The sequence below is a fragment of the Triticum urartu genome, chromosome 7A (genome assembly GCF_056163025.1).
Source record: "Triticum urartu cultivar PI428250 chromosome 7A, HENAU_Tu73, whole genome shotgun sequence".
NCBI lineage: Eukaryota > Viridiplantae > Streptophyta > Magnoliopsida > Poales > Poaceae > Triticum > Triticum urartu.
This window is the reverse complement of record NC_141879.1, coordinates 628415129-628470634: the sequence shown is the minus strand read 5'-3', so window position 1 is coordinate 628470634 and position 55506 is coordinate 628415129. Positions and strand designations below refer to the sequence as shown.

Here is a 55506-nt window from a genome sequence, read left to right as displayed (position 1 = left end):
CTGCCAGTTGCCGATAACTGTTACAAAACATGATCATCTCTTACAAATATTTATATATCATCACATCTTAACCATATCACATCACAACAAGCCCTGCAAAAACAAGTTAGACGTCCTCTACTTTGATGTTGCAAGTTTTAGTGGCTGCTACGGGCTTCTAGCAAGAACCGTTCTTACCTACGCATCAAAACCACAACGATTTTTCATCAAGTGTGTTGTTTTAACCTTCAACAAGGACCGGGCGTAGTCAAACTCGATTCAACTAAAGCTGGAGAAATAGACACCCGCTAGCCACCTGTGTGCGAAGCACGTCGGTAGAACCAGTCTCATGAACGTGGTCATGTAATGTTGGTCCGTGCCGTTTCATCCAACAATACCGCCGAATCAAAGTAAGATGTTGCTGGTAACCGGTATGACTATTATCTCACACAACTCATTGTGTTCTACTCGTGCATATAACATCTACACGTAAACCTGGCTCGGATGCCACTGTTGGGGAACACAGTATTTCAAAAAAATTGCCTACGATCACGCAAGATCTATCTAGGAGATTCATAGCAATGAGCTGGGAGAGTGTGTCCATGTACCCTCGTAGACCGAAAGCGGAAGCGTTTAGTAATGTGGTTGATGTAGTCAAACGTCTTCGCGATCCAACCGATCCAAGTATCGAACGTATGGCACCTTCGCGATCAGCACACGTTCAGCTCGGTGACGTCCCTTGAACTTTTGATCCAGTTGAGGCCGAGGGAGAGTTTCTCCAGGACGACGACGTGGCGACGATGTTGATGAAGTTACCGGCGCAGGGCTTCGCCTAAGCACTACGACGATATGACCGAGGTGTGTAACTGTGGAGGGGGGCACCGCACACGGCTAAGAGAATACTTGGTGTCCATTTGGGGTGCCCCCCTCCCACGTATATAAATGGGGGAGGAGGAGGAGGCCGGCCCTAGATGAGGCGCGCCAAGGGGGGAGCCGTACTTGGACTCCTAGTCCAAGTAGGATTCGCCCCCCTCCTTGCTTCCACCGGAGAAGGAAAAGGGGAAGGGAGAGAGAGGGAGAAGGAAAGGGGCGCGCCCTCCTCTCTAGTCCAATTAGGACTCCCTATAGGGAGGGGGTGTGGCTGCCCCTTGTGGGCTGCCTCCCCTCTTCCCTATGGCCCATGTAGGCCCAATCTTCCCCCGGGGGGTTCCGATAACCTCCCGGTACTCCAAATAAATGCCCGAATCACCCGGAACCATTCCGATGTCCGAATGCAACCTTCCAATATATGAATCTTTACCTCTCGAACATTTCGAGACTCCTCATAATGTCCGTGATCTCATCCGGGACTACGAACAAACTTCGGTTCATCAAAACATGAAACTCATAATACAAATCGTCATCGAACGTTAAGCGTGCGGACCCTACGGGTTCGAGAACTATGTAGACATGACCGAGACACATCCCCGGTCAATAACCAATAGCGGAACCTGGATGCTCATATTGGTTCCTACATATTCTATGAGATCTTTATCGGTCAAACCACACAACAACATACGTAGTTCCCTTTGTCATCGGTATGTTACTTTCCCAAGATTCGATCGTCAGTATCCTCATACCTAGTTCAATCTTGTTACCGGAAAGTCTCTTTACTCGTTCTGTAATGCATCATTCCGTGACTAACTCAATAGTCACATTGCTTGCAAAGCTCATAGTGATGCGCATTACCGAGAGGTCCCAAAGATACCTCTCCGATACACGGAGTGACAAATCCTAATCTCGCTCTATGCCAACTCAATGAACACCATTGGAGACACCTGTAGAGCATCTTTATAATCACCCAGTTACGTTGTGACGTTTGATAGCACACAAGGTGTTCCTCCGGTATTCGGGAGTTGCATTATCTCATAGTCTGAGGAACATGTATAAGTTATGAAGAAAGCAATAGCAGAAAAACTAAACGATCATTATGCTAAGCTAACAGATGGGTCTTGTCCATCACATCATTCTCTAATGATGTGATCCCATTCATCAAATGAAAATAGATGTCTATGGCTAGGAAACTTAACCATCTTTGATTAACATGCTAGTAAAGTAGAGGCATACTAGGGACACTCTGTTTGTCTATGTATCCACACATGTACTAATTTTCTGGTTAATATAATTCTAGCATAAATAATAAACATTTATTTTGATATAAGGAAATATAAATAACAACTTTATTATTGCCTCTAGGGAATACTTCGTTCACTCCCTCCATAGGCATGCAAAGGAGGTGAAGCGTTAGATCCGGTGCGAAAGCTTTGATTTGGTGGGGCTCATTAGTGGTGGTGAGGGCGCTCATCGGTATTCGGCCCCTCCTTGGATACATTAGCGAAGAGTACACCGCTATCATTGGTTGTGTTCAATCAGAGTTAGAGCTGCGGTGGTGGATGTTGGCAGGGCAACATTTATCTCGAGGTTCGGTGGGCTGGTCCTGTGAGTGTCTCGGCGAAAGCTTTGTGCTTGACGGTGGTTGATGTCAGTTCTTGGGAATTGCTTCCCTTATATTGAAGGCACTTTTTAAAATCTCGCTCTTAGTTGATTCGGGTAGAGGTCATGCTAGGTTATTTGCTCAGATCCTCGTCGTTATTGTGTTGTCTTGTATCTTTTCCATTTTCTGTGTATTTTAGTTTGGCTTATAGAGGTTGTTTGGATTGCAGCTGTTAAATTGTGATCCAAATTCTACCGTATTGGACTAGATGTAGTACATACGGTGTGGGCCTTTGCGGTCGTACCGACGCGTACGAGTACAACTCGTTTACTTGTCCTCCAAGGACTCTCATGTATTGCCCTCTTATATACCCCATGTAGTCGCACCTAAAGACGGCATGTCGTCTCGTGCTTGTAATACTCCTCCTCATAGTAATTGCGCCTTCGTGCGTCCGTGGTTTTCTCTCGCAAGGGTTTCCACGTAAAAATCCACGTCTCTCTGTCTCATTTATTTCTCGCTATTATCTAATAAGTGGTATATAGAGCCAACTTTACAGATACGAGTTTTGAGTCGAGAGGTTTAGGGTTGCGGTGTGTCTGCCACTACCGTCCTGCGATCTGTTGAGACCAGCGGGAATTCAGTTTGCGCATCACCCTGCAATCAAATCGATGCGATTTACTTTACTCGAAGGCTGTTGTGCGCTGTATCTAGCTATACATCAGTTCCACTGAGACCGACAGAACCATTCGTACGGAGAACATCACGCGAGCCGCCGAGTTCCGCTGCTGCTCTACATACAACATCAAGTCCCGAGGCAGCCCCAGTACTACTCGTGTCAAGCAACAGATCGGAGTTCTAGTACTGCTACAGTACCGTGGAGATATCCATCCACTCACGTGAAGGCTAGTACTATTGAGTACTATCAGATCAGATTTATTTTCTCATTTCATTGCTACATCCACATGAAGAGCTGCCAGATGCGGGCGTTGTTGTCACAGTCCGACTATGATGAAGCACTGGATAGTTTTGGGAAGAACTGAATTGAGGACTGGACTGATGAGGAGAAAAGAATTGATTGTAAGGCTTTGTCACAAATTCAACTCCATTTGCATAATAATATTTTGCAGGAAGTTTTGAGTGAGAAAACTGCCGCCGCTCTATGGTTAAAGCTGGAAGGGATTTGCATGACTAAAGATGTCACCAGCAAGATGCATCTGAAGCAAAAATTATTCCTACACAGGTTACCCGAGGGAGGTAATGTTTTGAATCATATTTCAGAATTTAAGGATATTATATCCGATCTAGCTGCAATGGAGGTTAAGTATGAAGAGGAAAATACTTTTTTAATGTTGCTTTGTTCACTGCCAAGTTCTTATACAAATTTTAGAGACACAGTATTATACAGTCGTGATACTCTCACACTTAATGAAGTTTATGAAGCTTTGAACTCTAAGGAGAAGATGAAATTAATGGTGCCTCATGATGGTTCAAGTTCATCCCAAGCCGAGGGATTATCTGTTCGTAGCAGGACAAAGAAGAAGAACTCACATAATGGAAACAAAGGCAAAAGTAAGGACGGCTACAGGGGCCGGTCGCAATCCAGAGAGAAGTATTGCAGGTATTGCAAGAGAGACGGGCATGACATCTCAGAGTGTTTCAAGTTGCAGAATAAAGAAAAGAGGAAAGGTAACAAACAAGGTGAAATTTCTGCTAACGTTGTTCGTGATGATAGTTCCGATGATGCTCTTATCATTATTGCTGGATGTGCTGAGACCAATGATGAGTGGGTACTTGACAGTGCATGCACTTTGCATATGTGTCCACATAGAGATTGGTTTAATACATTTGATTTCACTACTGCTGCTGGTTCCGTTTTGGGTTTTGATAATTCACCATGCAAGATTGAAGGCATAGGTTCTATTCGAATCAAGATGTTTGATGGCATAATCAGAACTTCGACAGATGTTCAGTATATTCCAAAGATGAAGAGAAATCTTATTTCTATGAGTGCCCTTGATGCAAAGGGGTACAAGTATTTAGGTGGAGATAGTGTTTTGAAAGGCACCAAAGGTTCCCTTATTGTGATGAAAGGTGATTTGAGTTCGACCAATGGTCTTTATTACCTTCGAGGTTCTACCGTTTCAAGTAACGCTACTCCAGTTATTTCAAAGAATTCTGATTGTGATGCTGCTAACCTTTGGCATATGCGTCTTGGACATATGAGTGAACTTGGTTTGGCAGAGTTAAATAAGAGAGGTCTTCTTGATGGATATGAACCTAGTAAATTGAAATTTTGTGAGCATTGTATCTTCGTCAAACACAATAGGGTGAAGTTCAACACTTCGACTCATACAACTGAAGGTATTCTTGATTATGTGCATTCTGATTTATGGGGACCATCTCGCAAGAAGTCACTAGGTGGTGCTAGTTACATGCTAACTATTATTGATGATTATTCGAGAAAAGTTTGGCCTTATATCTTGAAGCATAAATATGAAGCATTATCAGCATTTAAGGAGTGGAAGATTATGATTGAGAGACAAACTGAAAAGAAGGTAAAAATACTTCTCACTGATAATGCTATGTAATTTTGTTCTAAGAAATTTAAGAATTATTGCAAGTCTGAAGGCATTGTCAGACACTACACCGTTCCTTGTGCTCCTCAACAAAACGATGTTGCTGAGCGTATGAACAGGACCATTATTTCCAGAGCCCGTTGCATGTTGTCCAATGCAGGTTTGCATAGGCGTTTTTGGGCTAAGGCCGCTTCCACTGCTTGTTATCTCATTAACCGTTCACCATCTATTGCTCCTAATAAGAAAACTCCAATTGAGGTATGGTCTGGTTCACCTACTGATTATTCAAAGTTGAGAGTTTTTGGTTGCACTGCTTATGCTCATGTTGATAATGGAAAATTGGAGCCTAGGGCTGTTAAGTGCATCTTTCTTGGTTATAAGTCTGGTGTTAAAGGTTTTAAATTGTGGAATCCTGAAACCCAGAAGGTTGTTATTAGCAGAAATGTTATCTTTAATGAATATGCTATGTTACATGATGTTTCATCTACTAATGTTCCCGTTGAGAGTGAACAACAGCCTATTGTTCAGGAGCCTACTGTTTAGGTGGAACATGTTATTGATTCAGGTGATACATCTGCTAATGAAATTGGTGATGCACATGATGAACCCGTCGTTAATGATGATAATGTCACTCCCACTCCAAATCAGCCTATTGTTCCGCCCAGTTGGAATCTTGCACGTGACAGATTTATATGGGGTATTAATAAACCTGACATGTTAATTGAAGAGTGCAATATTATTTGTTTTGCTTTATCTTTTGCAGAAGAAATTGAAGGTAATGCTGAGCCTTCTTCATATTCCAAGGCTATTATTTCTGGTGATAGTAATAAGTGGATGACTGCTATGCATGGTGAGATGGAATCAGTTGAAAAGAATGGCACTTGGGATTTCTTAAGATTACCTAGAGAGAAGAAACCTATTCGTTGCAAGTGGGTTTTCAAGAGGAAAGAAGTTGTTTCTCCTAATGATGAGACAAGATATAAAGCAAGGTTGGTTGCGAAAGGTTATAGTCAGATTCCAGGTATTGTTAACGAAGTTGTTGGATATATGACTACCAGGTATGACCCGCCCAGGAGGGGCCGGGTCAATCCCAATGGCGGGTTACTTAAAAGGAAGCCCGAAGAGTATACAAGGTGACGGTTTATGATAAAGCTTGTAGTAGGCCCAAGCCTAGAGGCGGCTTAAGGCCCGTAAGTGTAAACCACCATGTATGAATAAGACTTGTAAGATAAGGCATGTAAGAGTTGTCACCGAGCCGAACACATTGTATGAGCCGGCCGGGGCTCTGTAGGCCGCAGGGCGTCAACCCGTGTATATAAGGGGAAGACCCGGCGGCGGCTTAGGGCAAGAAACAAGAGATCGAGAGCCAAGCTAGCGTATTTCACTCCTTGGTCATCGAAACCGAGCAATACCACATCAACTGGACTAGGCTTTACCTTCACCCCAAGGGGCCGAACCAGTATAAACCTCTCGTGTCCTTTGTCCCGATTAACCCCTTTAAGCTTCCTAGTTGCGATGGCTCCACGACTAAGTCCTTTCACTAGGACATCTTCCGTGACAATTCCACGGCAGTTGGCGCCCACCGTGGGGCCAGCGCACGGTGGATTTGAGTTCTTGAAGGGTAGCTTAGAAGGGCTCAAAGGATACGCTGTGGGCCGGATGACCAAGAGTCGTCGCGGCATGATCTACATCGATGATGAAGGTTAGGGCCCCGATGCCGGCTCAATTTAGTACAGGTACCGGGTCCCCTTCGGCAGAATCCACGTCTTCATCGGCCGGTTTGGCGAGCCGGGTCCTGAGCCGGACATCTGCACCGACCTCATCGAGACAGCTCAGTGTGTGAGACCTTCCCGGACTCAGCCCGTCGTAAGGCGTGCCTTCATGGGTTGCATCCATGGAGGGGAGTTTTTTGAAGGATCTGTGTATGGCGGTGAGATGGCCATCAATTCAGACGGTGAATCGTCCACAGGCCAGACGGATTCATTGTATCAACTACAAGATGGCGGGCTTGGGGGCTGTTCCGATAGCAGCAGTATTCCGGACCCCTTTGAGCCGCCGAATAGAGCGGGGGTCTTCATGGCTGGTACACAGCCCGCTCAAAACTCTATGGCTGCGGCAGCAATAGCTACCGGGACGGTAGTAGTCGGGTCAGGAGACCCTGCGCACCAGCCGGCTCAGGTGTTGATGGATCTCATGGATAGGATGATGGCCCTGTTCACCGTCGTGGTTGAACCGGCGGATAAGGCTCAGCATGATGCGGAGGTGGCACGTCTACGTGAGGAGGTAGCACAAGCCAAGGGAAACTTGGCGGCGGAGGACGTCAGGATGGCAGCGGAGCGGACGACTTTGGATACCCGGGCTCAGCAACTTCAATCAGAGGCTTGTCGGCTCACAATGGATCTGAACGCGTCAAACGAGGTCATGAGGAGAAGGCACCAGAAGGCTCAATCACGTCTACCTCTGACTTACGATCCTAGGAACCTCTTACACACACACCTGGAGCTGGTCCCAGTAACCCACCGGAAGCAAACCGGATTGCAACACCCGGGACTGGGGCGCCGGGTCAGCCGTGGACTATGGAACCCCCTCGTGTGAATACTGCTCCGCCTCGTTATACACCGACACCATCGGGTCATTTTCCTAGCCCTCTGGAGAATCTGATCGCTGCATCGGCACGTTTGGCGGCTCTCCCCATGGAAGGTGACTCTCCAATGGCGATCGAAACATGAAGGGTGAGAGAACTTCTTCAGACAGCTCTGGCACAGCAGGAGTCATATTCTTATAGTCGGGACAGGATTCATTCAACCCCTCGCCCGAGCCGGAGCCCGAGCTACAGCAGGAATATGGATTCAGCAGCCATGTCAAGCAACGCCCAGCGCCGTGACCAGCCACACAGGTATGACCCGGCGCGTGATACGTCTCCAACGTATCTATAATTTTTGATTGCTCCATGCTATATTATCTACTGTTTTGGACATTACTGGGCTTTATTATCCACTTTTATATTATTTTTGGGACTAACCTATTAACCGGAGGCCCAGCCCAGAATTTGCTATTTTTTGCCTGTTTTAGGGTTTCAAAGAAAAGGAATATCAAACGGAGTACAAACGGAATGAAACCTTTGGGAACGTGATTTTCTCACTGAATAGAACTCAGGAGACTTGGACCCTATGTCAAGCCAGCTAAAAGGAGGCCACGAGGTAGGGGGCGCGCCCTCCACCCTCGTGGGCCCCCTGTTGCTCCACCGACGTACTTCTTCCTTCTATATATACCCACGTACTCCCAAACGATCAGATACGGAGCCAAAACCCTAATTCCACCGCCGTAACTTTCTGTATCCACGAGATCCCATCTTGGGGCCTGTTCCGGAGCTCCGCCGGAGGGGGCATCGATCACGGAGTGCTTCTACATCAACACCATAGCCTCTCCGATGAAGTGTGAGTAGTTTACTTCAGACCTACGGGTCCATAGTTAGTAGCTAGATGGCTTCTTCTCTCTTTTTGGATCTCAATACAATATTCTCCCCCTCTCTTGTGGAGATCTATTCGATTTAATCTTCTTTTTGCGGTGTGTTTGTTGAGACCGATGAATTGTGGGTTTATGATCAAGTCTATCTATGAATAATATTTGAATCTTCTCTGAATTCTTTTATGCATGATTGGTTATCTTTGCAAGTCTCTTCGAATTATCCGTTTGGTTTGACCAACTAGATTGGTAGTTCTTGCCATGGGAGAAGTGTTTAGCTTTGGGTTCAATCTTGCGGTGTCCTTACCCAGTGACAGAAGGGGCAGCAAGGCACGTATTGTATTGTTGCCATCGAGGATAACAAGATGGGGTTTATTTCATATTGCATGAATTTATCTCTCTACATCATGTCATCTTGCTTAAAGCGTTACTCTGTTTTTAACTTAATACTCTAGATGCATGCTGGATAGCGGTCGATGAGTGGAGTAATAGTAGTAGATGCAGAATCGTTTCGATCTACTTTTCACGGACATGATGCCTATATACATGATCATGCCTAGATATTCTCATAATTATGCACAATTCTATCAATTGATTAACAGTAATTTGTTCACCCACCGTAGAATACTTATACTCTTGAGAGAAGCCACTAGTGAAACCTATGGCCCCCGGGTCTATTCTCATCATATCAATCTCCATCACTTTTATATTGTTTTGCTATTTACTTTGCTTTTACTTTTTACTTTGCATCTTTATATCAAAAATACCAAAAATATTCTATCTATCAGATCTCACTCTCGTAAGTGACCGTGAAGGGCTTGACAACCCCTAATCGCATTGGTTGCGATTGTGAGTAGCTATTGCTTTGTGCAGGTATGAGGGACTTGAGTGTGGGCTCCTACTGGATTGATACCTTGGTTCTCAAAAAACTGAGGGAAATACTTATGCTACTCTGCTGCATCATCCCTTCCTCTTCGGGGAAAACCAAAGCAAGCTCAAGACGTAGCAAGAAGGATTTCTGGCTCCGTTGCTGGGGAGTCTACACAAAAATTCAATATACCAAGTACCCATCACAATCCCTATCTCTCGCATTACATTATTTGCCATTTGCCTCTCGTTTTCCTCTCCCCCCAATTCACCCTTGCCGTTTTATTCGCCCTCTCTCTCTATCCTCCCTCTCTATTTACCTCTTTTTTCCCGCTTGCTTTTTGTTTGCTCGTGTGCTAGTTTGCTTGCTTTTCGTCATGGCTAGTCTCATATCTTCTCCGTTGTCTCCCGAGAGTGAAGTTCTAAATTTTAAACAAAGGGAGGGAGAAAATCTAAAAGATGCTTGGTATAGGATTTGCAATGCTCAAAATAGATCTACCAGGAAGCAATCTACCTTAGTTATTCTCCGCAATTTTTATGTAGGTATTAATCCTTGGAATAGATATATCCTCGATACCATTACTGAAGGGAACTTCTTGGGTAGCCATACTTTTGATTCTTATAATGCTGTGTTAGATTTATTTGGCTCACCACCTCTTTTGATTAATGGAACTATGTTAACTTTGGAGCATGTTATGCAAAGACTTGAAATTATTGAAAATAAAGTTGCTACTATTGAATCAATTGAAAATCTAGATAAAAAGATCCACAATCAAATCACTCAATATGAATCTAAGGTAGGAATGACTTTGAAAAATATTAAGGAAAAGGAACCCATCGTTAATGAGAAGATGAACTTAGATTCTACTAGAATTGATAAACTTGAGGGTATCATTACAAATTTTGGAACTGACTTTTCTTCCGTAAAGAATACTCCTAGTCCTCCTACTAAAATTTCCAAGCTCATGTATGTTCCTAAAAATAAGGGTGAATCATCTAGTAAGGAAACTGCTGATCTTAAATCTATAAGTATTCATCCCAATCTTTTTGCTATCATTAAAGAACCATTTATTACAAATGAATTTTTTGATCTTGTGCCTAAAAGTTTGGTTATTAATAAAAATAAAGAAATTCCTAAAGATGGGAGATGCCTTAATGAAGAATTGCCTACCAAAGATGGCAATACCTAGATCTATCATTGCTTGTTATGCCTAGCTAGGGGCGTTAAACGATAGCGCTTGTTGGGAGGCAACCCAATTTTATTTTTATTACTTTCTATTTGCTCCCGTTTAGTAATAAATAAATTATCTAGCCTCTGTTTTGGTTGTGTTTTTTGTGTTTAATTAGTGTTTGTGCCAAGTAGAACTGTTGGGAAGACTTGGGGAAAGTCTTGTTGAACTTGCTGTAAAAAACAGAAACTTTAGCGCTCACGAGAACTGCTGCCATTTTTATTTGAAGAGTGCTATTTAGTTAATTATTTTTTCATATGATTAATAGATAAATTACTCACGTCCAGAAATTTATTTTAGAATTTTTGGGGTTCCAGATATTGCGCTAGCTACAGATTACTACAGACTGTTCTGTTTTTGACAGATTCTGTTTTTCGTGTGTTGTTTGCTTATTTTGATGAATCTATGGCTAGTAAAATAGTTTATAATCCATAGAGAAGTTGGAATACAGTAGGTTTAACACCAATATAAATAAATAATGAGTTTATTACAGTACCTTGAAGTGGTCTTTTGTTTTCTTTCGCTAACGGAGCTCACGAGTTTTCTAGTTTGAGTTTTGTGTTGTGAAGTTTTCAAGTTTTGGGTGAATTCTTTTGATGGATCATGGAACAAGGAGTGGCAAGAGCCTAAGCTTGGGGATGCCCATGGCACCCCCAAGATAATCCAAGGACACCAAAAAGTTAAAGTTTGGGGATGCCCCGGAAGGCATCCCCTCTTTTCGTCCACTTCCATCGGTAATTTACTTGGAGCTATATTTTTATTCACCAACATGATATGTGTTTTGCTTGGAGCGTCTTGTATTATTTGTGTCTTTGTTTGCTAGTATACCACAATCATCCTTGCTGTACACACCTTTTGAGAGAGCCATACATGAATTAAAATTTGATAGTATACTCTATGTGCTTCACTTATATCTTTTGAGCTAGATAATTTTGCTCTATGTTCTTCACTTATATCTTTTGAGCTAGATAATTTTGCTCTATGTGCTTCACTTATATCTTTTGAGATAGATAATTTTTCTCTATGTGCTTCACTTAGATCTTTTAGAGCACGGTGGTGGATTCGTTTTAAAGAAACTATTGATCTCTCATCCTTCACTTAAATTAATTTGAGAGTCTCTTAATAGCATGGTAATTTGCCTAATAATAATATGCTTGGTATTCTAGATTTGTGAAACTTTATTTTGAGTGTGTTGAATACTAAGAAAAGATTGAAACATGATAATTGTTTTGAGATATGGAGGTGATAATATTAAAGTCATGCTAGTTGAGTAGTTGTGAATTTAAAGAATACTTGTGTTGAAGTTTGTGATTCCCGTAGCATGCACGTATGGTGAACCGTTATGTGATGAAGTCGGAGCATGATTTATTTATTTATTGTCTTCCTTATGAGTGGCGGTCGGGGACGAGCGATGGTCTTTTCCTACCTATCTATCCCCCTAGGAGCATGCGCGTAATACTTTTCTTTGATAACTTCTTGATTTTTGCAATAAGTATATGAGTTCTTTATGACTAATGTTGAGTCCATGGATTATACGCACTCTCACCCTTCCACCCTTGCTAGCCTCTCTAATACCGCGCACCTTTCGCCGGTATCATACACCTACCATATACCTTCCTCAAAACAGCCACCATACCTACCTATTATAGCATTTCCATAGCCATTCCGAGATATATTGCCATGCAACTTTCCACCACCTAGTTCGTCATGACACATCCATCATTGTCATATTGCTTAGCATGATCATGTAGTTGACATAGTATTTGTGGCAAAGCCACCGTTCATAATTATTTCATACTTGTCACTCTTGATTCATTGCATATCCCGGTACACCACCGGAGGCATTCATATAGAGTCATACTTTGTTTTAGTATCGAGTTGTAATCATTGAGTTGTAAATAAATAGAAGTGTGATGATCATCATTCAATGGAGCATTGTCCCAAATAAAAAAAGAGAGAAAGGCCAAAGAAAAAAAAGAAGGCCCCCAAAAAAGGGGGCAATGCTACTATCCTTTTTCCACACTTGTGCTTCAAAGTAGCACTATGATATAGCGAGTCTCATATTTTGTGCTTCAAAGTAGCGCCATGTTCTTCATATAGAGAGTCTCATATGTTGTCACTTTCATATACTAGTGGGAATTTCACGTTATAGAACTTGGTTTGTATATTCCAATGATGGGCTTCCTCAAATTACCCTAGGTCTTCGTGAGCAAGCAAGTTGGATGCACACCCACTAGTTTCTTTTGTTGAGCTTTCATACATTTATAGCTCTAGTACATCCGTTGCATGGCAATCCCTACTCACTCACATTGATATCTATCGATGGGCATCTCCATAGCCCGTTGATACGCCTAGTTGATGTGAGACTATCTTCTCCTTTTTGTCTTCTCCAAAACTACCATTCTATTCCACCTATAGTGCTATATCCATGGCTCACGCTCATGTATTGCGTGAAGATTGAAAAAGTTTTGAAAAAGTTAGAGTATGAAACAATTGCTTGGCTTGTCATCGGGGTTGTGCATGATTTAAATACTTTGTGTGGGGAAGATTGTCACATCCCAAGTTCTGGTAATGCCTAGTGCTAACATATGGTGTTGCATCATGTCTACTTTACTTAGAAAATTGTAATGGGGATGACAGAACCCCTAGCACCCCATTAATCCAACTAGGATTTACTAAAATCTTTTTCAATGAACCTGAAATGCCCTTCTAAAATGTTCATCATCTTTGCCTTGGTCTTAAACCTCTGACAGAAATGGTGCACATATTTCTAGGACATCATAGGGTCACTGAATTAAATCATACTCTATTTGCATTTGGGCATTTAAATGCTATAGAATATTTTAGATGTCCAAATAATCCTAAACTGAAATGTTCCATGTTGGTTATATGCTAAACAGTGGGCATGAGCAGTTTGGTGATTTTTGAAAGTGCCTAAGCATTTTTAGAAAAGCCACAAAGTTGTAGAAAAATATAAAACAGGAAATAAAATAGAGAAAGGAGAAACTTACCTGGCTTACCTGCAGCCCAGCTGTGCGGCCCAACACTGTAGCCAGCCCAGCCCAACTCCTCCCCTGTCTTCAACCTCGTGCCAGTAGGCACGAGGGCATGTGCCCGCGGCACGCACGCGCGCGCCCGGCCACCTCCTGCTTTCCCGGGGCGCCCTGAGCCTTCCGTCGCGCCACACCACCCCCCCAGAACCGTATGGATCAATCTCTCCCTCCCTCGCTCTCCCCCTCGCCCGTTCCCCGCCATGGCCGAAGCCTCCATGGACGCACCACCGCCGATGAGCACCACTGCGGCCATCGCCTCCCCCTCGTTCCCTCGAGCAGCCCAGAAGCACCGCCGCGTCCTCCCCTTCCTCTCCACCGAACCACGCCCCGCCGGAAGCCCTGCAGCGCGCCTCCGAGCTCTTCTTCAACCTTCGGCCGCCGGCGACCTCGTCTTTGATTCGCCATCGTCCATGCTTCCCCGGCCTCGACTTCGACTCCGTTCGACCCCTCTGTGAGCCTCCGTCGTTTCCCCCTTGTTTTCCCTCTCCAACCCTTCCTCTAGCCGTGCTTTTCGCCAGAGACCGAACTGCGCCGCCGCCGAGCCTCTCGCCGCCGTGGCCACAGCCGCCGCAACCTCCAACCGAGCACACCCACGTGCTCACAGCAGCCGCCGCCGAGCCCCTTTGATGAAGTGTGAGTAGTTTACCTCAGACCTTTGGGTCCATAGTTAGTAGTTGGATGGCTTCTTCTCTCTCTTTGAATCTCAATACAAAGTTCTCCCCCTCTCTTGTGGAGATCTATTCGATGTAATCTTATTTTTGCGGTGTGTTTGTTGAGACCGATGAATTGTGGTTTTATGATCAAGTCTATCTATGAATAGTATTTGAATCTTCTCTGAATTCTTTTATGCATGATTGGTTATCTTTGCAAGTCTCTTCGAATTATCCGTTTGGTTTGGCCAACTAGATTGGTAGTTCTTGCCATGGGAGAAGTGTTTAGCGTTGGGTTCAATCTTGCGGTGTCCTTACCCAGTGACAGAAGGGGCAGGAAGGCACGTATTGTATTGTTGCCATCTAGGATAACAAGATGGGGTTTATTTCATATTGCATGAATTTATCTCTCTACATCATGTCATCTTGCTTAAAGCATTACTCTATTTTTAACTTAATACTCTAGATGCATGCTGGATAGCGGTCGATGAGTGGAGTAATAGTAGTAGATGCAGAATCATTTCGATCTACTTGTCACGGACGTGATGCCTATATACATGATCATGCCTAGATATTCTCATAATTATGCACAATTCTATCAATTTCTTAACAGTAATTTGTTCACCCACCGTAGAATACTTATGCTCTTGAGAGAAGCCACTAGTGAAACCTATGGCCCCCGGGTCTATTCTCATCATATCAATCTCCATCACTTTTATATTGTTTTGCTTTTTACTTTTCTTTTACTTTTTACTTTGCGTCTTTATATCAAAAATACCAAAAAAATTCTATCTATCAGATCTCACTCTCGTAAGTGACCGTGAAGGGCTTGACAACCCCTAATCACGTTGGTTGCGAGTAGCTATCGCTTTGTGCAGGTACGAGGGAGTTGAGCGTGGGCTCCTACTGGATTGATACCTTGGTTCTCAAAAACTGAGGGAAATACTTACGCTACTCTGCTGCATCATCCCTTCCTCTTCGGGGAAAACCAACGCAAGCTCAAGACATAGCATGTTGCCATCGAGGATAACAAGATGGGGTTTTCTTCATATTGCATGAGTCTATCCCTCTACATCATGTCATCTTGCTTAATGCGTTACTCTGTTTTAAGTTAATACTCTAGATGCATGCTAGATAGCGGTCGATGAGTGGAGTAATAGTAGTAGATGCAGGCAGGAGTCGGTCTACTTGTCTCGGACGTGATGCCTATATACATGATCATACCTATATATTCTCATAACTATGCTCAATTCTGTCAATTGCTCAATAGTAATTTGTTCACCCACCGTAGAATACTTATGCTCTCGAGAGAAGCCACTAGTGAAACCTATGGCCCCCAGGTCTATCTTTATCATATCAATCTCCTACTACTTAGTTATTTACTTTGCCTTTATTTTACTTTGCATCTTTATCATAAAAATACCAAAAATATTATCTTATCATATCTATCAGATCTCACTCTCGTAAGTGGCCCTATAGGGATTGACAACCCCTATTTGCGTTGGTTGCGAGGATTTATTTGTTTTGTGCAGGTACGAGGGACTTGCGCGTAGCCTTCTACTGGATTGATACATTGGTTCTCAAAAACTGAGGGAAATACTTACGCTACTTTGCTGCATCATCCCTTCCTCTTCGGGGAAAACCAACGCAGTGCTAAAAGAGGTAGCAGCACGTGATGGAGCTCTTAATTTGGTTGACCAAGATAGGATCCGCCAAGAGGCCGAGCGGGCGGTTCAACAGGCAGCTGAGCAGGCAGCTCACCAAGCTTTTCCGGTTTATCCGACGACCTCTGTTGAAGCAAGTGTGGCCACAAGGACAGGAGGTGTCCCTTGCTTGGTGTCGGCTCTACGTAATGAGCGTTTACCAAAGGATTTCAAGCGGCCTCAGAAGGTGCCTAATTATACAACTGACTTATAACCTGGGGCATGGATTGAAAGTTATGAGATGGCCATGGAATTGCTGGAGGTCAGTGACGCAACGATGGCCAAGTACTTTACCATGATGTTGGATGGGACAACTCGCACTTTGTTGAAGGGGTTTCCACCCAACTCCATCGGCTCATGGGCTGAGTTAAAGGCCCGGTTTATTCAGAACTTCAAAGATACATGCAAGCAACCCATGTCGATTGTGGACTTGACTAATTGCAAGCAGGAGGAAGGTGAATCCACAACCCATTGGGTGCTCCGGGTGAAGGAAATAATACATTCATCTGATAAGATGGATGCTGGCTCCGCGGTCTTAATGTTGGAGAAAAATTGCCGATTTGAACCTCTAAAATAGAAGCTCGGGTGGCTCAAGCGTGATTGCAATGACATGGGCCAGCTGATGGCGGCTCTGGTCAAATACGCCGATTCTGACAGTACCAAGGGTCCTGCGTCTGACGAAGAGAAGGCAGGGAAGGGAAAGAAGAATGGCAACGGCAAAGGTCATCAGCATAACCCGGCAAATCAAGGAGGTAATAATAAACGTAAGGCTGATGGTAGTCTGGAGTTTGTGGCTAACACAAACACACAGGGCAATAATCAACGGCGTAAGGGGAGACCACCTCCTCGGTCAGGCGGGTCAGGTCCCACCCTTGAGCAGTTGCTAAATGAACCCTGTCCAAGACATGACACCCGGGAGAAGCTGGCCACCCATCTATGGAAGGACTGTACGATCATGAAGGCTTTCAAGAATTCTAACATGTTCGACGGTAATCATGGACCTGGCAGCGGCTCAGGCGGTGGTGGCTTTCATGGCCCGGGCGGCGGCTCAGGCGGTGGCGGTTTTCATGGCCAGGGCCCTCAAGGCAATCAAGGTGGCTATAATCAGCAATCTGGCCAAGGTAGTCAGCAGCAGCAGCAACAGTCCGGGTTTCAGAGTAACCCAAAGCAGCTGAACAGTGGGCAGTATCACGTATTCACCACCATATTGTGCAAAAGGGACCAGAAACTTCATAAGAGAGCTGCGAACGCTGTTGATCCGATGGTTCCTCGTTATTTGAGATGGTCTGAGCAGCCTATTATGTGGAGTAGGGAAGATCACCCTCCCCGGGTTGACAATCCGGGTCATCTGGCTTTGGTGGTAGCACCTCAGGTTGGTCGATATAAATTCACTAAAGTACTCATGGACGGACGTAGTAGCATCAACATCCTCTATTATGAGACATTCCGTCGCATGGGGTTAACTACAAAAGTCTTAAGATATCCAACATTGTTTTTCATGGAGTGGTGCCTGGTAAGTCAGCATACCCAGTTGGTTTGAACTGGAAGTAGCCTTTGGAGATGAGCATGATTCCAGGGCTAAGAAGTTAACCTTTGAGGTGGTCAAAATCAAAAGCCCATATCACGCCCTGTTTGGACGGCCGGCTTATGCAAAATTCATGGCACGGCCATGTTATGTTTATCTGCAGCTCAAGATGCCGGGTTATAAGGGCACTATCACAGTGCATGGAAGTCGAACGATAGCTTTGGAATGTGAAGAAGGTGATGCTGCTTACGCCGAATCTGTTTGTGCGACAGAGGAGTTGAAGTTTTACAAGGATAATGTTGACCCGGCGGACATGACATCTTTGAAAAAGCCAACTACGGAGCATGAGCCGGCGCTGAAGTTTAAGTCAGCTGACGATACCAAGATGATTGATTTTGTGCTTGGCGACTCATCCAAACAATTCATTGTCAGTGCTAACTTGGATCCCAAATAGGAAAGCGCGCTCATCGAGTTCATCCGTGAGAACCGGGACATCTTTGCATGGAAGCCTTGTGACATGCCGGGTGTACCGAGAGAACTCGCTGAGCACACTCTCAATATTGATCCAAAGTTTAAGCCGGTCAGGCAGTTTCTTCGGTGGTCCAGAGAGAAGGAAACTCTGGTAGATGATCTGAAGGAAACCTTTGATAACCTCCGAGTCTACAAGATGATGCTTAACCCGACCAAGTGCATTTTTGGAGTCCCAGCTGGCAAGCTTTTGGGTTTTTTGGTGTCTAACATAGGTATTGAGGCTAACCCGGAGAAAATTAAGGCGATTACGTCTTTGCCTAAGCCGGCATGCATCAATGAGGTTCAGCGGCTAGCGGGTCATGTCGCAGCTTTAAGCCGGTTCATAGGCCGGTTAGGTGAGAAGGATATGCCGTTGTATCAAATGATGAAGAAGACGGATACTTTTGTCTGGAGTGATGCTGCTAACTCTGCCTTTGAAGATCTGAAAAGACAGCTCGCCGAGCCGCCAGTTCTTGCTGCTCCCGTTGAGAAGGAGCCACTGTTGTTATATGTGGCTGCTAACACATGTGCTGTCAGTGTGGACATTATTGTAGAGCGCAAGGAGGCTGACAAGGAACACCCGGTTCAACGGACGGTTTATTACGTCAGTGAGGTGCTCATTGAGTCCAAGCAGAGATATCCACATTGGCAGAAGCTTGTTTATGGGGTATTCATGGCAAGCCGGAAGCTTAAGCATTACTTTCAGGGTGATCCTATCACTGTGGTTAGCTCTGCTCCTTTAGGAGATATTATTCAAAATAAAGAAGCCACAAGACAAGTCGCCAAGTGGGCCATTGAACTTGGGTCTCACGGTTTAAAATACGTGCCACGTACAACCATCAAATCTCAAGCACTGGTGGATTTCATTAATGATTGGACGGAGTTGCAAATACCTGAAGAGAAGCCAGACAACACATATTGCACGATTCATTTGATGGGTCTAGGCAATTGGAGGGCTCGGGGGCTGGAGTTGTTTTAACTTCCCCTATAGGTGACATGTTTTGTTATGGGTTGCAGTTGATATTTCCTTGTACTAACAACACGGCTGAGTATGAGGCTTTACTCCATGGTCTTCGAATGGCTAAAGAAATGATTTTGAGCCGGGTATGGTGCCTTGGAGACTCAGATTTAGTGGCGCAACAAGTATCAGGCAAGTGGGATTCCAAGGATCCTCTCATGGTGGCTTATCGCCATGAGGTTGACGCTGTTGTTGGACACTTCAAGGGTTACCAAGTGGAGCACATCGACCGCAGAAAGAATGAAGCTGTCGATGCTTTAAGCCGTTTGGGATCTTAGCGTAAGCCGGTGCCACCTAACACTTTTTTAGATGTTTTGCATAACCCTTTTGTCAAGTTGCCTACAGAGGAAGACTTGGCCGTTCCTGACCCAGAGGCATAGTTGGTGGCGTCTCTTCATGTCATTCCAGATTGGACATTTCCGTATTTGGCTTATATGACCCGGGGCGAGTTGCCGGAGGATGAGACCTTGGCTAGACAGATAACCCGGCGGTCTAAGTCAATGACAATTTCCAATGGTGAGTTGTATCATTGCAGTGTCACCGGAGCGTTTCAACGTTGTGTCTCTCCTGAACAAGGTCAAGAAATTCTTCGTGAGATCCATGAAGGAGATTGTGGCCATCATGCTGGTTCAAAGTCTCTTGTGAACAAAGCTTTTCGTCATGGTTTTTGCTGGCTAACGGCTCACGCCGATGCTGAGGATCTGGCCAGTAGGTGCGATGGGTGTCAAAAATTTGCACGATGAGCGCACGTGCCGGCTCAAGAATTGCGGATGATTCCAATCACTTGGCCATTTGCAGTCTGGGGGCTTGACATGGTTGGACCTTTCAAACGGTCCAAAGATAAGAAGACGCACCTTTTGGTGGCAGTGGACAAGTTCACAAAATGGGTTGAGGCAGAGCCAGTCAGTAAGTGTGATGCGGCCACGGCGGTTCAATTCATGAAGAAGGTGATCTTTCATTTTGGTTTTCCACACATCATTATTACTGACAATGGCACTAACCTGTCCCAGGGAGATATGGAAGAGTTCAGTCAACGGGAACATATCCGGCTTGATGTTTCATCAGTAGCTCACCCCCAATCCAATGGTCAAGCTAAAAGAGCCAATTAGGAAATCCTGAAAGGTCTAAAACCCCGGCTTATGGTCCCTTTACAACGGACGCCGGGTTATTGGGTGGAAGAATTACCCTCTGTGATATGGAGTATCAATACTACCCCTAACAGGTCTACGGGTTATACGCCTTTGTTCATGGTTTATGGGGCAGAGGCAGTTCTGCCCAGTGACATCCCTCATGACTCGCCCCGCGTGGCGGCTTACGTGGAGGCTAATAATGAACAAGCCCGTTAGGATGCGCTTGACTTATTGGATAAAGAACGTGGCTTAGCGGCAACCCGCTCAGCGATTTATCAACAAAACCTGCGTCGTTACCATAGTCGCCGGGTTAAGTCACGAACCTTTCAAGAAGGTGACCTGGTGCTCCGGCTCATCCAGGATCAGTCTAATGCGCACAAGCTATCCCCACCTTGGGAAGGACCCTTTGTGGTCGGCACGAACTTAAACAACGGGTCATATTACCTTATCGATGTTCGAGAGCACAAAGACTCACATAAATCAGAGGAGGAGACCCGCCGACATGGAATGTTGCTCATCTTCGGCCTTACTACACTTGAGCCACCGGCTCTCATAATGTACATACTTTGACGTTGTATATATTATGATAAGTAATAAAGCAGGACCTCTGTCCTTTTCATCTTCAATGATCACATATCTTTATTATTTTAATTTATTAAACGACCAGATTGGGGGCTGATTTTATTCGAATCTAGCTTAACCCTCTCGGTCCAGCTCATGATCGTATTCGAATCTAGCTGTTAAAACTTCATGGTCACCAGGGGGCTTCCTGTTCAAACATAGGTCGTATTCGAACCAAAGAGAACATAGCTGTCGTAACCTTCTTGATCGGCGCAAAGCCAAACTCACTAGGGGGCTTCTTGATCGTATCTGAATCATAGCTTAACCCCTTCTGGGCCCGACTTGGATCGTATTCAAATCAGGGTCGTTAAAAACCTCTCAAGGTCATTTGGGGGCTTCCTGTTCAAACATAGGTCATATTCGAACCAAAGAGAACATAGCTGTCGGTACCCTCTTGATCGGCGCAACGCCAAAGCCACTGGGGGCTACATGATCATATTCGATCCTAGCTTAACCCCTTTGGTCAGGTTTACTGATCGTATTCGAATCAAAAGCCTCTAAATTTTTTCTTGATGCTTGATTTACATTGTTTGAAATATGCTCTTTTATTTTACTGGTTTTTTGTTGTCTAGAATCTAACTATAAGTTTGGTTTCAATTTAAACCGGCTTGGTTCTTTGACAATAAGTTGCCAATGTATAACAATCATCAGACATATGGAGTATTGACTTCTAAAAAACGATTGGGTTGTCACCCTTACTGCCCGGGTCACATAAGCCGGTAGTCCAGAATCAAAGAACACAGGTATGACGTTGTCATTCATAAACAAACTTATCTGTGTTTTTTCTTTAATCAAAGGCTTTTCAGCCTTGTTTATATTTACATTTGGTCCTGATTATTCCGCTATGGTAATTTCATAGTTATGTATTGGGTGTTTTGACCCGACCAGTGATAAACCGCCAGGACAGTTTCTCATCTTTTACATACAGGAACAGGTTTAAACACTACAGATATGATAAAGGATATAAAGCATATATTGACATGACGGATAAAATTTCGGACGCAGTATGATATGCACAATGGCATAGGCAGAACATGCAGGTTTTAAAGCTAGCCTATTACAAGGCGTTGGGAGCCCAAAAGGTTAAAACTGTTTTTCTCTTAAGCAGATGTTAAGCTAAGGCCGGTTCATTAAGTCTTGGCCGGATTATTTGGACGGTTATGACTCCTCCCTCGCCAGTTCATCTCCTTCCACTGGTTGGAAGCTGGGCTTAGACCATTTGAAGCCATAAAGAACAACGAACTCAGCTTCATCATCAATTAGACCAGCCGTGTCAATTTCTAGGGCAAGGGTGTGTTGGCGAACCGGCGGGATGAGATCTGTCACTTTATATGAAGGAGTCGCCATCTTTTTATTATCAACATCAAAACCCGGCTGATACTTATCAATGTTGGTCTCGTCGCCAAGAATGGTAGCCTGAGGACGAACTCCCCTCACACAAGCGACAAAATCATCTTGATCAAACGGGGTCCCGTCTTCTTTCAAGGGGGGATACCCCTTGGCTACGTCCGCCGGGTCTAGTTCAGGCACCCAGGCTTTGGAGCGGCTTAGAGCAGTTAGGGCTCCGGCTCTTGCACAAGACCGCTTGACCTCTTGGAATCTGGCAGGTAAGATAGATAACTTCTTCAAAACATCACTCAAGAGGTTTGGTCCCTGGTTGGCTGGGGAGATAATAGCAAGCGCCCGTTGAGCCCCAATGTACAGTTGCTCCACCAGGGTGTAAACCGCCTTGAGTTTTGTCACACTGTTTTGGCTCAGATTGCTGCTCCGTGGACCTATGAGTATTTTAAAGGGTTAACCAGACGGCTTATATTTCTGGTAAAATAGAGTTTATGTAAATAATACAAATGACTCACCAAAGATTGCGGAGACCATCTGAGACACACGGTTTTTTAAGCCCGTGAGCTCCGTGGTAACCTCCTTGAGAGCCGCTTCGGCTATCTCAGCATGTTGTATCAGCAAGGTTTTCTCATCGGCCCAGGATTTTTTCTTCGCATCAAAATTGGTCTTCAGTTTTTTAGCTTCAGAGAGGCTCAACTGGAGTTTGGAGTCAGCATTCTTTATTTCAGTCTCTTGATCCGCTAGCCGGGTCTTTGCATCAGTTAATTGAGAACCCAATTCATTTATGGCGGTCTACAGACATGCACATGTGTGTTAAAAAATTATTTCAATAAAGGAAATAATGATTAAAGTCCCAAGTGCTTTGCAACGCAACACCACTCGACACTTGGGGGCTAATGTCTGCCAAAGAAATTTTTTAAATGAAAAATGTCTCTTCTATGATTAAAGACCCAAGTGTTTTACAAGTAACAACGCTTGGCACTTGGGGGCTAATGCATGATATTAAGAAGTTTTTTCATCTTGAGCCGGATCGCACTATTTGTTCGGACTGATTCAGGACAGTTATGAAGTCAAGTACCGGCTCATTCATGATAAATTAAGCCGGCCCTTGGAGGCTACACGTTGTTGTTAAAGTTTACATGATCATATTTACAAAGTCCCTGCTCATTATTGCATAATGACCCGGCCCTTGGGAGCTACACTGGTTGAAGCTTTTATGGGCATCAGGCAATTACAAGTCCCAGGTTGCTGCAACCGTGACAACCCGACACTTGGGGGCTACATATGAGGAATACTCAGTTTTGACTAGTGATTAAGATAAACAACACGGATTTCTTCAAAGTGGAAAAATCTAAGACAGAGCATCAACCTATATCACAAGTCTACAGATCATTCAGGATTCATCATAATCCGGAGACTTGGGGGCTGGCAGAGCATATGTAAGCTAATGAAAGCCGGAGAACATACCTCATATTTCAGTTGCAGCTGTTTGACCATCTCAATTTCAGAGTCACGGCTGGAATGCACATGACTGAGGTATCTAGACAGCACGTCACTAACATTCAGGTGAGCATAGTGAGAGACGTCAAACCGCACTTTCTACCTTTCCAAAGCCGCTTGCTTGGCAGAGTGCCTGGCCAGTACAGTTGGATTGCCCGGCTCAACGAATCTACTACCAGTGATTAGGACGTCATTGTCAGAAGGCGCCGGCGGGTTAGCTGAGCTGGACGGCCCAATGGTGGATGGATTGAGAATGGTCTCATCAGCTGACGGATCAGGAAGGTCTGATTGAATATTGACAGCAGGGTCTTCTGGTGCTTCAGGTTGTTTAGGAGCAGGGGTTGGTATTGCCGGTTCAGGAGCAGGGTCTTTCGGGTCTACCGCCGGCTTAGCCACCCTGGCTTTCTTGGGCTTTGCTTGACCGCTAAGAAGGATTTCATGAGTTATTATAATGATGCAGACTTAAAGATGCAGAAGAAAGATAATTTTCTTTACCCAGGGGACAGTCTGGAAAGCCGGAAATTGAGTTTGTGAAGAATCGCCAGAAGAGCGAGAAAGCTCCTGCAATAGTAAAATTACAGTTAAGATAGTAAGGAAATAGATTCATTGATAAAAGCAAGAGACAAAGGTGAAAGAAACCTCATTCTGGCATTTCCGAGGAGTCTTTGGTAAGCCAGAGGGCAATTCATTGTCGTCACTGGTCCGGGCCTGACGATGGCTCTCATGTTGCTATTTTTTCAAAAGAAAATGTGGATCCAAATAAGCCAAAGGGTGTGAAAACCTTACTTTCCGGGTTATCAGTCGAGGTTTCTGTCTTGGCAAAGGGGCTGAGTCGGAGGAAATAGTTACCTCTTCTTCTACTGCCTGGCTGGCCTCCGTGTCATCCTGGCAATAGTCAGTGTCAATAAGGTTGTTAAAAAGCAGGCCAAGAGAGTCAAGGGCTACCTCCGACTCAGAAACATCATCCATCTTGAACATATCAGAAGTTGTTCTTTTCTTCTTGGATTTTCGAGTTGTCTTCTTGGCGGCGGATCTAGCTTTCTTGGAAGCTTCATGATCATATTTGGCCTTCCAAAAGTCAGATTTGGCCTGTAGGCAGATAACAGGTTAAAATTCAGACAAGTACTTAACTACGGAAGAAAAAAGGGAGTCAAGGGGATTTACCTCTGGTGCCGGGTTAAGCTTGCAGAAAGGATTCAATCCAACTTTACTGCAGTCCTCGTATTTACTATTTACGAGGGTGGTTGACATTTCAACAATAGCCTCTTCAGTCAGTTGTACAAAAATATGACGTAGAGGGTCATCTGGGCCTCCGCCATATTTATAAATCAAGTTGGATCGGCGGCTCAGAGGGATGACCCGCCATGCGATCCAACAACGAATCAAGTCAACTCCGTTTAGGCCATTTCCCAACAAGGCTTGAATCCTTTTGATGGATGGGATGAGCTTCTTCCGTTCAGCGGCAGTCAGCTTGTCAGGGAGCACAAACTTAGAATCAATACGCGCCACGCGATAACCCGACATTGGTTTTTCATCAGATGGTGACGTTTCTTTGCAACAAAACCAAGTTTGGTTCCAATCCTTGGGATGGCTTGGTAAGACTACTAAGGGAAAGACAGCACCCTGTCGGCGCTGAATCGAAATTCCGCCAAGTTGCAAACTAGGGCCGTTGGTGCATTCATTCTGGCGATTCAGATGAAATACTCTCTGAAGAGTTCAATGGTAGGTTCTTCTTGAACATAAACCTCACAGAGAACTTGAAAATTGCAGATGTTGGATATGGAGTTGGGTCCAAGATCTTGTGGCTGAAGCTTGAAAAAATGTAGAACATCTCTGAAGAATTTTGAGACGGGTGGTGAAAAACCCCGGTTCATATGATCAGTAAAGATGATGACCTCACCATCTTTGGGCTGAGGTCGTTCTTCAGCCGGGTCAGGGGCACGATAGGACATAATGTTCTTCGCTGGCAAATATCCGATGGTGACAAAATCCTTCAAAGTGTCATCAGTGACTGTGGAAGGGACCCAGTTGCAGACTGTTGGCGTCTTTGACGGCATAATGAAAAAGGACAAGCTGAAAAGAAAGTAATTTGCTGGTTCAAATTAATTGGTGGAGTTACAGGTTAATGATTATAGTGCAGATGAGTAATGGCGGCTTAAGTAAGGGCTAATGATATATAAAGGAAAAATGAGCCGTCATGATAAGCCGCCATGACTAAAGATATTCGAAGGTTGCCTAAGACAGAATTGGCTAAGTACTGAGATAAACAAGTTTCACAAGTTGTTGCTACTATTTTGGATCAAGATGGTTCAAAAAAAGAAAAATAAATCTAGACCTAAAAAACTAGCGCAGAGGAGTTCATCAGTTCTAAGGAGGCCTTTGTACAAGAAAGAAGGATCTGCTAGCATCTGAAATGGATGCAAAACAACTACCGCATGAGTTCCATACTTCTTTTAGATCAAAGGAGGATGCGGTGGAGAAACTATAAGGAATCCGCAATGAACAGCGAAGAACACAAAAAAAACTCGCAAACCCTAATGCAGATCTAAGGTGTGGGAAAGCAAGAACTTACAGACACAGATCTACTACGGAGGATCACCGCCATTCTCCGGACAGGCTCGGGTTGATGCAGCTGCCAAAGTTGAGGACGACGGTGAGCGCTGCGGCGGCGGCAGAGTTCGAGCATTGGAAGTTGCGAGAGGAAGAAGACGATGGAAAAGGGGGAGAATGAGAAGAAGACCAGTCGTGGCTATTTATAAGGAAGGACTGATAAGTGAGCGCGAACAACGAGGAGACCAAAACATGATTATCCAGCTACCAGGTGCCTCGATTTTCGGAAAGGCAATAAAGATAAAGATCCGTTAAAGATGACGTGGTGGCGGGTTTCCAAAAAATCCGGAGATGACGTCATGGCGGGTACAAGGTTTTCGCAGCAGTAATAGATGGATTTTTTCTAAGTGTTGGAGATTGACAAGAACAAAGTTCAAATCAACCTGGGGCCTAATGTTGGAGATATGACTACCAGGTATGACCCGCCCAGGAGGGGCCGGGTCAATCCCAATGGCGGGTTACTTAAAAGGAAGCCGAAGAGTATACAAGGTGACAGTTTATGATAAATCTTGTAGTAGGCCCAAGCCCAGAGGCGGCTTAAGGCCCGTAAGTGTAAACCGCCATGTATGAATAAGATTTGTAAGATAAGGCATGCAAGAGTTGTCACCGAGCCGGACACATTGCATGAGCCGGTCGGGGCTCTGTAGGTCGCAAGGCATCAACCCGTGTATATAAGGGGACGACCCGGCGGCGGCTTAGGATAAGAAACAAGAGATCGAGAGCCAAGCTAGCGTATTTCGCTCCTTGGTCATCAAAACCGAGCAATACCACATCAGCTGGACTAGGATTTACCTTCACCGCAAGGGGCCGAACCAGTATAAACCTCTCGTGTCCTTTGTCGCGATTAACCCTTTTAAGCTTCGTAGTTGCGATGGCTCCACGACTAAGTCCTTTCACTAGGACCTCTGCCGTGACAATTCCACGACAGAAGTCTTTTCTCCTATTGTGAAGCATAGCTCTATTCGCACTTTACTTAGTATTGTTGTCATGCATGACTTTGAGCTTGAACAATTGGATGTTAAAACTGCATTCTTACATGGAGAATTAGAGGAGGATATTTATATGGAACAACCAAAATGTTTTGTTATTCCTGGAAAAGAAAAGCTTGTATGTAAGTTAAAGAAATCTCTTTATGGATTGAAGCAATCCCCTAGACAGTGGTATAAGAGATTTGACACTTTTATGCTCTCTCAAGGTTTCAAAAGGTCTAATTATTATAGTTATGTTTATTTGAAAACTGTCAATGGTTCAACTATTTATTTGCTCCTTTATATTGATGATATGCTAATTGCTGCAAAGAGTATGTTAGATATTGATGAACTAAAGAAGTAATTGAGTAATGAATTTGAGATGAAGGATTTGGGTGCAGCAAAGAAAATACTTGGCATGGAAATATTCAGAGATAGACCGTCTGGAAAAGTATATCTAAGTCAGAAGGGATATATTGATAAAGTTCTTCGTCGTTTTAATATGCAATGCCAAGCCGGTGAGTACTTCGTTAGCTGCACACTTCAAATTATCATCAGCTTTATGTCCTAAGTCAGATGCAGATATTGAGTACATGTCTAGAGTTCCCTATTCGAGTATAGTTGGTTCACTTATGTATGTCATGGTTTGTTCTCGTCCGGATTTATCATATGCATTGAGTGTTGTCAGTAGATACATGGCTAATCCTGGAAAAGAGCATTGGAAAGCAGTTCAGTGGATTTTCAGATACCCGCGTGGTACTTCTAATGCTTATTTACAGTTTGGGAAAACTGGAGATGGACTTGTTGGTTTTGTTGATTCTGATTTTGCTGGTGATTTGGATAAGAGAAGATCGCTCACAGGTTATGTTTTCACCATTGGTGGTTGTGCTGTGAGTTGAAGAGCAACTTTGCAGTCTATTGTGGTTTGTTCCACTACTGATGCCTGGTATATGGCTATTTCTGAGGCATGCAAAGAAGCTATCTGGTTGAGAGATTTATACACTGAGCTTTGTGGAGATTCATCTTGCCCATCATACTTTCGGACAGTCAAAGTGCTATATATCTTACAAAGAATTCAATGTATCATGAAAGAACAAAGCACATTGATGTCAGATTTCATTATATTCGAGATGTTGTTGTTGAAGGTAATTTGAAGGTATGCAAGATAAGTACTCATGATAATCCTACTGATATGATGACAAAGTCAGTTTCGACCAATAAGTTTGAGCTTTGATCGGGCTTAGTTGGTATTTCTCACTAGTCCTATGGACTTTGACGCACAAAGTGTTTATGCTAATTTGGATGGAGTTATATACTTTCTTCGACCACTGAAGGAAATTTGGCTCAAGGTGGAGATTGTTAAATTGTGATCCAAATTCTACCGTATTGACTAGACGTAGTATATACGGTGTGGGCCTTTGCGTTGGTACCGACGCGTACAAGTACAACTCGTTTACTTGTCCTCCAAGGACTCTTGTATTGCCCTCTTATATACCCCATGTAATCGCACCTAAAGACGGCCTGTCGCCTCGTGCTTGTAATACTCCTCCTCATAGTGATTGCGCCTTCATTCGTCCGTGATTTTCTCCCGCAAAGGTTTCCACGTAAAAATCCGTGTCTCGCTGTCTCATTTATTTCTCGTTATTATCTAACAACAGCCATAGCCTGCCCTGCCAATTTTTCAGTCGTTGACTGCTACCGCAACCTTCGTTTGGATCAGCGCCGATGAATCGCAACCATGCCAATTTTTCGGTCAGTCCGTTCAGATTTTCCGCCCACGCGTTGGCGGGGTGGCGAAAACGTTCGCCAAACTCTTGGCGGGCCTATTTTGGCTGGGCTGGCTCGGGCGTCATCCAAACAGTCCCTATAGTTCCCTCATAAATGGCGACTCTGTATTCTTTTTTCTTTTTCCTCTCTTAAAAAATAGGCATAGCTCTTGCATCGTAAAAAGAATGGCTGGAGAAACTGAAATGTGAAAGCACCAGATTCAACCGTGTGCCAAACACAGCTGCATGTTTGTGTGTTCAGAACAAGTCGTGCTACGGAACAAACAAGCGCTCAAAAGATATCTCTTCTCTAGAGGTTTCACCCGGCCGCTCACATTCGGCCAAGTGGCCTCTTGCTCATCTCAAGATAAGCCTTCTAGTCTCCTACTGCCCTTCCTCCTCCTCCAGCCAAAACGCGGCAATCCCTGAAGCTACAAGATTACCCTTCTTTCACCACTTCCCATCTCAAACTGCAGCAAGCAATCAAGAAACTCAGAGAAGGAAGAAGACATAGCAAGAGCAAGCAAAGCAAGCAAGCTAGAAGCCCAGGGAGAGATCACGGCCATGGCGTTAGCCCCCACATCTCTCCAGAGCTTCCTCACAGGGAGGCCCCTATGCACGGCCCCGCAGCTCACGAGGTCGTCAATTAGGCCGGCATCGGCGAGGCTCTCTTGCAGGGCCTCCAACCAGAAGGACGCGCCTCCGTCGTGGGCCGGAGACCTCGAGCTGAAGAATCTCGGGAGGCTGGCGATGGTCGCCCTGGCCGCCGGCGTGCTCGTGCTCGCGCCCGTCGATGACGCCATGGCGGGCAAGTCAGGCGGCAGGATCGGCGGGAAGGCGTTCCGTTCCGCGGCGCCGCGCTCGTCCGGTCCAAGGATAAACAACTCAAGGTAACCATCAATTAAACATCAGCCAGATGGCCAGATCTAACGTAGCGATAGCCTGATGCAATTCTGATTTGTTTTGTGATGCTCGCGCGCGTGCTCGCAGGACGAACATCTACGTCAATCCCGGCGTGGCGCCACCGCTGGTCGGCGGCTACGGCTACGGCGGCTATGGCGGGTACGGCTTGTCGCCGTTCGGCTTCTACGGTGGCCCGAGCGTCGCCCTCGGGGTCGGTGGCGGCTTCGACACGCTCGTCCTGTTCATTGTGGGCGGGGCGGTCGTCGGCGCCGTCCGGCGGTTCCTCAACCGCAGGGATAACGATGATTACGACGACTAAATGATACGAGTCATGATCATGTAATATCATCCGACCCTTGTAATATAGCGAGATTACTATTTTGCTCTTGTCAATGGTAATTTTGAAGTAAACATAGTAATATCGAACGAGCAATGAGAATCAGAAAGTGTGTATAAATTTGTTATTTTCGCAGAAATGGAAGAAGAAATTGTAGTTAGCACTCTACCTTTTTTTAAGAAATTATAGTTACTTTATGCTGTTCTGCACTGCTAATACGGTGCATTTCTCTTTCATCTTATACGTCCGACGTTATGGGACGGACGAAGTACAAATTTTGCATTTGTCTATCTACTTATATGTATAGAAAAATAGATGACACCCCGCGAATTTTTTCAAAATATAAGATGCATAAATGATCAAGTAATTAAAGGATTCAATGGCATACCTTGTTTTTTCTATTTGTATATTAATATAGGATCCAAAATGTAGGCAACATAGGTTGTCAGTAGTATATATACTAGATGTTCATAATGGTGGATGACGGCGGCTATTGATATCTGAAAAAGGAACACAACAAAAGATTAGGATTAGAAAATATTTTATTTTAGAAAAATACATGCTGATATAGGATAAGGCATATTGAACAACCAACAGTTCATGCTGGATCATGACTTATGAATGACCTGAATTGAATGAACCAATAAATGCCTCCATTAAAAGTTGATCAAAATGCTTCTAGGATGCAGACTCATCAAAATAACATCAATACAATTCAGAAGGAAGGCAGCAATCAGCATCAACATAGCTGCAAGCCTTTACGTGATAAACAGTTTGCGTGCTGCAATCATCCAGTATGAGCCATTGGCGTGAAAATAGGAAGAACCAAGAGCCATGACAATTATGCCTTGATCAATAGCTCGGTACTAATAATGCCCGGATTGATCTTGCGGGCATGCTACAATTCAACAATTGGATCGCTGATCTCGGCCTCCGAGAGCTAGATAGGGTTAGGGCCAGGTTCACCTAGACTAACCGACACTTGGACCCTACCATGAGTGTTCTGGACTAGGTGTTCATGTCCCCACGGTTCCCTCTGGCTTGCCTGCAGCCCATTACCCGTATAGGGTCGGACCACGTCCCCTTGTCACTTTTATCATCGGCTGATCGTCCCCGCCTCCTTCCCCGGTTTCACTTGCAAACGTTCTGGCTCCACCAACCCGGTTTCATTTCGGCAGTCAAAGAACACTAGGAGGCGCCGTGGTTAGAGCCCCATCGCGTGATGTCGGCAGTCGATGGCTGGCACTTTCTGGCAAAGAGGTCCCGATAATTTATGAAGGGTTGGGGCGCAAACATTGGTCGTGACCTTCGGGTCTTGAAGGCGTCGCTTCTCTCCAAGTCCTGGACTTGAGGGCCGACGCCGTGGGCCTAGCCTCGGATGAATGGGCCTTGCGCTATAATCTAGGGGATGAGCTTACGACAATCTTCCATAAGGAGGAGGAGTATTGGCGCTAGCGGGGAACCTTTAATTGGGTTCTCTTTGGCGACGCTAACACGGCATATTTCCAGGCCATCGCTAATGGACGCCGTAGGCGTTGTACCATCCCTCTGTTGTGGGACGAGGGAAATTTGATACAAGACCCGGGGGAGTTAAAGGACCTTGTAGACGGGTTCTATAGGGATCTATTTGCGGCCAAGCCCGCATGGAGGCACCGCATTAGCGAAGACCATCTGGAGGGGGCCCAGTTGGTCTCCCTTGTTGAGAATGATTTGTTGCTTGCCCCCTTCGATGAGGAGGAGGTAGCCAACATAATAAAAGGAATGAATCATGCGTCGGCCCCCGGACCGGATGGCCTTCCGGTCCGTTTTTTTCAGGTGTTTTGGCCTGCCATCAAGGGAGAAATCCTGGCGTTGTTCCGCGAATTTGAGCAAGGCATCTTACAATTAACTTCGCCAAGAGCGAGGTCATGGTCCTTGGCTATTCGAAGGAAGAACGCCTCCGGATTGCGGACCGGCTGAATTGCCGGCTTGGCGTGTTTTCGATCTCTTATCTGGGTATGTCCATTAGCGATTCCCGCATACTCCAGAAGGACCTTCGGCCGACGGTGACCAAGGTCCAATATAGAGTCGAACCTTGGCAGGGCAGGCGGCTCTCCAAGGCGACGTGGGTCATTCTGATTAACTCCTCGATGATTAGTCTACTGATGTACCTGATGGGATTCTATAGTCTTAATGAATCCCTTCACCAGGACATCGCCAAATACCAGTCCCGTTTCTTTTGGGCCGGCAAGGGTGGCAAGCAGAAATACCATATGGTGAAATGGTCGGAAATCTGCAAACCCAAAGACCAAGGCCGAAATACAGTTTCTACAATCTGATCGTGGAGGTGAATATTTGAGTTACGAGTTTGGCCTTCATTTAAAACAATGCGGAATTGTTTCACAACTCATGCCACTTGGAACACCATAGCGTAATGGTGTGTCCGAACATCGTAACCGTACTTTTTTAGATATGGTGCATTCTATGATGTCTCTTACCGATTTACCACTATCATTTTGGGGTTATGCATTAGAGACAGCCGCATTCATGTTAAATAGGGCACCGTCTAAATCTGTTGAGATGACACTGTATAAACTATGGTTTGGCAAGAAACCTAAGTTGTCGTTTCTTAAAGTTTGGAGATGCGATGCTTATGTCAAAAGGCTTCAGCCTAATAAGCTCGAACCTAAATCGGAGAAGTGCTTCTTCATAGGATACCCTAAGGAAACCATTGGGTACACCTTCTACCACAGATCTGAAGGCAAGATCTTTGTTGCCAAGAATGGGTCATTTCTAGAGAAGGAGTTTCTCCCAAAAGAAGTGAGTGGGAGGAAAGTAGAACTTGATAAGGTAATTGTACCTTCTCTCGAATTGAAAAGTAGCACATCACAGAAAACCATTCCCGTGATGCCTACACCAACTAGAGAGGAAGCAAATGATGATGATTATGAAACTTCAGATCAAGTTACTACTGAACCTCGTAGGTCGACTAGAACACGTTACGCATCATAGTGGTACGATAATCCTGTCCTGAAAGTCATGTTATTAGACCATGGTAAACCTACGAACTATGAAAAAGCTATGATGAGCCCAGATTCCGATAAATGGCTTGAGGCCATGAAATCTATGATAGGATCCATGTATGAGAACAAAGTGTGGACTTTGGTGGACTTGCTGGTGATCGGCAAGCCATTGAGAATAAATGGATCTTCAAGAAGAAGACAGACATTGATGGTAATGTCACTGTCTACAAAGCTCGACTTGTCGCAAAAGAGTTTCGACAAGTTCAAGGGATTGACTATGATGAGACTTTCTCACCCGTAGCATGTCTGTCCGAATCATGTTAGCAATTACTAAAGGAAATATGCCCTAGAGGCAATAATAAAGTTATTATTTATATTTCCTTGTATCATGATAAATGTTTATTATTCATGCTAGAATTGTATTAATCGGAAACTTAGTACATGTGTGAATACATAGACAAACAGAATGTCAATAGTATGCCTCTACTAGACTAGCTCGTTGAATCAATGATGGTTATGCTTCCTAACCATAGACATGAGTTGTCATTTGATTAACGGGATCACATCATTAGAGAATGATGTGATTGACTTGACACATCTGTTAGCTTAGCACGATGATCGTTTAGTTTGTTGCTATTGCTTTCTTCATGACTTATACATGTTCCTATGACTATGAGATTATCCAACTCCCGAGTACTGGAGGAACACTTTGTGTGCTACCAAACATCACAACGTAACTGAGTGATTATGAAGGTGCTCTATAGCTGTCTCTGATGGTGCTTGTTGAGTTGGCATAGATTGAGATTAGGATTTGTCACTCCGATTGTCGGAGAGGTATTTCTGGGCCCTCTTGGTAATGCACATCACTATAAGCCTTGCAAGCATTGTGACTAATGAGTTAGTTGCGGGATGATGCATTATGGAAACAAGTAAAGAGACTTGCCGGTAACAAGATTGAACTAGGTATGAGGATACCGACGATCGAATCTAGGGCAAGTAACATACCAATGACAAAGGGAACAACGTATGTTGTTATGCGCTTTGACCGATAAAGATCTTCGTAGAATATGTAGGAACCAATATGAGCATCCAGGTTCCGCTATTGGTTATTGAACGGAGACGTGTCTCGGTCATGTCTACATAGTTCTCGAACTCGTAGGGTCCGCACGCTTAACGTTCGGTGACGATCGATATTGTGAGTTTATGTGATTTGATGTAACAAAGGTAGTTCGGAGTCCCGTATGAGATCGGGGACATGACTAGGAGTCTCAAAATGGTCGAGACGTAAAGATCGATATATTGGACGACTATATTCGGACATCGGAAAGGTTCTGAGTGATTCGGGTATTTTTCGGAGTACCGGGGAGTTACAGGAATACGGGGAAGAAGTATTGGGCCTCATGGGCCAAGTGGTGGAAGAGAGGAGGCAGGGCGCATGGCCCCCCTAGCCCAAACCGAATTGGACTAGGGGGGCGGCCCCCCTTTCCTCCTTTCCTCCCTCTCCTTCCTTCTCCCTCTCCTCCTTCCTTTCCCCCTCCTAGTAGGAGTAGGAAAGGGGAGTCCTACTCCTACAAGGAGGAGGAACCCTCCTCCTGGCGCTCCCTGCAAGGGCCGGCCGGCCTCCCCCCTTGCTCCTTTATATACGGGGGCAGGGGGCACCCTAGGACACACAAGTTGATTGTTCCAAGCCCTGTGCGGTGCCCCGCTCCACCATAATCCACCTCGATCATATCGTAGCGGTGCTTAGGCGAAGCCCTGCGTCAGTAGCAACATCATCACCGTCATCACGATGTCGTGCTGATGGAACTCTCCCGTGAAGCTCTGCTGGATCGGAGTTCGTGGGACGTCATCGAGCTGAACGTGTGCTGAACTCGGAGGTGCCGTGCGTTCGGTACTTGGATCGGTGGGATCGTAAAGACGTTCGACTACATCAACCGCGTTCTCATAACACTTCCGCTTACGGTCTACGAGGGTACGTAGATGATACTCTCCCCTCTCGTTGTTGTGCATCACCATGATCTTGTGTATGCATAGGAAATTATTTGAAATTACTATGTTCCCCAACAGTGGTATCAGAGCCAAGTTTATGCGTAGATATTATATGCACGAGTAGAACACAAGTGAGTTGTGGGTGATACAAGTCATACTGCTTACCAGCATGTCATACTTTGGTTCGGCGGTATTGTTGGATGAAGCGGCCCGGACCAACATTACGCGTATGCTTATGCGAGACTGGTTCTACCGACGTGCTTCGCACACAGGTGGCTAGCGGGTGTCAGTTTCTCCAACTTTAGTTGAACCGAGTGTGACTATGTCCGGTCCTTATTGAAGGTTAAAACATCACTAACTTGACGAAATATCGTTGTGGTTTTGATGCGTAGGTAAGAACGATTCTTACTCAGCCTGTGGCAGCCACGTAAAACTTGCAACAACAAAGTAGATGACGTCTAACTTGTTTTGCAGGGCATGTTGTGATGTGATATGGTCAAGACGTGATGCTAAATTTTATTATATGAGATGATCATGTTTTGTAACACAGTTATCGGCAGCTGGCAGGAGCCATATGGTTGTCGCTTTATTGTATGAAATTCAATCGCCATGTAATTGCTTTACTTTATCACTAAGCGGTAGCGATAGTCGTGGAGGCAATAGTTGGCGTGACGACAACAATGCTTCGATGGAGATCAAGGTGTCAAGCCGCTGACTATGGTGATCATGATGGTGCTTTGGAGATGGATATCACAGGCACAAGATGATGATGGCCATATCATGTCACATATTTTGGTTGCATGTGATGTTTATCTTTTATACATCTTATTTTGCTTAGTTCGGCGGTAGGTTTATAAGATGACCCCTTACTAAAATTTGAAGGTATAAGTGTTCTCCCTGAGTATGCACCATTGCCAAAGTTCATCGTGTCGAGACACCACGTGATGATTGGGTGTGATAAGCTCTACGTTCACATACAACAGGTGCTAGCCAGTTTTACACACACAGAAATACTCGGGTTAAATTTGACGAGCCTAGCATATGCAGATATGGCCTCGGAACACTGAGACCGAAAGGTCGAGCGTGAATCATATATTAGATATGATCAACATAGTGATGTTCACCATTGAAAACTACTCCATTTCACGTGATGATCGGTCATGGTTTAGTTGATATGGATCACGTGATCACTTAGATGACTAGAGGGATGTCTATCTAAGTGGGAGTTCTTAAGTAATATGATTAATTGAACTTTAATTTATCATGAACTTAGTCCTGGTAGTATTTGCATATCTATGTTGTAGATCAATTGCTCGCGTATAGCTTCCCCGTTTTATTTATGATATGTTCCTAGAGAAAACTATATTGAAAGATGATACTAGCAATGATGCGGATTGGATTCGTGATCTGAGGACTATCCTCGTTGCTGCACAGAAGAATTATGTCCTTGATGCACCGCTAGGTGACGGACCTATTGTAGGAGCAAATGCAGACGTTATGAACGTTTGGTAAAGCTCAGTATGATGACTACTTGATAGTTTAGTGCACCATGCTTTACGACTTAGAACCGGGACTTCAAAAATGTTTTGAACACCATAGAGCATAAAAGATGTTCTAAGAGTTGAAATTGGTATTTCATACTCATGCCCGTGTCGAGAGGTAGAAGACCTCTGACAATACTTTGTCTACAAGATGGAGGAGAATAGCTCAAGTTGTGAGCATGTGCTTAGATTGTCTGGGTACTACAATTGCTTGAATCAAGTAGGAGTTAATCTTCTAGATAAGATAGTAATTGACAAAGTTCTCTAGTCACTCACCAAGTTACTAGAACTTAGTGATGAACTATAATATGCAAGGGATAACGAAAGTAATTCCCAAGCTCTCCGCGATGCTGAAATCGGCGAAGGTAGAAATCTAGAAATAGCATAAGTGTTGATGGTTAACAAGACCACTAGTTTCAAGAAAAGGGTGAAGGGAAAGAAAGAGGAACTTCAAAGAAGAATAGCAAGCAAGTTGCTGCTCCCATGAAGAAGCTCAAAACTAGATCCAAGCCTGGAACTGAGTGCTTCTACTGCAAAGAAAGTGCTCATTAGAAGTGGAACTGCCCTAGATACTTGGCGGATAAGAAGGATGACAAAGTGAACAAAAGTATATTTGATATACATGTTATTAATATGTACTTTACTAGTGTTTATAGCAACCCCTCCATATTTGATACCAGTTCAGTTGCTAAGAGTAGTAACTTGAAACGGGAGTTGCAAAATAAACAGAGACTAGTTAAGGGCGAGGTGATGATGTGAGTTGGAAGTGATTCCAAGGTTGATAAGATCACCATCGCACACTCCCTTTACTTTCGGGATTAGTGTTGAACCTAAAATAAATATTTTGGTGTTTGCGTTGAGCATAATATGATTGGATCATATTTATTGCAATACGGTTATTCATTTAAGACAAAGAATAATTGTTATTCTGTTTACATGAATAAAACCTTCTATGGTTATACACTTAATATAAATGGTTTATTGAATCTCGATCCTAGTAATACACATATTCATAATATCTATACCTAATATTAAAGGACAGAGGCTTTCATAGTTCTCCATAGGTCATCCCTTTATATCCGTTGATTTTATATTAATGATAGAGATTGATGGCCGAGATTGAAATCCTTTTGATTCATCCGCTGTTTCCTTCGGAATAGACTCAAAAAAATTTGTTTGCTAGGAAAAAAATTGCACGCAGCGGGAGTCAAACTAGGATGGCAACTAACGTGAACGCAACGCACAAGCCAACTAACCTAGCCAATGCCTTTGAAAAAATTTAGGAAGTCCAGCCTCAAGTACGGTAAGTGCCAGACGCCATATCTGCTATAATTTAATTCTTTTTAGGCAAAGATAAAATTTAACTGGGCTGACCTCCAGACGCCCCAGTTTCGTATGGCCCACGTATACTCTGATGTTTTTTTATTTTTGTTCCTTTTACTTTCCATATTTCCGTATTTCTTTTCTATTTTTCTTTATTTTTTGTGTATTATACAAATTCATTGCGTGTTTATAGACGAAAATATTCATCGTATTTAAGGAATTTCTCATCCTATATTAAGAAAATGTTCATCATCTTTCATCAAATGTTCATTTTGTATTTTAAATTTATTCTCCATATATCGCTAAAATGTTCAGTTTGTATTAGAATATTGCTCAGTGTATATCACAAAATGTTCATTGTGTATTTAAATATTTTTCAGTGTATATCACAAAAATGGTGTGTATTTTAGAATTGTTCAACGTATATTACAAAATTGTTCAATATATATATATATATATATATATATATATATATATATAAATGTAAAAATTGCACATCGTATATAAAAAAATCCAATAAATATTCATAATTTCAAAAGTTTCTTCATGTACTTCAGAATTTTGATCACTTTTTCAAAAATTGTCCATGTTTTAAAAGTTTGTTCGAATTCGAAATGTGTTCACAATTTTTATGTATTATTCATAATTTTTAAGATTTTTTCATATTTTTCCAAAGAAATGTTGACAAATCGAAATAACGATTGTGGATGTACTTAGTACATTACATTTAGTGATGCGCTTTGCCACAATCAGTCAGTTTCTCTACTGGTTAGCAACACATCTATCCATTGGGTTGTCGCGAGTTTGACTGCCACATGTGCCATTATATTTTTTCGTGACATTCATACATTCGTTCTAAGTTTGGAATGGACCGGCCCGTTTGCGCTCCCGCTTCAGCGAAGCTCACCTATTGGATGCACACGGGCATCCAATAGGAGCTCTCTATGGAAAGTGAGCATACCAATCCCTCTGCTAGCTACTCAATTAGGCCTTAACCTGTTTCTTCTATGGCACAAAAAATTACGTACGCGGGTGCTCATGTTTCATTTGTCGCCCACTGTCCCATGTGAGTCGTTGTGTGCCTGCCCGCAAAAATTAATCGAGTCATCAAAACGCATTGGTAACAGATGCATGCAAAACGTATTAGTAACAGATGCTATCGAAACTTATGTCCTCCATGTCTGGCTTGGACCCAAAAAATCAACCGATTAGGCTAGTGTCGGTGTCAAAACCGGCGGATCTCGGGTAGGGGGTCCTGAACTGTGCGTCTAGGCCGGATGGTAACAGGAGGCAGGGGACACAATGTTTTACCCAGGTTCGGGCCCTCTCGATGGAGGTAAAACCCTACGTCCTGCTTGATTAATATTGATGATATGGGTAATACAAGAGTAGATCTACCACGAGATCGGAGAGGCTAAACCCTAGAAGATATCCTATGGTTTGATTGTATGTTGTAGTTGATGTTGTGCTACGGACTAAAACCCTCCGGTTTATATAGACACCGGAGAGGGTTAGGGTTACACAAGGTCGGTTACAAGGGAGGAGATATCCATATTCGTATTGCCTAGCTTGCCTTCCACGCCAAGTAGAGTCCCATCCGGACACGAGACGAAGTCTTCAATCTTGTATCTTCATAGTCTAACAGTCCGGCCAAAGGATATAGTCAGGCTGTCTGGAGACCCCCTAATCCAGGACTCCCACAGTAGCACATGAACCAGGCTTTCAATGACGATGAGTCCGGCGTGCAGTATTGTCTTCGGCATTGCAAGGCGGGTTCCTTCTCCGAATACACCACGGAAGAATTTTGAATATAAGGATAGTGTCCGACCCTGCAAAAACAAATTCCACATACCACCATAGAGAGAACAATATTTCCACAAATCTTTAATCTGCGACACATTTTGGCAACATGACATCATGCCATGGCCTGGTGCTTATTCGAACTGTTTCCTTTAACTAGCCCCGCACATAACGTGAGGCAGTTTTTTGACACGTCTTGTCAAAGCAGAGATTGTGTCCCCTTATTATGGGATCCTCATCAATACGGGTGTGGGTAACCCAACCGTGTCTAGGACTCCTAGATTATGGGCAAGTCCAAACGGTTTCGGAGAGGATGCTTGATATTCACCCTCTTTATAAAAGGACAAGGCTTTTACTTCTTCCCTCCTGTGCTCAATCGAATCCTTCCCCCGCCTCGAGTTCTAACACCCAAATCCCAGGTCAAGTGCTCCGAACTTTCAATCATGTCCGGATCTAGCCTTCAAGGCCGATGGATGCCTTCCTCCGTCACGGAAGAAGACATCAAGAAGTTGAAGGAGGCCAGATACCTGACCGCCGAGGTTTCGCATCGGCTGCCTGCCCGAGGGCAGGCCGTCCCTACTCCTGAACCCAACGAAGACGTTGTGTTCATCTCCCACTTCCTCCGAGGCCTAGGCCTTACTATGGATCCCTTCGTCAGAGGCTTGATGTTCTATTACGGGCTAGATTTCCATGATCTAGCTCCGGACTCCTTTCTCCACATCTCGACATTTATTGTCATGTGTGAGGCCTTCCTCCGCATTACCCCTCACTTCGGCCTGTGGCTCAAGACCTTCGAAGTGAAGCCGAAGATGATCGAGGGGCAACATGCGGCGTGCGGAGACGCGTCAATAAGCAAGATGGCCGGAGCTCCGTGGCTGAAGGGTTTCTATCCAGAGGTGTTCGGATTATGGCAACATGAGTGGTTTTACATCACGGCTCCCAGAAGTGCCAAGTGGACGGCCACCCCCGCTTTCCACTCGGGCCCCCCACCACAACTAATGTCATGGATCAGTAGAGGTCTGAGCTGGGGTCCAGCCAAGGACGTGCCTATACTACAAAGCCGTATTCAAGATCTCTTCGAGGGAGATTTTAATTTGATTGTGGTAATACAAGTTATGCTAGTTCGTCGAGTCCAGCCTTGCAAACGCCGGCCCCTTCATTTGTGGGAGTTCAACCCAGAAGGACCGCGGGCCATTCAGAATTTCCTCGGCCTGACGCACGAGGAAATGTACCTATCATTCTTCAGACCTCAAATAGAGTGTCCGGATACCACCAAGGATGTGGGCCTGAGCAGCAACCGCGTCGCCGAACAAGTAAGTAATCCTCTAGCCGAACACACCGTCTTTTGTTTATGACGTCATTTCTGAGAGATTGCTCTTTTACCAGGACTGGCTGACAAAGGCGAAGATGATCCGGTGTTCGGCCCCCCACCCTGAGGGCTTGCAAAATCCGATGCTGGAAAAGATGCTCAAGCTCGCACCTTGCCCGGAGCCCTCGAGGGAGGATACGGGGGGGGGGGGGGATAATATGGGCAGAAGCGGGCCCCCGTCGCTGCTAGTTGCAACCGAGGGAACGAGCGCCTCCGCGAAGGAGGACAACCAAGGAGAAGAATCCGACCTTCTCTCGCTTCGGGGAAGGAAGAGGACTGCCTTAGATGATTCGGAAACCGAGGCTTCCAAACGGGAGAAGAAATCCCCACTAGAGGGTCCTGCCTTGGAGGGTGCTTTTACCGCACAAAGTCCGCGCGAGGGTCAGCCCTCCCATGAGCTGTAAGTAGTTAGAAAGTACTTCGATAGTGAAGGTATATTACCTTTCCTCTGAGGAAAATAACCGAAGCGTTTATCTTGCAGTCCGGATCTCAGCTATTCTCAGCAGAGCTCATCTTCGAGGGATCTTCTTCCGGAGATGATGGAGAGCGAAACGCCTCCTCCGGACTCCCCTGCTCAGGAAGAGGGCGACCTTGAAGTGTCGTCAAGGAGGGCCTCTCCGGATTTGGTGAGGCCAGAAGATAATCCTACAGCCACCCGAAGTCCTCAGCGTCCGGCTCATAAAGAGAGCGAACAAAAGAGTCCGGCACCGTCCGGTATGCGGTCGGGCATACTGAGGGACCTGTTGGGGCGAGCAACCATCTCAGAGGAACACCGTATGTTAATGGGTATGGTGATGGAAAGAGTTTCGTCCGCTGAAAGCGGATTGCATGAAGCTTTTATGAGTCTACTGGAGGGCTTTGAGGTACGTGAAATGATATACTTTTTTATAGTACCGCACATGTTAAGTGTGCCCTGTGTAGATAGTAGCCCCTGAGACTCTGGTTGTCGTCGAGAACGGCGGCAAACATTGGATCGTAGTCCCAAGCAATAACCATACCGCTTTAATGTGCAGATAATGGGAGCTCCGGTGGCTAGCCGGACTCATGAGTTTGCCGAGCTAAAGCGGCAACTAGATGCGGCGGACGCCGACATCGAGCTTGTTAACAGACGGCTTGAGGAGTCATAGGGTAAGTAATGTTTTCCTGGTGAATGTCACATAATGAGAGCAGCATAATGCCAGTATCTTTAATATGTTGTGACTGCAGACGGAGCTGCCACCGTGGAGACCCTTCGGGCAGAACTTGCCCGAGCCAAGGAACAAGCGAGGGCTAGTAATGCGGCTGCTTTGGAGGTGGCCGAAGAGTTAAGGGCTGAGAAGGCCGCCCATTGCGAAAGTAAAGAAAAAATGGCCAAGATGGCTGTGGAATTAAAAGGCACTGCCGACCGTTGCCGGTTCCTTCAAGAAGAGAACCGAGTGAAGGCAGCGGACCTTGAGAAGGCCACGATAGCGAGCAAAGACACTCGCTCCGCTATGAGGGCAAAGAAGGAGGAGCTGCGCGAAGCCGGGGATATTGTGGCTGGGAAGCCTTTTCTGCTGCAGAGGAAGTTCGAAGATCCGCGTTATGCCCCTCTGGGTCGGCTGTTGAGTTCGGCAGACGCATATATGGACTTGGCGGCGAGCGCTGCCGATGCGGTCGAATACTTCCGAGATCAGTCAGATCGTGAAGTGGACAAGCTATTCTGGTCGCAATTTAACATTCCAGAGCGTCCGCTTCCCCTGACGGATCAACTAGCCGAATTGGCCGAACTTAACAGGTTGTCCGGACTCGCCACGAGGTCCGTTGTGGATCAGCTATGGCCGGAAAAGCCGAAGCCGAACAGCTATTTCAGCTTAGTGCAGCAGTTCCTTGGTGCGGTGCAGCATTAATGCTTTGAAGAGGTCGGCGTGCATAGAAGGCTCGCGGATGGCCCTTGCCCGTGTTAAAGCATACTGGGCGGAGATGGATGCTACCACTGTTGCGGCGCAGGGTTCGGCCATAGGCCGAGTGGCTGCCGAGCACTATTTCAATTAGGTTCTTAAGGGTGCTCGTTTGATAGAGTCCCAGTGCTCGAAGAATATTATGTTTGAGTGACATGTATTCCCATTGTAAACACAATGTTTTTATAAAAATTATTAAGGCTATGTTTATACTTTTGCCTGAAAGTAATATGGTGCCTCCTGTGCGGCCGTTTATGTATACATGCGTATAACCTGAAAGATTGCAGTCGTCGGCTTCAGCCCCCACGCATATAATGCGGGGGTGTTCGCAGAAGACGTGTGTTCACACTTAACCCAACGTCTTGGTCCTATTAAGGAGGTGATAGCGCAGAGAACGAGGCAACCGGACTATAATGCTTTAACACTTTCACTTAGCCATAGGAGTTTGACAGTGGGGCTACTATATAGCCCCTGTTGGCTCCGCACTCTCCCGAATTCGGGGTGCGTACATGCCCGGACGGGAAACGACCCTTCATTAAGGCGGAGGAATTCTAACATTCCGGTAGGTCATCGAGTGGTTGACCAGTCTCACGCTATATCATGACAGTCAGTTTTCTGCTTTCTCTACTGAGGTGCTCGTCCGGATGACCCAGGGCACAATCGCAGTAGTTCTCCTAGTGCTACCTTAGCCGATAGAGCGGAACGTATGGTACCAAAACATAGGAGCCGGGCAAACCCAACATTTGACCAAAGACATGATTCTGAGCCGATGCATATAAGGCCAAACTCGCGACGCCCAACACTCCCTAAGGTATTCGGTCTTTATGGTATAAACCGGGCCTAAATAGTGGCCTTTGTAAGAAGCCCCTTGTGTCCAGGTACGTGCATTATTCTGACGTGGCCACATGCCAAGACGTCAGCATCCTTCTCAATTGCGTTGAGATTTCGAGGGATGTGTATCAACAAGAGACAGTAAAAAAGGTTTATGCAGGGTCTTAATCTAAAAAGAATCCTTGGAGCGGGTCCCTGCTGCACGTCTGCGCCTGTGTCTCCGTTGTGCCGTATCCTGGACGGGTGTAACACGATGATCATCTGTAAAAGAGAGGAACTTTAGGTGAAAAAGTTTTCGTGCAAAAAGGTAGTTTTTTAAAGAAACCATGTATAATTAAAAATGAGTAGAAATTGCCACTTGTCTGCGCGCGTTGAGCCCCTTGTATTTATAATAGGGGTGTGGCCCTCAATCCGCTACAAATTACATATAGCAGCGCCGGACTCGTCTAACCGCGTGCGTGGTCTTGACGACCTATCAAATGTTGTAGTTGGTGGGGCTGTTTTTAGTGTGCGGCTGCCAAGGCAGTCGCATTCTCTTCGGCGCGCAAAGATCGCTCGATATTTTCACTTACTGTAATGATGTCGCGTGGACCGGGCATCTTGAGCATGTGGGAAGCGTAATGCGGTATTGCGTTGAAGCGAGCAAAAGCTTCGCGTCCAAGTAGTGCTTGATAACCACTTTGGAACGGAGCAATGTGGAAGGTTAAATGTTCGCTACGGAAGTTATCAGGGAAGCCGAATACAACCTTTAGTAGCAGGGAGCCTGTGCAGTGAGCCCCTGGGCCTGGCATTACTCCTTTAAAGGTAGTGTCGCTATGGCGGATTTTCGTTGGGTCTATCGCCATTTCGCGGATCGTATCCTGATATATCAGGTTTAAACTGCTACAACCGTCCATCAACACTCGTGTAAGGTAGTATCCATCAATAATTGGGTCTAGTACCAGGGCAGCCCATCCTGCCCGCTGGATACTTGCTGAGTAATCACGATGGTCGAAAGTGATCGGTTGAAGCGACCAGTAGCCGGGCTCCGCGGTGAGAGGCCCTTGGGTATATTTATCTGGGAGTGCCGCTTTGTTTCTCCCCTTGATCACGTGTAACACGTTTACTATTTTGACTTCTGGTGGAAATTTCTTTTGTTCCCCAGCGTCTTGCTTTAGAGGCTCATCCTCATCTTCATTTGGTGTATCCTCCCCCTTGTGTACGGCGTTGAGCTTGCCGGACTACTTGAAGACCCAACATTCTCTGTGGGTATGGTTAGCGGTTTTACTAGGGGTGCTATGGATCTGACATACTTGGTCCAGAATTTTGTTTAGGATGGACAGTTCATCTCTGGCGCCTTTAAAGGGAGGCTTTTGCTGACTTGGCCAAGAGCTTTTGAATCCGGCGTTTACTGCCGTGCTCTTCGTGTTGTCTTCTCTATTCCGGCGTTTGTTATTGTTGTTGCGCCATGATTTCCCGTTTCCATCTCTAGCTTCGGATGTACTAGGGTCGCTGGTGCTGCATCTGGCTAGCCAGCTATCCTCACCCGCGCAAAAGCGGGTCATGAGGCTTGTTAATGCTGCCATTGTTCTCGGCTTTTCTTGGCCGAGGTGTCTGGCAAGCCATTCTTCACGGACGCTATGCTTAAAGGCTGCCAAGGCTTCAACATCTGGACAGTCGACTATTTGGTTCTTTTTAGTAAGAAACCTATTCTAGAGTTTTCGAGCTGACTCTCCGGGCTGTTGAGTTATATGACTCAAATCGTCCACATCCGGAGGTCGGACATAAGTCCCTTGAAAATTTGCCCGGAAAGCGTCCTCGAGCTCTTCCCAGCTTCCGATGGAGTTTTCGGGGAGGCTTTTAAGCCAGTGCCGAGCTGGCCCTTTGAGTTTGAGGGGTAAATATTTAATGGCGTGGAGATTGTCTCCCTGAGCCATATGAATGTGGAGGATATAGTCCTCAATCCAGACCCCAGGGTATGTTGTTCCGTCATATGCCTCTATGTTTATGGGTTTGAATCCTTCTGGAAATTCATGGTCCAGCACCTCATCGGTGAAACATAGGGGCTGTGCGGCGCCCCTGTATCTGGGCGTGCCGCGTTTTTCAGATGTTTGTTGTGCTGCATCGTATGCTGGAGAGCGCTTGCGTGGTCCATAGATGGATCTGGTTGCGCCGTCCTTTTGATGTGAGCCCTCGCGTGGATCGCGTATTGGCTTATATTTGGGATTGTTTGCCACTCTACATTGGCCGTGAGGTCGTCTATCCGGCCAGGTGGCCGTTTTGATTTTTGGTTGCGGGAGATCTAAAGCCTCCTCATCGAATTCGGGTAGTAACTTCCGCTTTGGGTAACTCTTGGTGGGGTGATTGTCGCCGTACTTTGCTGCTGGGTTGAGTGCTTTGCTCCATCTGATTTGGAGTGTGTCTTGCGCAGCCTTGAGCCTTTGCTTCTGCCTTTTTAGACTCCTCGCGGTGGCAACAAGCCTTTGATGGGCATTTTGTTGCTCCGGGTGTCTGTCCGGTGTTATGTCCTCTGGACTATTATCTTTGACAGAGTTGGTTTGTTTGGTTTGATTCTCCGTGTTGCCGTGGTCCGGCGGTGGTTCACCCTGCTCTAATGCCGGGCCAGTATGATCATTATTTCTGTTGAGGCGGGATTTGGGGTGGTGCTTACGCCGCCGCTTTGACTGCTTCTCGAGGGGACAACCCTTTGTTGCGTCCTTCCGTTCCTCGTCGCCGTTTTCCTTTGGTGTGTCCACCATGTATACGTCATGTGATGAGGTGGACGTCTAGTGCCCTGTAGGCAGTGGTTCCTCTTCGTCTCCCGCATCGTCGTCCATACCGTCGATGTCTTCGGAGTCGAAGTCGAGCACGTCGGTTAAGTCGTCGACAGTGGCTACTAAATGGGTGGTGGGTGGGTCGCGAATTTCTTCGTCGTCCGTACCCCAGTCCTGCCGGGCATAGTTCGGCCAGGACTCTCCTGACAAGGAGAGAGACTTAAATGAATTCAGTATGTCGCCGAAGGGCGAGTGCTGAAAGATATCCGTGGAGGTAAACTCCATGATCGGCGCCCGACCGGATTCGATAGGAACGGGCGCAAGCGGTTCGTAGTCCATGGCCGGAGAAGTATCCGGCGGTTTAACAACACGGCTCTTGCGAAGGGTAAGGTCGATATTCGGCTCGATCGCTGCTGAGATTGCCGCCTCCGAGGCGGTGTCTAGCCACCCGTCCTTGGTCGGCGCAGTTGGCTCCGAGCTGAGGGTCGGAGCTGATGCGGGCGCGGCCTCCAGGGCACTGTTCGGCGGCAGAGCTAGGTCATACCCATCGTGACGGTGCGGCGCGCTCGGCTGTGGCTCGAATCCGTCGAAGATCAATTCTCCGCGGATGTCGGTCGCGTAGTTCAAACTTCCAAATCTGACCTGATGGCCAGGGGCGTAGCTTTTAATCTGCTCCAGATGGCCAAGCGAATTAGCCCACAGTGCAAAGCCACCGAATATGAAGAACTATCCAGGGAGAAATGTCTCACCCTGGACCGCATCGTTGTTGATGATCAGAGGAGCCATCGGGCCTAAAAGTGATGACACAGAGGAACACTCAATGAAAGCACCAATGTCGGTGTCAAAACTGGCAGATCTCGGGTAGGGGGTCCCGAACTGTGCGTCTAGGCCGGATGGTAACAGGAGGCAGGGGACACAATGTTTTACACAGGTTCGGGCCCTCTCGATGGAGGTAAAACCCTACGTCCTGCTTGATTAATATTGATGATATGGGTAATACAAGAGTAGATCTACCACGAGATCGGAGAGGCTAAACCCTAGAAGCTAGCCTATGGTTTGATTGTATGTTGTAGTTGATGTTGTGCTACGGACTAAAACCCTCCGGTTTATATAGACACCGGAGAGGGTTAGGGTTACACAAGGTCGGTTACAAGGGAGGAGATATCCATATTCGTATTGCCTAGCTTGCCTTCCACGCCAAGTAGAGTCCCATCCGGACACGAGACGAAGTCTTCAATCTTGTATCTTCATAGTCTAACAGTTCGGCCAAAGGATATAGTCCGGTTGTCCGGAGACCCCCTAATCCAGGACTCCCACAGCTAGCTATTATGTTAAATATATACCCGTAACCTCGACCCAATCGTCCCCTAACCGCCGCCTCTGCCCATGTGCTCCAGGCGTTTCAGGCGGATAATGCCATCGCCTCCTCCATGTACGCCTCGGGCCTCAATCGCATATCAAAGTCGTGGGCGCGACATCCAGATTATCACCGAGCTGTTTGAGGTGGCCATTGAGGTGTTCGACATGGGACTGCACACCGGTTTCTCCCATCGTGAAAGCACACGATTACTTGGCGTGACTGTGTGAGCATCACGCTGGACTATATGGCCTTACGCGTATGTACACCATGGACCGGGTTCTCCAACCGTGACACCGGTCTCTACCATCGCGAATACACTCAGACGATGCCACACTCACACACATCGTGGATGTGATGCGGTACTGTACATGAATGTGGCGAGACGACACGTCGGGCAGCATGCCGGCCTCGACCTCAGACGTGATAGATGTGCATGGCAAGGCCCATAATCACAATAGTGCTGGTGGTCTTGGCGATTGATCCTTTGCCCCGCCATCTATAATTTAAACATGAATGCTTGCACAGCTAGCTATAACTTCTAATCACCAGGTATGTCTTCTCCATTTAGTTTTCTCCTTCTCCACCCTGAGCTCCTTTTCTAATTTTAGCTGAAACTTCTTAATCGAAGACAGTAGATCCTAATGAGATCTCATATAAAAACACCCATGATATTAATATTTTTTATTTGAGACATTAGGGACAAGTGCAAGTATAAAAAAGCACCTCTAATTGTTTTCACACAAGTGACGGTTGCACCATGAGGTTGGTGACAGACGAGCACATGATATTTTGTTCTCCCCTTGCAACGCACGGGCATGTTTGCTAGTTGAAGCCAAAAGATGCAAAGTTAATAATGATAGTGCAACTTATATGTGGCACTGCTGTTTAGGTCATATTGGTGTAAAGCGCATGAAGAAACTCCATGTTGATGGTCTTTTGGAATCACTTGATTATGAATCATTTGATGCTTGCAAACCATGCCTCGTGGGCAAGATGACTAAAACTCCGTTCTCCGGAACAATGGAGCAAGCAACTGACTTATTAGAAATAATACATGCTGATGTATGCAATCCGATGAGTGTTGAGGCTCGCGGCGGGTATCATTATTTTCTGACCTTCACATATGATTTGAGCAGATATGGGTATATCTATTTGATGAAACATAAGTCTGAAACATTTGAAAAGTTCAAAGAATTTCATAGTGAAGTGGAAAATCATCATAACCAGAAAATAAAGTTTCTACGATCTGATCGCGGATACGAATATTTGAGTTACAAGTTTGGTCTTCAACTAAAACAATGTGGAATAGTTTCACAAATTGATGCCACCTGGAACACCACTGGATAATGGTGTGTCCGAATGTCATAACCATACTTTATTAGATATGGTGCAATCTATGATGTCTCTTACCGATTTACCACTATAGTTTTGGGGTTATGCATTATAGACAGCTGCATTCACGTTAAATAGGGCACCATCTAAATCAGTTGAGACGACACCATATGAACTATGGTCTGGCAAGAAACCAAAGTTGTCGTTTCTTAAAGCTTGGGTTTGTGATGCTTATGTAAAACAGTTTCAGCCAAATAAGCACAAACCTAAATCGGAAAAGTGCATCTTCATAGGATACCCAAAAGAAACTGTTGGGTACACCTTCTATCACAGATTCGAAAGGCAATATCTTTGTTGCTAAGAGTGGATCCTTTCTAGAGAAGAAGTTTCTCTCGAAAGAAGTGAGTGTGAGGAAAGTAGAACTTGATGAGGTAATTGTATATTCTCTCAAATAGGAAATTAGTTCATCACAGAAATCAGTTCTAGTGATTCCTACACCAATTAGTGAGGAAGCTAATGATGATGATCATGAAACTTCAGATCAAGTTACTACCGAACCTCGTAGGTCAACCAGATCACGGTCCGCACCAGAGTGGTATGGTAATCCTGTTCTGGAAGTCATGTTACTAGACCATGACGAACCTATGAACTATGAGGAAGCGATGATGAGCCCAGATTCCGCAAAATGGATTGAGGCCATGAAATCCGAGATGAGATCCATGTATGAGGACAAAGTATGGACTTTGATTGACTTGCCCGATATCGGTGAGTCATTGAGAATAAATGGATCTTCAAGAGGAAGACGGACGCTGATAGTAGTGTTACTATCTAGAAAGCTTGAATTGTCACAAAAATGTTTTCGACAAGTTCAAGGTGTTGACTATGATGAGAGTTTCTCACTCATATCGATGCTTGAAAGTCTGTCCGAATCATGTTAGTAGTTTCCGCATTTTATGAAATGTGGCAAATGGATGTCAAAACTGCATTCCTTAATGGATTTCTTAAAAAAGAGTTGTATATGATGCAACTAGAAGGTTTTGTCGATCCTAAAGGTGCTAACAAAGTAAGCAAGCTCCAGCGATCCATCTATGGACTGGTGCAAGCATCTCGGAGTTGGAATATACGCTTTGATAAAGTGATCAAAACATATGGTTTTATACAGACTTGTGGTGAAGTCTATATTTACAAGAAAGTGAGCGGGAGCACTACAGCATTTCTGATAAGTGTATGTGAATGACATATTGTTGATCGAGAAATAATGTAGAATTTTCTGGAAGTCATAAAGGAGTGTTTGAAAGGAGTTTTTCAAAGAAATACCTCGGTAAAGCTACTTACATATTGAGCATCAAGATCTATAGAGATAGATCAAGACACTTGATATATTTTCAATGAGTACATACCTTGACAAGATTTTAAAGTAGTTCAAAATGGAACATTCAAAGAAGGAGTTCTTGCCTGTGTTACAAGGTGTGAAGTTGAGTAAACACTCAAAACCCGACCATGGCAAAAAATAGAAAGAGAATGAAAAGTCATTCCCTATGCCTCAGTCATAGGTTCTATAAAGTATGCCATGCTATGTACCAGACCTATTGTATACCCTGCCCTGAGTTTGACAAAGGAGTGCAATAGTGATCTAGGAGCAGATCACTGGACAGCGGCCAAAATTATCCTTAGAGGACTACGGAAATATTTCTCGGTTATGGAGGTGATAAAAGAGTTCGTCATAAAGAGTTACATCGATGCAAGCTTTTTACATCGATCTAGATGACTCTAGGTCTCAATCTAGATACATATTGAAAGCGGGAGCAATTAGCTAGAGTAGCTCCGTGCAGAGCATTGTAGACATAGAAATTTGAGAAATACATACAGATCTGAATGTGGCAGACCCGTTGACTAAATTTCTCTCACAAGCAAAACATGATCACTCTTTGGGTGTTAATCACATAGCGATGTGAACTAGATTATTGACTCTAGTAAACCCTTTGGGTGTTAGTCACATGGAGATGTGAACTAATCACATAAAAGATGTGAACTATTGGTGTTAAATCGCATGGTGATGTGAACTAGATTATTGACTCTAGTGCAAGTGGGAGACTGAAGGAAATATGCCCTAGAGGCAATAATAAAGTTGTTATTTATATTTCCTTATATCATGATAAATGTTTATTATTCATGCTAGAATTGTATTAATCAGAAACTTAGTACATGTGTGAATACATAAACAAACAGAATGTCACTAGTATGCCTCTACTAGACTAGCTCGTTGAATCAATGATGGTTATGTTTCCTAACCATAGACATGAGTTGTCATTTGATTAACGGGATCACATCATTAGAGAATGATGTGATTGACTTGACCCATCCGTTAGCTTAGCACGATGGTCGTTTAGTTTGTTGCTATTGCTTTCTTCATGACTTATACATGTTCCTATGACTATGAGATTATGCAACTCCCGAGTACCGGAGGTACACTTTGTGTGCTACCAAACGTCACAGCATAACTGGGTGATTATGAAGGTGCTCTACAGGTGTCTCCGATGGTGCTTGTTGAGTTGGCATAGATCGAGATTAGGATTTGTCATTCCGATTGTCGGAGAGGTATTTCTGGGCTCTCTTGGTAATGCACATCACTATAAGCCTTGCAAGCGTTGTGACTATAGAGTTAGTTGCGGGATGATGCATTATGGAAACAAGTAAAGAGACTTTCCGGTAACGATATTGAACTAGGTATGAGGATACCGACAATCGAATCTCGGGCAAGTAACATACCGATGACAAAGGGAACAAAGTATGTTGTTATGCGGTTTGACCGATAAAGATCTTCGTAGAATATGTAGGAACCAATATGAGCATCCAGGTTCCGCTATTGGTTATTGACCGAAGACGTGTCTCGGTCATGCCTACATAGTTCTCGAACCCGTAGGGTCCGCACGCTTAACGTTCGGTGACGATCGATATTATGAGTTTATGTGATTTGATGTATCGAAGGTAGTTCGGAGTCCTGGATGAGATCGGGGACATGACGAGGAGTCCCGAAATGGTCGAGACGTAAAGATCGATATATTGGACGACTATATTCGAACATCGGAAAGGTTCCGAGTGATTCGGGTATTTTTCGAAGTACCGGGGAGTTACGGGAATACGGGGAAGAAGTATTGGCCCTCATGGGCCAAGTGGTGGAAGAGAGGAGGCAGCACGCGCGACCCCCTAGCCCAAACCGAATTGGACTAGGGGGCCGGCCTCCTTTCCTCCCTCTCCTTCCTTCTCCCTCTCCTCCTTCCTTTCCCCCTCCTAGTAGGAATAGGAAAGGGGAGTCCTACTCCTACTAGGAGGAGAACTCCTCCTGGCGCGCCCTGCAAGGGCCGGCCGGCCTCCCCCCTTGCTCCTTTATATACGGGGGTAGGGGGCACCCTAGGACACACAAGTTGATTCACTACAAGAAATATGTCAACTTATGACCTTCCGTCAGTGACCCTCGAAGAATTGGTCATAAATTTATGACCATTTTAGACCAATTGGTCAAAAGCTGTTCAGGGGGCTCCAAACCCTAAACCATTGCGACCATTTTGGTCAAAAAGGTCGTAATTTCCTTACACGAAATGGTCACAAAGCAAACAGTGCTAGTCCGCTGCCTTATTTCTAGTTGTTAATGACCAATATAGATGGTCATAACCTTGTAGATTGTGGTGGGTTGTGATGACTAGGCGCCATCTCATCAGTTTTGCCTATGTGTCATGTCCATGTGGCAGTTTTTGCCCTAGGTTATGAAGCAACCTATATTTCTATCATTCCCAAAATTCCCAAAAAAATCTCATAAATTCTTTGGGTCATATCTTCATCAAATATGTAAAAATCCTTCCTTGCCTAGTTCAAAACTAATTCAACAATATTCATTTTCCTATTATGTTCACAACAACACTTTATGAAGGAAGTGCTATTTATATATTCTTGATTGCCCTACAAATTTTTGGGCACTCTTTCCTATCCAAATCATTACCGCATGACAAAATTCAGCTCCATTTGCCTAGCAAATCTTTCTCGGCAAATTTCCAAAGTTTTTTTCCACCTAGAAGCATTGTGAAGGAAGTACCTTTTTTATATCTCTAAATGACATGAAATTTATACAGTTTCTTCATATGCCCAAATTATCACCCTCCTCCAAATTGCAGCTCAGTCAAATCATCTATGTGAGCCCAGGTTCAATTTATATTTTATGGCCAAATTGGCACATTCCAAAGCAAGTGTTATATAGACCCCTCCTATTACCCTCAAACTTTTCGGGCACTCTTCCATACCCAAATCATTGCCACATGATAATATTCAGCTCAATTTTCCTAGTAAATCTTTCTCGGAAAATTTCCAAAGTTTCTACCTCGAGAGAAGCTTTGTGAAGTAAGTACTAGCTAGGCTTACGCAAATGATCTGAAAATTGACCAGCGCATGACCATACCTAAGTAACTTACCTACACCAATTTTGAGCTCATTTCATTCATCCAATCTCTCTCACTAGTTTTCCCAAGTTTCTGTCCATAGAAGAGCATTGTGAATGAAGTACTACTTTGGCATGTCCAAATGGTATCAATTTTCTACAATGCTTTCCTATGCCCAAATAACCATCCTCCACAAAATTTCAGCTCAATCCATTCATTATTTTGAGCCCAGCTTCAACATTCATATTTTTGTCCAGCGTGGTACTTTGCAAAGCAAGTACCACCTAGGATCCTCCTTTTGAGCTAAAAATTTGTGAATACATTCTCCTTAGTAGATGATCATCCTCAGCCAAAACTCACGCCCATTGGCCATGTGCATTTCCCGTACCGCTAATCAAACACTTGGCTGCTAATTCATGTTTGAGCATCGATCGGTCTTCTCGTGAGAATCTTATGTTGTAATTTTCTTCCTAGCACCAACCTGGGGAGTGCCCAACCCACTAGACATGCCTAAGCTGCCCAGAACACATGGCAACATTACGGTCACGCGGTGACCACGCGACGGGCATGCGAGTTCACGCGCTCTAGAGTTGAGGCCCTCGGCCACCGCCCAAACCTCGACGTATCGCCACCAAACCATGTATTTATGATTAAATAGGTCCTTATGTAACTAGAAATGATTTTTGGAAAAAATAAATCGCAAACTATGAGGCAGCTGCAGTTCAAATTTGACCCGCTTCCAACTGAATCGGCGGAAATTTGTCTTTTTCACGAGAGGTGGATCAAAATTTTTTACACCCAACCATTTTGTCAATTGTGCATTAAATATGGCCTAGTATTTTATAAAAATGATTCGGTCCAATTTTGCAACAATTATTTGGTAGTTCCTTCACAAAAAAACCTCCTTTCGGGCACTCGAAAAATGGAAAATGGTTTTTTCGTCCAACGAAAATGAAAACTTCCTTAGGCAACATTGTTTGCCATTCCAATATGCACCCTTGTGCACAATATGAGATCATTTGAACAAACTATGCCATGAATGTGGCCATAAGATTGATCATTTGGCTTGAAAGCCATTGATCTCCACACATGATAGCCCGTTTCTGAGAACACTTTTTTAAAATAATTGTCGTATTACAAGTTTGTTATTTTTCCTAGGAACTTGGCCACATATGATGACACAATGCGAAGGTTTCCCAATTTTTTGATTTTTTTTGAATTTTTTATACCCGTTTCAAAATGCGGTCAAAACGGCGGGAATGACCGTTCCTAGCTAGTGGTTGAATCTTGGAATTTTTTTTGGTGTTTCTCTGATTAAATAGATACTTATGTACCTAGAAATGATTTTTGAAAAAAATAAATAGCAAACTATGAGGCAGCTGCAGTTCAAATTTGACCCGCTTCCAACTGAATCGGCGGAAATTTGTCTTTTTCACGAGAGGTGGATCAAAATTTTTTACACCCAACCATTTTGTCAATTGTGCATTAAATATGGCCTAGTATTTTATAAAAATGATTCGGTCCAATTTTGCAACAATTATTTGGTAGTTCCTTCACAAAAAAAACCTCCTTTCGGGCACTCGAAAAATGGAAAATGGTTTTTTCGTCCAACGAAAATGAAAACTTCCTTAGG

At 44.8% G+C, this 55506-nt stretch overlaps 1 protein-coding gene across 1 annotated transcript; it reads left to right on the top strand.

Moving 5' to 3' along the window:
• Nucleotides 1–29304: 29304 nt before the first annotated feature.
• Nucleotides 29305–30384, top strand: LOC147960783 (uncharacterized). Its single transcript, XM_087535927.1, has 2 exons — nucleotides 29305–29874; nucleotides 29975–30384. The coding sequence occupies exons 1-2, from the start codon at nucleotides 29549–29551 to the stop codon at nucleotides 30204–30206; spliced, it is 558 nt and encodes a 185-aa protein (XP_087392053.1). The 5' UTR covers nucleotides 29305–29548; the 3' UTR covers nucleotides 30207–30384.
• Nucleotides 30385–55506: the final 25122 nt, after the last annotated feature.

Coding starts and splice junctions, on each gene's coding strand:
- LOC147960783 (XM_087535927.1), top strand. CDS start 29,549: ATGGCGTTAGCCCCCACATCTCTCCAGAGCTTCCTCACAGGGAGGCCC. Junction 29,875..29,974: donor CCAAGGATAAACAACTCAAG/GTAACCATCAAT, acceptor GCGTGCTCGCAG/GACGAACATCTACGTCAATC.